Here is a 66928-nt window from a genome sequence, read left to right as displayed (position 1 = left end):
TGAGAGACGGAATCTAAAACAAAAAATCCAGAAATCACATTGTATGATTTTTAAGTAATTAATTTGCATTTTATTGCATGACATAAGTATTTGATCACCTACCAACCAGTAAGAATTCCGGCTCTCACAGACCTGTTAGTTTTTCTTTAAGAAGCCCTCCTGTTCTCCACTCATTACCTGTATTAACTGCACCTGTTTGAACTCGTTACCTGTATAAAAGACACCTGTCACACACATCAATCAAACAGACTCCAACCTCTCCACAATGGCCAAGACCAGAGAGCTGTGTAAGGACATCAGGGCTAAAATTGTAGACCTGCACGAGGCTGGGATGGGCTACAGGAAATAGGCAAGCAGCTTGGTGAGAAGGCAACAACTGTTGGCGCCAATTATTAGAAAATGGAAGAAGTTCAAGATGACGGTCAATCACCCTCGTCTGGGGCTCCATGCAAGATCTACCTCGTGGGGCATCAATGATCATGAGGAAGGTGAGGGATCAGCCCAGAACTACACGGCAGGACCTGGTCAATGACCTGAAGAGAGCTGAGACCAACAGTCTCAAAGAAAACTATTAATAACACACTACGCCATCATGGATTAAAATCCTGCAGCGCACGCAAGGTCCCCTGCTCAAGCCAGCGCATGTCCAGGCCCGTCTGAAGTTTGCCAATGACCATCTGGATAATCCAGAGGAGGAATGGGAGAAGGTCATGTGGTCTGATGAGACAAAAATAGAGCTTTTTGGTCTAAACTCCACTTGCCGTGTTTGGAGGAAGAAGAAGGATGAGTACAACCCAAGAGACACCATCCCAACCGTGAAGCATGGAGGTGGAAACATCATTCTTTGGGGATGCTTTTCTGCAAAGGGGACAGGACAGACTGCACACGTATTGAGGGGAGATGGATGGGGCCATGTATCGCGAGATCTTGGCAAACAACCTCCTTCCCTCAGTAAGAGCATTGAAGATGGGTCGTGGCTGGGTTCTTCCAGCATGACAACGACCCGAAACACACAGCCAGGGCAACTGAGTGGCTCCGTAAGAAGCATCTCAAGGTCCTGGAGTGGCCTAGCCATCTCTCCAGACCTGAACCCAATAGAAAATCTTTGGAGGGAGCTGAAGGTCTGTATTGCCCAACGACAGCCCCGAAACCTGAAGGATCTGGAGAAGGTCTGTATGGAGGAGTGGGCGCCAAAATCCCTGCTGCAGTGTGTGCAAACCTGGTCAAGAACTACAGGAAACGTATGATCTCTGTAATTGCAAACAAAGGTTTCTGTACAAATATTAAGTTCTGCTTTTCTGATGTATCAAATACTTATGTCATGCAATAAAATGCAAATTAATTACTTAAAATCATACAATGTGATTTTTCTGGATTTTTGTTTTAGATTCCGTCTCTCAAGTTGAAGTGTACCTATGATAAAAAATTACAGACTCTACATGCTTTGTAAGTAGGAAAACCTGCAAAATCGGACGTGTATCAAATACTTGTTCTCCCACTGTATGCACGCACCACTTTTCCGCTTAAAAAAATAATAATTTTGTAACAAGTTATTTTTTTTCACTTCACCAATTTGACTATTTTGTGTATGTCCATTACATGAAATCCAAATAAAAATATATTTAAATTACAGGTTGTAATGCAACGAAAAGGACAAATGCCAAGGGAGTGAATACTTTTGTAAGGCACGATAAGTATTCGACCTTTTGCTATGAGACTCAAAATTGAGCTCCGGTGCATCCTGTGTCCATTGACCATCCTTGAGATGTTTCTACAACTTGATTGGGAGTTCACCTGTGGTAAATTTCAATTGATTGCATGATTTGGAAAGGCACAAACCTGTCTATATAAAGGTACACAGTTGACCGTGCATGAGAGAGCAAAAAAACAAGTCATGAGTCGAAGGAATTGGTGTTAGAGCTCTGAGACAGGATTGTGTCGAGGCACAGATCTGGGAAGGGTACACAAACTTTCTGCAACATTGAACGTCCCAATAACACAGTGGCCTCCATCTTTCTTAAATGGAAGAAATTTGGAAACCACAGAACTCAAACTGAGCAATTGGGAGAAGGGTCTTGGTCAGGGAGGTGACCAAGAACCTGATGGTCACTCTGACAGAGCACTAGAGCTCCTCTGTGGAGATAGGGGAACTTCCAGAAGGCACCCCATCTCTGCAGCACTCCCACCAATCAGGCCTTTATGGTAGTGTGGCCAGACGGAAGCCACTCTTCAAACTCACAGCCCGCTTGCAGTTTTGCCCGAAAGGCACCTAAGAAACAAGATTCTCTGTTCAGATGAAACCAAGATTGAACTCTTTGGCCTGAATGCCAAGCATCAATGTCTGAGGGAAACCTGGCACCATCCCTATGGTGAAGCATGGTGGTGGCAGCATCAAATGCTGTGGGGATGTTTTTTCAGTGGGCAGGGAACTGGGAGACTAGTTAGGATCGAGGCAAAGATGAACGGAGCAGCGGGATCCTTGATGAAAATCTGCTCCAGAGCGCTCAGGACCTCAGACTGGGGCGGCGGTTCACCTTCCAACAGGACAGTGACCCTAAAGCACACAGCCAAGACAACGCAGGTGTGGGCTTTGGGACAAGTCTCTGAATGTCTTTGAGTGGCTCAGTCAGAGCCCATACTTGAACCCGATCGAACATCTCTGGAAAGACCTGAAAATAGCTGTGCAGCAACGCTCCCCATCCAACCTGGCAGAGCTTGAGAGGATCTGCAGAGAAACTCCCAAATAGTTGTGCAAGCTTGTAGCGTCATACCAAGAAGACTTGAGGCTGTAATCACTGCCAAACGTGCTTCACAAAGTACGGAGTAAAAGGTCTGAATACTTATGTAAATGTGATATTTCAAAAATAGAAAATTCATAAATTAGCAAAAATTTTGTTAAAACTATTTTTGCTTTGTCGTTGTGGATTATTGTGTGTAGATTGATTAAATAATTTTTTCCCCCTCGTCAATTTTGATTAAGACTGTAACCTAAGCCAGATGATAACAAGTTCTCATTTACAACTGCGACCTGGCTAAGATAAAGCAAAGAAGTGCGACAAAAACAAACAGAGTTACACAAACAAACATACAGTCAATAAACACAATAGACACAATCTATGTTCAGTGTGGTGTGCAAAATGTAGAAAATTAGGGAGGTCAAGCAATAAATAGGCCATTGAGGTGAAATAATTACAATTTAGCATTAACACTGGAGTATAGATGTGCAGATGATGATGTGCAAGTAGAGATACTGGGGTGCAAGAGGGTAAATAATAATATGGGATGAGGTAGTTGATGTGCTATTACAGATTGGCTGTGTAAGGTACAGTATTCGGTAAGCTGCTCTGACAGCTGATGGCTTAAAGTATGAGAGGGAGATATAAGACTCCAACTTGCAGAGATTTTTGCAATTCGTTCCAGTCATTGGCAGCAAAGAACTGGACGGAAGGCGGCCAAAGGAAGTGTGGCTTTGGGGTGACCAGTGCAATATACAGTTGAAGTCGGAAGTTTACATACACTTAGGTTGGAGTCATTAAAACTTGTTTTTTCAACCACTCCACACATTTCTTGTTAACAAACTACAGTTTTGGCAAGTCGGTTAGGAAATCTACTTGTGTGCATGACACAAGTAATTTTTTTAACAATTGTTTACAGACAGATTATTTCACTTATCATTCACTGTATCACAATTCCAGTGGGTCTGAAGTGTACATACACTAAGTTGACTGTGCCTTTAAAACAGCTTTGAAAATTCCAGAAAACTATGTCATGGCTTAGAAGCTTCTGATAAGATAATTGACATAATTTGAGTCATTGACATCATTGGAGGTTTACCTGTGGATGTATTTCAAGGCTACCTTCAAACTCAGTGCCTCTTTGCTTGACATCATGGGAAAATTAAAAGAAAATCAGCCAAGACCTCACAAAAAATGTTGTAGACCTCCACAAGTCTGGTTCATCCTTGGGACAATTTCCAAATGCCTGAAGGTACCACATTCATCTGTACAAACAATAGTAGCAAGTATAAACACCATGGGACCACGCAGCTGTCATACCGCTCAGAGAAGGAGACAGTTGAAGTGTACCTATGATAAAAATTACAGACCTCTACATGCTTTGTAAGTAGGAAAACCTGCAAAATCAGCAGTGTATCAAATACTTGTTCTCCCCACTGTATGTATTCACCCCCTTTGCTATGAAGCCCCTAAATAAGATCTGGTGCAACCACTTACCTTCAGAAGTCACATAATTAGTTAAATAAAGTCCACCTGTGTGCAATCTAAGTGTCACATGATCTCAGTATATATACACACCTGTTCTGAAAGGCCCCTGAGTCTGCAACACCACTGAGCAAGGGGCACCACCAAGCAGCACCATGAAGACCAAGAAGCTCTCCAAACAGGTCAGGGACAAAGTTGTCCCATTACATTATTAAAAAATTGAAAGAATATGGCAACACAACAAACCTTCCAAGAGAGGGCCGTCCACCAAAACTCACAGACCAGGCAAAGAAGGCATTAATCAGAGGCAACAAAGAGACCAAAGATAACAATGAAGGAGCTGCAAAGCTCCACAGCGGAGATTGGAGTATCTGTCCATAGGACCACTTTAAGCAGTACACTCCACAGAGCTTTACGGAAGAGTGGCCAGAAAAAAGCCATTGCTTAAGAAAAAAATAAGCAAACACGTTTGTGTTCGCCAAAAGGCATGTGGGAGATTCCCTAAACATATGGAAGAAGATACTCTGGTTAGATAAGACTAAAATGTAGCTTTTTGGCCATCAAGGAATATGCTATGTCTGGCGCAAACCCAACACCTCTCATCGCCCCAAGAACACCATCCTCACAGTGAAGCATGCTGTGGGTATGTTTTTCATCGGCAGGGACTAGGAAACTGGTCAGAATTGAAGGAATGATAGATGCCGCTAAATACAGGGAAATTCTTGAGGGAAACTTGTTTCAATCTTAAAGAGATTTGAGACCGGGACAGAGGTTCACCTTCCAGCAGGACAATGACCCTAAGCATACTGCTAAAGCAACACTTGAGTGGTTTAAGAGGACACATTTAAATGTCTTGGAATGGCCTAGTCAAAGCCCAGACCTCAATCCAATTGAGACTCTGTGGTATGACTTAAAGATTGCTGTACACCAGTGGAACCCATCCAATTTGAAGGAGTTGGAGCAGTTTTGCCTTGAAGAATGGGAAAATTCCCAGTGGCAAGATGTGCCAAGCTTGTCGAGACTTACCCCAAGAGACTTGCAGCTGGAATTGCTGCAAAAGGTGGCTCTACAAAGTATTTACTTTGGGGGGGTGAAAAGCTATGCACACTCAAGTTATTTTTTGTGTGTCTTATTTCTTGTTTGTTTCACAATAAAAAATATTTTGCATCTTCAAAGTGGTAGGCAGGTTGTGTAAATCAAATGATTGGCATTTTTCCTAAGGGGGGTGAATACTTTCGGAAGCCACTGTATGTAAATAAGGTATCTATTTTGTATGTGTGTAGATTGCTAAGGATTTTAAAATATATATATATTTTAGAATAAGGCTGTAATGTAACAAAATGTGGAAAAGTCAAGGGGTCTGAATACTTTCTGAAGGCACTGTACAAACATGTTAACATACAAGCATGACTGGGCTAAATAACTGAAATGCATCTCACATGCTGGACTGACAGGAAATTGCCAGTCATTTGGATGCAGCAAACTAACTTTAAAATCAACTAAAAAGGATCTTAAAACTAACATTTATACACAATGGAAAGTACTCACAATAATGGAAGTCAGTCACACACAACATGGAAAGGATAACATAAATTGGCCGCCCCATGCATTCACCAACAGGAATAAGCAAGACTGGAGGGAGAAACTGCTGCTTAAATATTCAAGGGTGCGAGTGAGCAGAGTTGAGAAACTTGATGTGAGTGGCAAGGGAGGGCCGTGGCCAGAGGTTATGGGTGAGGACATGAGCCTTAACACTTAACAATTTAAATCTTGAATCCTTAGTTGCTACATCCATTTCGGGACTTATAAATTAATGATATATAGCCATTGATTCTTGAATAATATAACTTATAAATTACGCATGAGTTTAGGTCAACTGTCGTACCCTATCAGAACCCATAATATTAGCTTGTTTTACTCCAATGTTTGAAAACAATGTACATGTAAACAAACATGTATAGCCTCAAAACATGGTTCGGACTATACTTTTGATATCATGGATGGTCAGTCCTTGCATCCATACCTCGGTCTATGAATTTGAGAGTTGTTACATTTCGCCAGGCCCATCCTTCAGCGCTGTTACCAAAACAGGAGCAGAGACGGCTTGTTGTTTCAATTAAGGATTCTAGGTTTAACAATGGTGGAAACACCCTCCAGCCAATGCTTAAACCAATCAAATGCTTTTGAATGCATGCTGGTACGGGTAGGCAACAACACATCTGCCACGCTGATCCTCAACACGGGGGCCCCTCAGGGGTGTGTGCTTAGTCCCCTCCTGTACTCCGTATTCACCCACTACTGCGTTGACACGCACGACTCCAACATCATCATTAAGTTTGATGGACGACACAACGGTGGTATGCCTGATCACCAATGATGAGACAGCCTACAGGGAGGAGGTCAGAGACCTGGCAGTCTGGTGCTAGGACAACCTCTTCCTCACCGTGAGCAAGACAAAAGAGCTGATCGTGGACCACAGGAAAATGGGCGCCGAGAACGCCCCCATTCACATCAACGGGGTTGTAATGGAGCGGGTTGCGAGCTTCAAGTTCCTTGGCGTCCACATCACTAAGAAACTATCATGGTCCAAACACACCAAGACAGTCGTGAAGAGGGCACGACAATGTCTATTCCCCCTCAGGAGACTGAAAAGATTTGGCATGGGTCCTCAGATCCTCAAAAGGTTCTACAGCTGCACCATCGAGAACATCCTGACCGGTTGCATCACCACTTGGTATGGCAACTGCTCGGCGTCCGACCATAAGGTGCTACAGAGTGTATTGCGTATGGCCCAGTACATCACTGGGGCCAAGCTTCCTGCCATCCAGGACCTCTATACCAGGCGGTGTCAGAGGAAGGCCCTAAAAATTGTCAGACTCCAGCCACCCTAGTCATAGACTGTTCTCTCTGCTACCTACGGCAAGCAGTACAGGAGCACCAAGTCGCAGTCCATAAGGCTCCTTAACAGCTTCTAACCCCAAGCCATTAGACTGCTAAACAGTCCATCAAATGGCTAACCGGACTATTTGCATTGACCCCCTTTTTTATGCTGCTGCTACTCACTGTTTATTATCTATGCATAGTCACTTTACCCCTACCTACATGTACATTTTACCTCGACTAACCTGTACCCCCGCACATCCACTCGGTACCCCCTGTATATAGCCTCTTTATTGTTGTTGTGTTACTTTATTTTGTTTAAATATTTTCTTACTTAAAAAGATAAATCAGCATTGTTGGTTAAGGGCTTGATAGTAAGCATTTCACAGTAAGGTCTATCAATACCTGTTGTATTCGGCGCATGTGACAAATAAACTTTGATTTGAAAGATCGTGTTTAAGTGCACATTTCTGTAAGGGCGGAGAATCAGGATGCAGCTAATGGTTTGTAGTAAAGGGGGTAAGGGTGTACCATAGACAGGCAGTCCCATAAGTTAAAAGTATAAACATTGGGTTAGCCCACTATTTTTAGGACAGCCCCCAACAATCGCTGTGTAATGTGAGCTCAGACTGATATGTGTAAGAAATAGACAAGCAACTTCATCAGAGGGCTAAACTGAGACAAAAAACAGGTTGTACATTGATTGGGATAGGAGTTTTTACTGGTCAGTCAGGAAAAAGTCCTGGCCCTAACCACTCGTATCTGCAAGGGGAATCAACAAGGACTAACAGTCCGAGTACTGACAAAGAGGATAGAGATGGAGTTGGAATTGATCAATTGTAACCACTTGGTAATCATCTGCTTATTGACAGTTACATTCAACTTGTTATACACCATCTAAAATCAAAGTAAAAATACATTTTTGAAGCCTTCAAGGAGAGTGCAAATAAAAATCTTTGGATTATCACTTTTATCCTTTAAAAAAGAAAGTCTACTGTACAACAGCTAAATAGATTTTTATATCATATATATATAAAAAACCTAAAAAGGGACTCTTCAAATCTACATATTAAGCACCAGGAGCTTCTGCAAACTCAACTACATCATTTCCAAAACTACCATGAGTGCATTGTTTAGTTCAGCAACTTCTGATATGGATGAGATTTAAAGAAGCAGTACAGAAAATTCATAGTCGGTCTGTCCAAGGGATAAAATATCGGGGTGGCTGTGCCATTCATATTCATCATCAGCTTTCTTGAAGACTCCACAGAGTACAGACATTTGTTCATTTCCTCTACTGTTGTTGATGCTTTGTTGCTGCCCACAGACATCCTTAGACACATCCGCAGTTTGTAGACCCTTTCATGAAAAAACAATTAGGGAATCTAAAACGTATGCCTAAGAGTCCATGACTGATAGTATTAAAAAAGATGCTCAAATGTCTATGTAAAAAAATGTCAATCAGCCAAGTAGTTATTGGAAAGGTACAGGCAGTCAGTCCTTTCTCAGGGTTAGGTTAGTTTTAAATGATCTAGAATACATCCTCACTCTTTTCTTCCTCCCATGAACTAATCACTGATCTGTAAATTAATGGATAAGTGAAAGGAAAGTTACCACCTGACCATCCTTAATAGATCAGTGACTACCTAAAGAAGAAAAGATGCACTTTTTACTTGAACAGGGCCTCAATCACTACCCACACTACTATACCCCTGGGCGAGGTCTGTTGGGTGTGTGTGGAGGGAGGCGAGGCGTTTCCAGGCGGTGGTTGCCTGGCGTGTCCTGCTTGTGTAAGGCAACTGGAGCTGAGGCCAGGGAGCCTGCTGCAGGATGGGAGGAGTTAGTGGCTGAAGTGTTGGCGACCAGCTCCATCTTCCCCTCCAGCTTGACCAGGCGCGTCAGGATGTCGTCCAGCAACACTGCTATGGTCCTCTTCAGATCAGCTGTGTGTGTGTGTGAGAGAGAGAGCGAGAAAAAATAAAACAATCAATTTTTGTTCAAGTAGTAAATTAGCGGTTCCTTTCATTTCCAGAGCCATAACCAGAGAAAAGTGTAGCTTCAGGGTTTCTCTAAAACAGCCCTTACCATAACCGGCCATGGAGGGGCCCTGCGGTCCTCCCAGTGTGTTCTGGTTCTCCTCGTTGAGCACCTTGACATATCGCCGGCTCAGCTCCAGGATCTGTTGGCGTAACTCGCCACTGCTCTTGTGGCGCGGCTGCTGCACGGTGTAGCGCAGCAACATGAGCCCCCACGCCAGCCCCAAGATTATCAGCAGCCCACTCAGCTTCTGGGACATGTTTCTCCCCAGCATGGTACGGAGGCTGGACGTGGTCTGGAGATAGATGGTGGTGGGCCAGGAGAGAGGGGTAGGGGATAGAGAGTTGGGCTGGCGGATAGAGTGTGGGGCTGGGGGAACAGGGTTGGGAGTGGGGCTGGTGCTAGGTCTGGAAGTGGGTGATTTGAATGGGGAGGGGGCTGGTGTGAGGAAAGGAAGGAGAAGGATCTAGGGGCAAAGGGGCATGGGTTTGGAGCTGGGGCTAGGACTTAGACACGGGCTAGTTCAAGCAAAATACTCTGACACAGGGTGAAGCGGGCTGGGGTTAGGACTGGGGGATATGGGGCTGGGGGATATGGGGCTGGGGTTGGCTATGGAGGAGTACGGGGAATAAAAACACTACACACACCTGGCAGTCAACCATGGGGCCCAAACATATACATAGCTGCGTCACTCAGAGAAGGAGGATCTGAAGGAGAGAGACAGACACAGAGAAGCGAGTCATCCATGTCATATTTCACTCTGTGGGGAATCCATGACACAGACACAATTAATCAGGAACTTGGGCTGGGGTCAGACAGGCACAACAATGTTGTAGAACATACTTCTGTCTTCAGATAGAAAAGCATTGTGTAGAACTGACATTTCTCTCAAATGTAAAAATCATGAGTGAAGATGAATCATGTCAGCTCTATTCATGGCATTTCTATCTACAATGTGCAGTATTGCATCATTCAGAAGGCTGTTTAGAAAGAAAAGCATGGAGTAGAACTGAAATTATGCTCTGCTGTGCAGATTAGGAATTCATGAAAGCGGCTATATACATTATATTTAGCAAATATCCTATGTTTCTCTGCATTGCATAAATCCCTGGCATGGATTTGGCCTATGGATTATAAACAGGGCCAAATTGCCTATCCCAGTAGTAGGCCTATTTTCTATTTATAAAATAATATATTAAAAAAACATTTAATTTAACCTTTATTTAACTAGGCAAGTCAGTTAAGAATTTGTTCTTATTTACAATGACAGCCTACCCCAGCCAAACCCGGACGACACTGGGCCAATTGTGCGCTGGATGTGATCCAGCCTGGATTTGAACCAGGGACTGTAGTGACGGCTCTTGCTCTGAGATGCAGTGCCTTAGACCTCTGCGCCACTCAGGAGTAGTCAGTGCTATCCAGGATCCTTAGGACATCCCTACCCTAAACCATCATTTCAACTTCAATGGGGAAGTAGGGACGTCCCAAGGATTTCACAGACCATGTTCTAATACAGACAACAATATATAGGCTACCTTCATTTTTTAATCAAGACTGTAATACAAGCAGGTAAAAAAACAGAAATCAAATGACCATATTTCGTTTTTCACAGCAGCTCTGTCAATGCTTTAATTCTTTCTCTGAGATCTCATGAGTGTGGGAGTGGCATACCCTATTGAGAGCAGATATGCATTGGAATAGCCATGTCATAGGCCTAGAAGCACAGAATGCTTGGAGACTAACTAGCATTTTGTGAATCTATGACATGGCTATTCGAATGCATGGCCATTCTTGACGACATTAGATAAGAGTGCAAAGGCTCTCATCTATCTCTTACTGCTTTCGTGGGAGGATGTAGTTTGCTGCATAAAAGCAGAAACTTGGTGTTTGACATCTAGGCCTAATTGTGTCATCATGAAAAGGTCTACTGAAGAAGTGAATGCAGAAACAAACACCTAGGCTATCCTACTTGCACAGGGCTGAGATGACAATGGAAAGGACCACTGTCCACCGGACTTTTGTGCTTATTCAGTGTATCATTGTTCTTTACAAAAGTACACTATCAACTTCGGACAATGACTTCCTGTTCTACGTATGTTAGTGTTCAAACAAAAAGGGCGTGTGCCGGGAATGATGTGATAAGATATGCTGTCCACTTCACCCAATCATCTGTCAAGCATTGTTATACACAGCACAAGTTGGGGCAACAAATCCATCAGTTAAACATTGACCTACACAGCTGCCATCTGGGGGTTTAGGTTTAAATGTATTTGCAAAAAAGAAAATAAGTGATAAACAACAATACAGATCAAACAAATACATACAATGGTGTGCAGGTATGGTTGGAAGCCCGAGGGTTAGTATAAAAAAAAGCACCACAAGAAAACAATATAGAATACATAAGTACAAAAATAAAAAAGGGTAGTGTCATCACCTCAATCAACAACTAGGCAACGCAGCAAGGTTTGGCTCAGGTTTGTGGAAGGAAAAGTTAGCTAGCTAGTGCATGACAGAACAGTTAGTGGAAAAAACGAAGTAAGCTAGCCAAGAAGACATAACTAGCTTAGTTAGCAAATAAGTAATACTTTAATAGTTTCTTAAACACACATTTAAGCTTGATGGTAGCAGAGACATGTTGCGAAACTGTTAGGTAGATTTCTAGAAAACTGGCTGACTATAGGCTCTTGCAGTGCTGAGTTTGCTAGCTAACTGCTAGCCTAGCTTGTTGATAGCGTGCATGATGTAGAAATGCTAGCTAGTCTTTATAGCTTATTGAACATGATAACTTGGCCAGTCAGACATCCACAAAGTTGTCTCACACCTCGAACAGTACTTCATTGACTTTTATCAAACCCTTCTAAAAGTAAACTAACGTTATATTACCTGGATTTGTTCGTTTGAATCACTAAGCTGTTCGGAACATCAGTCTGCGATCCCATTCCAAGACGGAGAACACAGCACAAGGCAGAGACATAAATGTCACTGTCAGAAGATGCTTGATAGCTAGCTAGCTCACTGCTAACACGGAATCTAATAACTAAATAATATTAAGCATTACAACTGAAATAAATGGCCTGTTCTTAAATTAAGTAGCAATGCATAATTGTTCGCATGCCTAGGCGAAAGATTTGTTCATAATGCAATCGGTCTCGAGCACAGTCCGTTTCCTGAGCGACGAATAGCGGTCTTGTGTGTACTGCGTCACCGCTTTTTTTATGTATGGTTTGAAGAGAAATTTATTGCGCATAAACACAGAATATCAGAGAGTAAAAGGAAGAGAGAGGACCAACTCGGCAGAAAATCTGTATCCCTCCAGTAGGTGGCGGGTTTTCGTTGTTTTGCACATGAAGCAAGGAGTTAGGGGATAAACAGAGGACAAACGGGTGGACAATCTCGAAGAAGAAATTCGTTTTTGTATGGAGGTCAGTGAGTGTCGAATTTGGTCAACGAAAAAAACATTTGCTACGTGAGATTTATATGATCGAATAGAAGTTTCACAAGGCTTAAGTTGTTACGAGTTACTGATATATGAAGGACACGTGACATCCCGGGCAACTTTTAGGGGAAAAAAACACTTTATTTTGGAGTTAGTCTTGAGTTGGCTATGCATATTCATGTCATGAGGCCAGCATCTCTCTCCAATGATTACAGGCGGTTAACGTCAACAACCCTCATCGAATATTTACAATACAGAAGTTACCACCAATCCAAAGAAAGGATAGGCGGGTGCTAGACAGGCCGCCGTGCCGCTTTGTGAACAACGACTCCCTTGGGCGGAGAGACAGTTTATAATCTTTGATGAAATTGACCAGATACTATAGCGGCCGCTCTAACAATGAACATAATGTAAGACAGTTGGGAGGAGGCAAGATCAGGTGGGACCATTCTAGCCAATGAGAGGGCAGATACGCAGGACCACGACGGTTCCCACTAGTTACCACAGCCACAAAGTAGAAAAATGACTCGTTAAATTTCACGAAAACAAAAATGAGTTTTGTGGTCTTATAAGGTTAGGGTCATGCATAACGTTAGCATTGTGTTTGAGGTTAGGTTTAAGATCACATTTTAAGAAAATAAATTGTAACAATAGGTGGGGATTATGATTTGTGTTTGTGGAAACTAGTGACGACCAGGCACAACTGCTTATATAGTGTTTTTTTCTCAGTTACCGGGATGTCGAGGTATGCTACCTATATCAGTACACTCGTAACAACCTAATCATCACGAAACTTATATTCGATCAACTACGCCACACGTATTAAATAAGCCATTACATGTTTTGTTAACCAAATTCGACAATCTCATTGACAAATTGATCTCCATGCAAACTGGACCTCCATGCAGTTATCGCTCACGTTTCGCCTCTTCCTATCTGGCATAAATAAACATGTGAGCGTGGAGGTCCAGTTTGCGAATTCATCCTCGTGGCAATATTGAAAAAAAAACAATAACTTACAAACATAATTTTTCTTTGCTGATTGTAATAATTTTGGAAAGGAATGGATGGATGGCATATGACCCACTGAAAGAATAAACCAAGGACATGGTTCCCGCCCACCAGCCTAAAGCAAGGGAGAGAGAAAGGAAAGGGGGAGAATGGTGCAGATCGCTTAGCAACGTGGACGCTTGGTGCTCAACCGGATACGAGCACAGGACTTCAGTCGAAGAGCTGAAGGATTTTACAACATCATCTAGCTAAAACAGTATCTCAAAACTTGAGCGATGGAGAGAATATGTCTTGACAAGACTGCATCTAAGGCAGTGGACGACTTTCTGGAGTACAGGAGGTTTGTCTTGCTTGCCAATGAAAATGTATTCTAGGATTATATTCAGTCTGGAGCACTGCTGAAATTTTCCTCTGTCACCTGACTGACTTTATAGGCCTATTTGCTTTGTTATGTTTGCCTTCAGACAATTTAGAAAGTGCACACATCCCTTGTATGTAGAATGTCGCCAATGGCATTTTTTTGGAGTCAGTTTATTTTACACTAGCCTTCCTTTCCTTTCTCAGCAGATCAATCTAATGGGACTACATAGGTGGAACTGTAATGAAGTTGAAAGTATAAGCTTTGGAGCGTGAATGTCTAGTTCACCATACTACTTGTGTATCAGTGTTATATTTGAGGAGGAAATGGGAAATTAATAATTTGCAGAATCAGGCTACTCTATGATCAGAACTACTAATCATGAACACCGTTAACTTGGAAAAGATTTGTTGTAACTGTCACTGTTGCTCTATTCTTGTCCCATGTCTTGCTTAAGCAATACTTAATTTCATATGTCTGGCAGCTGTGTTTTTGTGTTGTTATTTTTTTTGTGTGTTCTTGTTTTGTACTAAATTGCAAAAGAAAATCTATAAAAAAATATATACTTCTGATCATACCCCTGTGCTGTTGTTGTGTGTCAGGATCGTGGGTGAAGACGATGGCGGCAGACTATTCTCCCCAGAGGAATATGAAGAGTACAAGAGAACAGTGTTTCCCCAGAGACTACACAACAGGCTGTATGTGAGCTTTGGAGTGCCAGGGGGAATAGACTGTAAACTCATCGGCCCAGAGACACCTTGCTTCTGCACACACAGGTACGCTTTAGCAACACCCTCCATCGCTAATACAACACTGTGATTAGTTCATTAATTGTGTGCCCCCAAAATGGAAGTGCACTATGACCTCTGCAAAGTGGTCTGAACCTTTATGGCTGAGGAGGAAGCATGGTTTCCCAGGAACTGCATGGTCACTGATTCAAGCATCACTCCAGCTATCCTTCTTAATCTCTACACTTGTCTTGGGTTGAATCCCTCCAGGTACAAACAGCATCAGACAGACTTTGAGGAGGTTCCTTCGGAGCGCCCGATAGCACTACCATGCCGGGTTCAAGGGTGTCGGTGTTTGGCCTTTCAGTACGTGCACCTGAATGGGTCGCAGCCTGTACGCTGCAGGTGCAAACACTCTGCCTACGACCACAGTGAGACCTCAGAACACCTCTGTGGGAAATGTGAGTCTCAGTTGTCCCCTCGCTGAAGCACTGAGGCATTGTTATAATACTCCTTCTATACTCCCTGACTTCCAATTTGTTGTGTTGAAAGTAGTGTCAGTGTTGTATAGGGTGTGGTTGAGGCCACATTGACCTACCTCTCCTCTTCTCTCTCTGTCCTCAGGCTCATCCTGCTCTGGGTTCCGGAGCCCCTACAGCTGTGGGTGTGGCCAGCCTAGCTCCGCCCACCAGACGCGGGTGGAGACGAAGGCAGAACGGGAGGCCCGCGGTCGTCCGGTGGGCAGAGACGTTCCATACGCAGCCATGGGGGGTCTGACAGGGTTCAGCTCCCTGGCTGACGGGTACCTGAGACTGGACGATAGCGGGGCAGGTGAGACCTCCAGGCTGCATCACAGACTCATCACAGACTCACTGACAAGAGACAGCCACAAGATGAATTACAGCAAAGGCATCCCAGTCATTCTAATGAGTCTAATTTCAGCCTTAGATATGAGATATCTAATTGTTACCCGTGACCTTGTGCATGCGTGTGCCTGCGTAGGTGCCCCTCACCTGTCTGTTCTGTCGTCTCAACAACCAAGAGCTTTCCAGGAGCATGTGTTTGAGAAAGCCTCAGGACCAGCAGCAGCCTCAGGACCAGCAGCAGCCTCAGGACCTACAGGTCAGAACCCAACCAAGCTATAGGAGGCTTTGGGGGACATAATTATGACTGTGCTTTGAAATGTCTAGCCTGGGAAGCACATGCTTGTCACATACAATCTTTGGAAGGGTGGCCAGAAGAGACTATGAAATGCCTAATCTGAGTGTAACTGAGGATGCAATTTATCCTGTAGGTCAGCATTTCCCAAACTCGGTCCTGCCCCCCCCCCCCCAGGTTTTTGCCCTAGTACTACACAGCTGATTCAAATAATCTAAGCTTGATTATGAGTTGGCTATTTTAATCAGCTGTGTAGTGCTAGGGAAAAAACCTGGGGGAGGGGGGCAGGACCGAGTTAGGGAAACCCTGCTATGGCTCATATAGAAATCCTAAACAGAGATGATATTTGTCTCATAATAGATGTATTGCGTTAATTTAATAGTTTCCCTCTGAAATGTAGAGGAGAGTTCAGTGACGTCCGTGACCAGGGCTCTGTCTGACATCAGCACCAGAGAGGAAGAAGACATGGCGTACTTGGAGAGACGCTACCAGGAGAGGGTGAGGAGGACAGTTCTCTAATGAAACACTGGAGGCCAGCAAAGAGCGGTAGAAACAGAATTGTACAGATGAAAAACAAGTGAGATCAAGGAAGCAGATCGACACATACTGTGCCTTCAGAAAGTATTCATACATCTTGACTTATTCCACATTTCGTTGTGTTACAGCTTGAATTCAAAATGGATTAAATAAAATAAAAAATTCTGACCCATCTACAAACAATAGCCACGTAATGACAAAGTGAAAACATGTTTTTAGAAACTGTTGCAAATTTATTGAAAATGAAATACAGAAATACAGAAGTATTTTGTATTTATTAGAGATCCCCATTTAGTTGCTGCCAAGGCAGCAGCTACTCTTCATGGGGTCCAGCAACATTAAGACAGTTATATCCAATTAAAAATATTACATGACATTACATTTCATAACACTTTTCACAACACATTAAGTATGTTCCCTCAGGCCACTACTCTACTACCACATATCTACAATACAAAATCCATGTGTACGTGCAGGGGCGGACTGAAACAATAATTCAGGCTGGGAATTTGACTCCATCCCAGGCCACCCTGTTCACGCAAACCACCAGACCGCTAATTTTGTAGGCTAACCCTATTTGTTGATGTAACGGGTACCAAACGAGTTATACATTTGGCCACTACGTTCATCTGGGAAGAAAGTTATCCACATTACAAAATACAAACATTTGGGTCTGACCAACAAGTAGCCTATCTGAACACAGAGTTTTCAAGGTATGCTATGGCTATGGGTGCACCCTCAAAAACTCACTAGAAATACACCAATCATAGCACATACAAATGTACAAGGCTAGACACACAAAACAATTAGCCTACACTTTTTAAAAAGAGAATGAGATATACAGTTAGCTCAAATGTTCAAATTATTATCTTTATATTCAAGCATCAAGCATATCAAACGTATCAAAAAACTTCACACATCCACTGAACTTGAACATAAGCTACAACAATGTAAGTAAGTATAATACAAAAGTCTAAAAAGCACTCCTAAAAAGCACTCAATTAATTTTGAGATTAATGTTCCCTCACTGGTGTCCATAAAGCAAACAGCACAAAAATAAAACACATCTATACACTGAGTCAATGAAAATGAAAATTGGCTACATAACTGTAAGTATAATACAAAAGTCCCAAAAATCTGCCTCTGTACAACAGCTTTAATTCACAGCACATTTTCTTTCACCCTTGTCAGCCTGTTAAGGAAGAGTCATAGCATAGTTACTTCAGAGTAACCTGTAAGTAATTACCACTAGTAAACCAGTAGGTGGCGAAATAACTCACTGCTCTCTGCCATCTTGTCAATGATGTAATCTTTGTCAAGTCCCATAAGAATCTCCTTCTCTGTTGCATTCAAAAGGAACGCTTCAAGGTTCTCTTGAGTGAGGGAGGTTCTTAGGCAGTTCTTCACCAATTTCAGGGTGGAGAAGGTCCTCTCACAAGCCACTTGAGTGATGGATAGGGTGAGGAGGGACTTGTAGCCCAAACCAATGATGTGATACGCATCCGTGAGCAGATTGTACTGAGACAGGAGAAGATAGCAGCATATCGGGCAGTTTTTACATGTGGAACAACTTCTGATCACCAACACCCACACTTTCATCAGGATCCTCAAAAGCTTCCCCTGATTCATCACTGGCGGCGTTGGCCGTTGTGTTGTACTCCTCCAATGCTGACTGTTTCAGTCTTTCCCACTGTTGTGCAAGGCTGGTCAGTTCAGCCTGCAATGCCTCAACAGTGACTCAATCAAATTCCAGTAAGCATTTGCTGAGCTCCTTCATAGCTGTCTTTGGAAGGCCCTTTTCTCTGATCTCAGGGAAATGCTTTGGTTTCATGTAGGAGACATCTGCACACAGCATTGCATTTGCGGCATAACGGCAGTGAATACTTTCAACAACAGTGTCCAGTACCACATTGTGGATCTTGATTTTGTAATCCATGTCTGCATTAGCAATGGGCTCATCTTCTGCCAACGCACCTGATTTTCTCTTCTTTTTTTGTTGTTGTCTTCTCTGGGAGAGCAGTCTGAGCTTCGTTATCACAGTCCTGCTGCTCCTCCAGAATGCCATTGGCCCACTCAACAAAGTTGTCTGCTGCCCTCTTCACACCCTCAAAGTCTCGGGCACACTTTCTCAGGTTATCCTCCATTCCCGTCACCAAGTGCTGTGCTGTTACGATATCCATGCCACTTGTTTGCAAGTATTTAGAGCGAGGGGACGTCTTCTCAAAAATCCTGAGAAAAACCTCAGCTGTAAGTATGGTTTCATACTTTAGGAGAGCATCCTTGTACCCTTGGGCCTTACTTCGGATGGTAGATTTTATGGTCACATCCTTTTCAATTCTTTCCATAGTGATGATGATGTAAAGTGCACGGTCAGGCTTTGCAAAGCTTCCAAATACTTTCCTCAAGGCCTCGTCTTTGGCCCGCCAGCGTGTTTCACCAATTACATCAAGCCGTCTGTGTTTCCTGTCCTCACTGGTTTCCTCCCATAGCTTCATGCACTTGCATCTCGAACGAACACTGCAATGTCATTCAGTAGTGAGAAAAGGGATTCACTTGCCACAACAATCCCAGTGGTGTCAGTTAGCACAAGGTTGAGGACATGTGAGTAACACCATATGTGTACTTGGTTAGGAGACTCTCTTGTGAGATATGCAGAGAAGCCCCTGTATTGTCCCTGCATATTAGCTGCTCCGTCTTTTGCATTACCAACAAACACACTGTTTGATATCTATGTCCATCTTCTCAAGAGTCTGTTTCACAAGGTCCACAAAGTACTATCTAGTCGATGACTCACAGTCAATGACCTCAATGAGTCTCTGGTGGACAACATCAGTGACATATCGCAGAACTACTGCACACTGGTCTTTGATGTTAAATCCTGTGTTGTGTCCATTTGTATTGAGAACATCCCTACCTTTTTCACTTCAACAGCAATTGTCTGCTGAATCAACATTCTGATGACTTCAATTACTTTATTTGCTGTTGTTTTGGACGTCATAGTTACCAAGGACCCTCTTCCTTTACTTCCCATCTGCTTCTTGCTCTTCTCAATGCTCCACTAACATGCTCTTGTAGGCAGACATCATATTTGATTAGCAACAATATAAGCTCAAGAAACTTGCCATGATTGACAGCCATGTTTTCCAAGTTATATGCAGCTTCGTGTCTGTGTTCTCTGTAGCTAAGCCCACATTTACCAATAACTTTAACTACATCAATCACACGTTCCATGACCTGCCCCCTCTTTCTGACCTGGTCTAGTTGAACTGACATTTGCTTATCACTCAGAAGGGTACAGATGTCTGTACTGAGCTTTGCTTGCTCTGAGGAAAAAGGCTTCTGCACTTTCTCTATTGGTCTTACTTCTCTCATCTTCCTGTACTCTCTGATGGGCATGTTTCCAGGCCTGCATGCCTCCTTTGACAAATGCACTATCACTGGCTGAAGGTTTTGCGAATGCAAGACATACTGAGCAGAACAAGGAGTGAGTTACTTCATTGTATATCAGTCCATTTTCTGTTTGTGCCATCTTTGGAGTGGAATACATTGGGAATGACTCTTTGAGGGGTTTGTTTTGGGTGGTACTGAAAAAATAAGTCAATCCTTGGACTGAGGACGGGCAAAATAATCAAATGGATTTTCAGTGCTTTCGCTGTCCCTTTCTATTTTCCCTGTACTGGGCTCTAAACCTTTCTCTCTCCACACATCTGGTTGCTCTGCAGAATGAGTTTAACTTTGTAAATAACCTAAACTTAAATTTGTATTACTTGTGCAGTCATTGATTGTATGCCCCCGATTACAGTTCTACTAATAATCTCATAAATAAAGCACATATTAATCTAAAATCATAGCCTACATGTACGTTTAGGTTTGTGCTCTTAAGTTGTTCCTGCTCTGAGTCTGACTCTGAACTGACCACCATCTTCAGTTCTGAATGAGCACCAGAAGCTCTAGTGCTGCTGCTGCTTCCTTCTCCACCTTTACAAAGAAAATACTCTATTATCATACTCACTATCATTAGTGTATCAGTAGGCTACATTAATACAGCTCTGGGAAAAATTAAGAGTGGTCTCTTAATTTGGAGTGGCCTCTTAATTTTTCTCAGAGCTGTATATTATTGTAGTAACTTGTAATGTTGGTACTAAGGGCGCTAATGAACTTTGCCATTTCCTGTGCTGTGTCACACAGGCTACTTACTGTGTTACGTCCATGGATGTATTATGGTTACGTTACTGTAGCCTGTTTCACTGTACAGTGTATGTGCACTTTCCCTAGTTTGTGGCATGAGTCATGACAGAATGCTGGCAAGTCCATAGTCTAGGTTTACAGTATTTACTAGTTGAAACATATTGCCTTCAATGTCATATTATGATCGCTATGCTGCAGTCATTACTATGATATTGTAATGAAACAGGCAGGGAGCAGGTCTCGAACCCTTGACCTTCTAGCCCGAAGTCCAGTGCGTTATCGACTGTGCCGCATGCTCGTGCGGCAGAGTCGATTTCCGCGCTTATAAACCCAGGGTTGTTACACTACTCCCTCCTTTCAAAGAGCGCGTCCTCGCGCTAGCTTGCGACTCTACGTCTTACAGGAACGCGCTCACCGGCCAAGCACACGCAATGTCGTGGATGCAAGGTCCTATCCCACGTTTGACACCAGTGTAATGAAACAGGCAGGGAGCAGGTCTCGAACCCTTGACCTTCTAGCCCGAAGTCCAGCTCGTTATCGACTGTGCCGCAAAAGCATGCTCGTGCGGCAGAGTCGATTTCCGCGCTTATAAACCTATGGTCGTTACAATATAATTCCTCCACGAAGATGTAAAACGTGCAAACTGTTTAGCCTGCCGGCCGTTGTGTCACTATTATTAGCTAGGCTACTTAGCTAGCCATGCTGGGTGTCGTGTGTGTGTTTTAGCTAGTGTCGCTTATTTTGCAGCATTTAGCTGCGTCTGTGGCAAGGGCCTTTCTCTTTTTTATTCTCTCCCTCTCTCCACCTTTCCTTTTCTGACTGTCCATTTCGCCGTGCGACTTGCCTAAAATGTTTTCGGTAGAGAAGCAGGTAGACAGTTGCTATGTGCGTCGCGGAGAGACCTGGTGTCATTTTTGGTGCGAGAGGGGACACTGCAGCAAGAGACTGAGGGTCTGAGATTCTCAGTCAACTCATTCCTGCTTGCTATATTATCGCTGGTCAAGTTGACTATTCACGGCAGGAGTGAGTTACCTCAGGCCACCGGAAATGTCCCGGTACTCCCGACGGTCAGTCCGCCAATGTGTACGTGTATGTAGTGCTCGTGTCTTATCATGTGTATGTATAAGCGTGTCTGTACCTGTGTGTGTGTGTGTGTGTCTCTTCACAGTCCCCACTGTAACATAAGGTGTATTTGTATCAGTTTTTTAAAATCTGATGCTGCTGCTTGCATCAGTTACCTGATGTGGAATATAATTCCATGTAGTCATGACTCTATGTAGTACTGTGTGCCTCCCATAGTCTGTTCTTGACTTGGGGATTGTGAAGAGACCTCTGGTGGCATGTGTTGTGGTGTATATATGGGTGTCCGAGCTGTGTGCTAGTAGTTTAAACAGACACCTCCGTGCATTTAGCATGTCAATGTAACCAATGTGAAATGGCTAGCTAGTTAGCGGGGTCTGCACTAACAGCGTTTCAATTGGTGACGTCACTCGCTCTGAGACCTTGAAGTAGTTGTTCCCCTTGGATTTTGTGGAGCGATGGGTAACGATGCTTCGTGGGAGGCAGTTGTTGATGTGTGCCGAGGGTCCCTGGTTCGAGCCCAGGTAGGGGCGAGTAGAGGGACGGAAGCAAAACTGTTACATCAACACATCTTACAAAAACAAGTAGTGATGAATTCAATCTCTCCTCTACTTTGAGCAATGGGAGATTTACATGCATATTATTAATGTTAGAGCTCCATGTACATATAAGGGCCTGCCGTGCTGCACTGTTCTGAGCCAATTGTCATTTTCAGAGGTCCCTTTTCATGGCACCTGATCACACGACTGAACAGTAGTCCAGGTGCAACAAACCTAGGGCCTGTAGAACCTGCTTTGTTGATAGTGTTGTTAAGAAGGCAGAGCAGTGCTTTATTATGGGCAGACTTCTACCCATCTTAGCTACTATTGTATCAACATGTTTTGACCATGACAGTTTACAATCCAGGGTTACTCCAAGCAGTTTAGTCACCTCAACATTCTCAATTTCATGCTAAATTGTTTTAATGCTTAACATGCTCAACATGCTCAATTTACTTAAAGCCAGTGGCATGTCATTAGTAAATATTTTTTTCAAGTAAGGGGCCTAGACAGCTGCCTTAAGGAATTCCTGATTCTACCTGGATTATGTTGGAGAGGCTTACATTAAAGAACACCCTTTGTGTTCTGTTAGACAGGTAACTCTTTATCCACAATATAGTTTTATCCACAATATCCAGCAGCAGACTGATCGATAATGTCAAAAGCCTCACTGAAGTCTAACAAAACAGCTCCCACTGTAACGGGCTTCCTCCTTCTCCTCATCCGAAGAGGAGTAGCAGGGATTTGACCAAAATGCAGCGGGTTGTGAATACATATTGATTTAATAGACAAAACGGAAAAACACGACAAACACTTGAATAATTACAAAACAAATAAACGAATGTAGACAGACCTGGACACGAACTTACATACAACGTGAAGAACGCATGTACCAGGAAAACAGACTACATAAAACTAACGAACTAACAAAAAAACGGAACAGTCCCGTGTGGCGTAACATACAGACACTGACACAGGAGACAATCACCCACAAACAAACAGTGAGAACAACCTACCTTAATATGACTCTCAATTAGAGGAAAACGCAAAACACCTGCCTCTAATTAAGAGCCATACCAGGCAACCCAAAACCAACATAGAAACAGCAAACATAGACTGCCCACCCAAAACTCACGCCCTGACCATCACACACATACAAAACAACAGAAAACAGGTCAGGAACGTGACACCCACAATCTTTCTATCATCAATTTCTCTCAGCCAATCATCAGTCATTTGTGTAAGTGCCGTGCTTTTTGAACGTCCTTCCCTATAAGTGTCCTGAAAGTCTGTTGTCAATTTGTTTACAGTAAAATAGCAATATAACATTTTTTCTGAAAGTTTACTAAGGGCAGGTAACAGGTTGATTGATTGGTCTGCTATTTGAGCCAGTAAAGGAGGCTTTACTATTCTTGGATGTGTAGTGTCAGCGTTTTGTTGCTGGCATGTCATGCTTAAATTTGCTAATCTTGTCAATGAAAAAACATTAAAGTAATTGGCAATATCAGTGGGTTTTGTGATGAATGAGCCATCTGATTCAATGAATGATGAGGCTGAGTTTGTCTTTTTCCCTAAAATGTCATTTAAAGTGCCCCAAAGCTTTTTACTATATTATTATTATTATTATTTATATAATTTATCTTTGTTTCATAGTATAGTTTGTACTACTTTTTACTCAGTCACCTGATTTCTCAATTTGCAGTACATTTTCAAAAATTGTGCAGCCAGACTTATTTGCAATTCTTTTTGCCTCATCCCTCTCAACCATACCATTTTTCAATTCCTCATCATCCATGAGGATTTAAGTTTTTACAGTAATTTTTTTAATGGGTGCATGCTTATTAGTAACTGGAATAAGCACTTTCATAAATGTGTCACGTGCAGTGTCTGGTTGCTTTACATCAACAACATAGGAATCACTACAAAACATATTGTATGACCTCTTATACACTATATAGGCCCAGCCTTTGGAACTGTGGTTTTCATATATATGGCTACTATATTGTGATCACTACATCCGATGGATTTGGATACTGCTTTAAAGGTAATTTCTGCTGCATTAGTAAAGATGTGATTAATACATGTTGATAATTTCATTCCTGTGCTGTTTGTAACTACCCTGGTAGGTTGACTGATAACCTGAACCAGGTTGCAGCCACTGGTTACAGTTTGAAGCTTTTTCTTGAGTGGGCAGCTTGATGAAAGCAGGTCAATATTTAAATCACCCAGAAAATATAGCTCTCTGTTGATATCACATACATTATCAAGGATTTCACACGTTATCCAGATAGTGACTGTTAGCACTTGGTGGTCTATAGCAGTTTCCCACAAAAATGGGCTTTAGGTGAGGCAGATAAAGCTGTAGCCACATTACTTCAACAGTATTCAACTCTCTAAGCTTTACAGGAATGTGGTTCTAAATATAAACAGCAACACCTCCAACATTGGCATTTCTGTATTTTCTGTAGATGTTATAACCATGTATTGTTATCACTGTATCATAAAAAGTATTATCTAAGTGAGTTTGAGAGATTAGTCAGAATATGATTGTCATCTGTTACTAGCAAATTATTGATTTCATGAAACGTATTTATTAAGCTACATATGTTAATGTGGGCAATTTTTTTCTCGGATACTTGATTGTTTTCATTGCTTTACTGGGAAGCTTAGCAGAAGATTAGATTATGATGCTGCCACCCCCGTGCTTCATGGTTGAGATGGTGTTCTTCAGCTTGCAAGCGTCCCCCTTTTCCCTCAAAACATAACTATGGTCATTATGGCCAAACAGTTCTATTTTTGTTTCATCAGACCAGAGGACTTTTCTCCAAAAAGTACGATCTTTGTCTCCATGTGCAGTTGCAAACCGTAGTCTGGCTTTTTTATGGCGGTTTTGGAGCAGTGGCTTCTTCCTTGCTGAGGGGCCTTTCAGGTTATGTCGATATAGAACTTGTTTTACTGTGGATAGATACTTTTGTACCTGTTTCCTCCAGCATCTTCACAACATTTACATTTACATTTAAGTCATTTAGCAGACGCTCTTATCCAGAGCGACTTACAAATTGGTGCATTCACCTTATGACATCCAGTGGAACAGCCACTTTACAATAGTGCATCTATTGGGCTGGTGGATATGGCTTGTGCCGTGTCACAGAGTTCAGCAGGGTTATAGTAGCTGGAAAGAAACTGTTCTTGAGCCTGCTAGTGCGGGAACGTAGATACCTGTACCGCCTGCCTGATGGTAGGAGGTAAAACATTTTGTAGCATGGATGTCAAGGTCCTTTGCTGTTATCTGGGATTGATTTGCTCTTCTCGCACCAAAGTACGCTCATCTTTAAGAGACAGAACGCGTCTCATTCCTGAGCCGTATGATGGCTGCGTGGTCCCATGGTGTTTATACTTGCGTACTGTTGTTTGTACAGATGAACGTGGTACCTTCAGGCGTTTGGAAATTGCTCCCAAGGATGAACCAGACTTGTGGAGTTCTAAATTTTTTTTTTCCCATGATGTCAAGCAAAGAGGCACTGAGTTTGAAGGTAGGCCTTGAAATACATCCACAGGTACACTTCCAATTGACTCAAATTATGTCAATTAGCCTATCAGAAGCTTCTAAAGCCATGACATCATTTTCTGGAATTTTCCAAGCTGTTTAAAGGCACAGTCAACTTAGTGTATGTAAACTTCTGACCCACTGGAATTGTGATACAGTGAATTATAAGTGAAATAATCTGTCTGTAAAGAATTGTTGGAACAATGAGTAGAAGTAGATGTCCTAACCGACTTGCCAAAACTATAGTTTGTTAACAAGAAATGTGTGGAGTGGTTGAAAAACTAGTTTTAATGACTCCAACCTAAGTGTATGTAAACTTCCGAGTTCAACTGTACATGTACAATTGAATGTCCTTAATCAGACTTTGCAAAGCAATGTCAGAGTTCAGTAGTACTGTGAAGAGTGCAAAGAGTAGTGAAACAAGGTCCCTGAGAGGCAGTACTAAGCGATGGGCTGGTGGATATGGCTTGTGCCGTGTCACAGAGTTCAGCAGGGTTATAGTAGCTGGAAAGAAACTGTTCTTGAGCCTGCTAGTGCGGGAACGTAGATACCTGTACCGCCTGCCTGATGGTAGGAGGTAAAACATTTTGTAGCATGGATGTGAAGGGTCCCTGGTGATGCCGCTCTCCCTACACAGACACAGCATGCGCTGGAGGTCTACGATGGCAGGGAGCTGGGCACCAGTGATGTACTAGGCTGTTTTCACCACCCGTTGCAGGGCATTCCGGTCGGCCACGGAGTATCCACCAAACCACACTGTGGAGCAGTTATTCAGATAGCTCTCGACCGTACAGCGGTAAAAGTTCACCAGGATCTTGGGAGACAGGCGGGCCTTCTTCAGTCTCCTCAAAAAGTACAGGCGCTGCTGGGTTGAGGGTTGAGGTGTTGAGGGTTCAGGAGAGGTCCTCGGTCATGTAGACACCCAGGAATTTGAAGCTGGACACACGCTCCACCTCAGTGCTATCAATGAGAACTGGGGCGTGGCTGCAGCTTTTAGCTTCCTATAATCCACAATGAGCTCCTTGGTTTTCTTTGCATTGAGGGCCAGGTTGTTGTCAGTGCACCATGCAGCCAGGTGCTTGACCTCCTCCCTCTAGGCTGACTCCCTCTAGGAAGTCCAAAGTCCAGTTACAGAGAGAGGGGCTGATCCCTAGATAATGGAGTTTGGTGACCAGCCTAGAGGGAATGACTGTATTGAATGCTGAGCTAAAGTCTATGAACAGCATTCTCACATAGGTGTTGGTTTTGTACAGGTGGGTCAGGACAGTGTAAAGCTGTGGAGATGGCATCCTCTGTAGACATGTTCGGTCGGTAGTCAAACTGGTGGGGATACAGTGTTGGAGGGAGGCAGGACTCAAGGCCAAAACCATACTTTCAAAGCACTTCATGATCGTGGGGGTGAGTGCAACAGGTCGGAAGTCATTCAGGCTTGATGTGGTCGACTGCTTCGGCACTGGCACAATGGTTGTGGTCTTAAAGCACGTGGGGATAACCGCCTGGGCCAGTGACAGGTTGAAAATGTCATTGAAGACCTCGGCCAGCTGCCCAGCACATGCTCTGAGCACACGACCGGGGATGCCATCAGGACCAGCAGCCTTGCATGCATTCACCCTGCTCAGTGCAGACAACACATCTGCGATGGATAGTCTGAGGGGGAGGTCGTCTGGGGGGAGCTCAGCTTTGATGGCTGGATCTTTGTTGTCCCTTTTGACGCGAGCATAGAACCTGTTTAACTCGTTGGCGATGGAGAGTAGGGTGTGGGGGTAGGGTTTTTTGACCGGTAGTCTGTGATGGCTTGGATGCCCTGCCACATGTGTCGAGGGTTGGAGTTGTTGTTCAAGTGCTCCTCAATCCACAGTTTGTGGTCATGTTTAACCATCTTAATGCCCTTTTTCAGGTGGCTCTGGATGAGCTGTAGGCTTCCGCATCGCAGTGCTTTTAGCAGTAGTCGGACTTCTCTGTTCATCCAAGGCTTCTGGTTGGGGAAGGTCTTTATTAGTTTATGGGTGGTGACATTGTTGATGCAGATGTTGATGTAATCCAGAACGGAAGAAGCATATGTTTCAATGTCCGTATGGAAGTCAAGGGCGGCAATCTGTGTGTTGAAACTGGTGCTGTAGTAATGAGTCTGACCCCCCTGGCCACACTTACACTGTCCTCACTGATGGTTTCATGCGTTTAATGAGGGGTAAGTACTTGGGGAGTAAGAACAGTGAAAGGTGAGCAGACTGTCCCACGTGGGGGAGGGGAATGGCTTTGTAAGCCACCGAAATGTTTGTATACACGTGGTCTAGTGTATTGTGTCCTCTAGTGGGGCAGGAAACATTTTGGTGGAATTTGGTAAAAACAGTTTTCAGATTTGAGTGGTTAAAATCCCCTGCAACAATAAAAGCACCATCAGGATGTGCAGTTTGCTAATAGCAACCTGCAGTTCCTTCATTGCTAGTTTAGCATTAGCATCCGGAGGTATATAGGCTGCAGTAACAACAATGGATGTAAGCTCCCGAGGCAAGTAGAAAGGCCTGCACCTAATCATCAGGTACTCCAGATTGGTTGAGCAGTGACTCCCGGTTATGTTACTGTCTGTACACCATGCTTTGTTTCCATAAATGCACAGACCACCTCCTCTGGTCTTACCAGAGTCCTCTGCCGTACGATCAGCCCTGAAGACCCCGCGCCCCTCTAGCCCCATAGCGTTATCAGATATGCTGTTGTTTAGCCACATTTCTGTGAAAATCATGACGCTGCAATCCATAATCCCGTTTTGTGAGATGATTCTTAGTCGTATTTCGTCCATTTTGTTCGCCAATGACCGGATGTTAGCGAGGAAAAGACTAGGGAGTGAAAGCCGATATGGGGTTAGCTTTTTCCTAGCCCAGAGGCCACCCCGCTTCCCTCGCCTTTGTTTACGATCTCGACGCCGCCTCCGGGCACTTCTTCTCGCCGATGTTTCAGTCTCCCGGGGCATCTTCGCGATCTCCAGTGGAAGTTGTAAATTGTCAAAGACTCTCTTTGTGCATTGTGTTCCAATATCCAGGAGTTCTTGTCAGCTATATAGAGTGTACGTCATGCTGTATTGAGTGAATAAACTAAGAACTATTAAGTAGATTACTGCTAATTCGCAAAATCTGGAAAGACACAGATCCTCGCGTTGTACACTCGCCGCCATTAGACATGCTCATGTTATTTGTGTTAGTGCAGGGTAAGCTGCACACAGTGGACTTCCTACTAGGGAACACCGCCTCAGTGCTAACAGTATGGAAAGGGGGATACCTAGTCAGTTGTACAACTGAATGCCTTCAACTGAAATGTGTCTTCCGCATTTAACCCAACCCCTCTGAGTCAGAGAGGTGCCGGGGGCTGCCTTAATCGACATCCACATCTTCGGCGCCCGGGGAACAGTGGGTTAACTGCCTTGCTCAGGGGCAGAACGACATATTTTTACCTTGTCAGCTTGGGGATTTGATCCAGCAACCTTTCGGTTACTGGCCCAACGCTCTAATAACTCTGGTTCATAGGCACATGATTACTGCAAACAATAGCTGTAGAATCAGCAGAGGTATTCAGGGCAGTTAGAGGGACATCAATTAGGTTACTTACATTGTGTCTACCAACGCCCCTGGTAATGTATATTTGCTGAAGCATTATTACAACTCCGCAACATAATGGTAGGGATTAATTGAGCTGGGCTTGGGTCATTGATAAGTCATTGTCTCAAAGCAGCCATATAGTGCTGTGAAAGGATCCGGGAAGCCCAATTATTCAGGTAGATCCCATCCTCCTTATAAAATGTGTTTTGTTCCCAAAAGGTATTCGAAATTATCAACAAAAGTTACACCCTGCAATTATCATGTAGCCAGTTGTGAAGAGAAAGCATCCTGCTAAAGTGTTCAATGCCCTGATTCAGAGAGGGCACATGGCCAGATATGATGGGTATTTTATTAGTGTCCATCAGAGAATCAATCAGCCCCTTTGCTGTCATACACCCCTTTGCTATGAGACTCCAAATTGAGCTCAGGTGCATCCAATTTCCTTTGATCATCGTTGAGATGTCATTCCAACTTGTAGGCCACAGGAGTCCACCTGTGGCCAATTCAATTGTTTGGACATGATTTAGAAAGATACACACCTGTCTATATAAGGTCCCACAGTTGGCAGTGCATGTGAAGGAGGAGCTACGGAATGACCTTGGGAAAGGAAGATGGCGGAAGTGGTTGATGAGTTCGAATTAAGCAGCGTGTCGAGTAAATGTGGTGAAGACGAATATTCTGAATGGACAACAGTAATATTGAAAACTGGAACAAAAAAGGAAATTGTCTACAATTGGCGTGGAGGATACGTGTGTAAATGGTAATGAATCGCTTCTTTTTGGGATGCGGTTGTTGAGTAAGGATGGAGGTGTTGAAAATGGTAAAGTATGTGCTTGGAAAAGTGGAGTCTGTCAGAGTGACCAGAAGTGATCTTATTTTGATTCATTGTATTTCTGACGAGCTGACTGAAGATTGGAGTGAGCCTCAATAGAATCCGGACAACAGAAGTTTTGTGTTTCGAACTTCGGAGAAGAGCACCCGTCAAAGGTGTCATCTCATGGTGACGACGGATGTTCAGGTTGAATACCTGAAGAGAATTCCTGGTGTGGTTGGTGCCCGGCGTCTGACCCGCTGGGTGAATTTTTTTGATAAAGAGCAATTACTTACACATGTGAAGCTTGGTTATGTAAGATACGTGGTAAGAGCTTTCATCCCCAAACCACTGCAGTGTAAGAACTGTAAAGGATTTGGCCATGTTTCAAGTGTGTACAGACAGACAGAGTATACTGAAGAACAGTGTGCAGAAGGACGACGGTGTTGCAATTGTGGTGGGGATCATGATCCTGAGTTCCTGGAGTGGCCAGTAAAGGTGAAGGAAATTGAGCTGGCAAAAGTAAGAGCGGTCAATTGAATCTCCTATGGGGAGGCGATCAAAAGAATTGAGGAAACAAGTGATGCCAATGAAGAGATGGTAGTGGATACACCACAGACCGTAGTAAATGTTTGCTGCCAGACAAAAGATACCCTGTGTGTTAAAAAGGTGGATTTTGTTGTGTTCATTGCCACAGTTATAAACTGTACAGCACAAGTCTCAAAGAAACTAGACTATATTGTGGCTGCAGCAGAAATGGTTTTTGGACTCAGAAGCCTTGCAGGTTCCCCTTGAGCCTGTGTAGGGATCAGATCTGTTTTATTTATTTTTAACAGAAATTGTTTGATATATATAAACACAGTTGAAGTCGAAAGTTTACATCCACTTAGGTTGGAGTCATTAAAACTAGTTTTTAACCACTCCACAAATTTCTTGTTAACAAACTATAGTTTGGCAAGTTGCTTAGGACTTTGTGTCATGCACAATCTACTTTGTGCATGACACAAGACATTTTTCCAACAATTGTTTACAGACCAGATTATTTCACTTATAATTAACTGCATCACAATTCCAGTGGGTCAGAAGTTTACCTACACTAAGTTGACTGTGCCTTTTAATTTTCAGGAATTTTCCAAGCTGTTTATGTCATGGCTTTAGAGTCAATTGGAGGTGTACCTGTGGATGTATTTCACAGCCTACCTTCAAACTCAGTGCCTCTTTGCTTGACATCATGGGAAAATCAAAAGAAATCAGCCAAGACCTCAGAAAAAATAAATAAAATTGTAGACCTCAACAAGTCTGATTCATCCTTGGGAGAAATTTCCAAACGCCTGAAGTTACCACATTCATCTGTACAAACAATAGTACGCAAGTATAAACACCATGGGACCACGCAGCTGTCATACCACTCAGGAGGAGATGCATTCCATCTCCTAGAGATGAACGTACTTTGGTGCGAAAAGTGCAAATCAATCCCAGAACAACAGCAAAGGACCTTGTGAAGATGCTGAAGGATACCGGTACAAAAGTATCTACAAGCTTGTGGAAGGCTATCCGAAACATTTGACCGAAGTTAAACAATTTAAAGGAGATGCTACCAAATACTAATTGAGCGTATGTAAACTTCTGACCCACTGGGAATGTGATGAAAGAAATAAAAGCTGAAATAAATAATTCTCTCTATTATTCTGACATTTCACATTCTTAAAATAAAGAGGTGATCCTAACTGACCTAAAACAGGGTATTTCTACTCAGATTAAATGTCAGGAATTGTGAAAAACTGAATTTAAATGTATTTGGCTAAGGTGTATGTAAACGTCCGACTTCAACTGTACATGTCTATCTCGGTAACCTCATTGCTGCTATTCCTGCATTTCAGTTGCATGCCTCCTTGCACTTTCAATTTGCCTTCACTGCACATTTACACTTGCCATTTGTACTTGTCATTTGCCTTCATTGCACATTTATACATCCCACTTAATAACATACATTGTATTTAATTGTTTCACTTGTAAAAAAATGTTTTAACCTTCCGACTTCAACTGTATATATACTATAAATATTGTGGCAGACCAGGGGGTTTGGTCAAAACGTTTACACAGATCAGACACGGACAGAGTAGGATTAGCTCAGTTTCAAAGGTGTTTATTAAAATAATAGTCTAAAAGAAAATAATAGGTCTCCCCCATGAGACCCTCTCCAGGATCCCGTCTTCTGGGCTCCGGGTCTTGCTGTATCCCGTGGGGGATCAAAACTGAACACCCTCGTGTTACCTCTGGTACCGTCCCCAACTATATGGGAGTCCTTTCCTCCCCCAGTCTCTCCCCTGTGTGCTGCCCTTCTGGCAGCTTTATGGGACTTGTACAGCTGGTGAGCAATCAGCCATTGATTACTCACCAATCCCCAATCAGCCCCAATTATTCCTGTCCGGAGATCCCGTCGAGACCTGGCACATCCAGCAGATGGAGCCATCGCCTCGTGATGTATACTCCGTCTGTCACCAGGCCTCGATGAGTCTCCCCCGGTGGCTGACCTGCTGTATGCCACAATATATCTATTTATTTTTTGATATTTCATTTTTTGGGTGGGAATCCTGTTTCCATCCTGCATAGTAGGTGGTGGGATGCACATTAAATTGTGTAAATGCCAATAAACTATAGAAGAAGTGCATGTTAGAGCAGAAACTATACCATGAAGTCCATGGAACTGTCTGAAAATCGCCAAGATAGAATTGTTATGAGGCATATATCTGGGGAAGTGTATAAAACAATTTCTAGAGTGTTGAAAGTTTCCAAGAGCACAGTAGTCTCCATCAATAGGAAATTGAAAAAAATATGGAACTACCCAGACTCTGCCTAGCTCTGTCCGTCAGAGTTCCTACAGAGTTCCTTAGCTGAGATGGAAGAACCTGCCAGAAGGACAACGGTCTCTACAGCACTTCACCAATCTGGGCTTTATGGGAGAGTGGCCAGATGGAAGCCACTCCTAAGTAAAGAGGCACATGACCGCACGACAGGAGTTTGTAAAAAGGCACGTGAAAGACAGAGCACAAGGAAAATATTATGTAGTCTGATAAGACAAAAATGTAACTATTTGGCCTGAATGCAAAGTGCTATGTCTGGAGAGAACCAGGCACAGCTCATCACCCGTCTAACACCATCCCAACCGTGAAGCATGTTGGTGGCAGCATCATGCTATGGGGATGCTTTTCAGCGGCAGGGACTGGGAGACTGGTAAGGATAGAGGGAACAATGAATGGTGCCAAATACAAGCAAATCCTTAATGAGAACCTGCTTCAGAGTGCAAACAACCTTAGACTGGTGCAAAGATATATGTTCCAACAGGACAATGACCCCAAGCATACAGCCAAAGCAACACGAATGGCTTCAGAACAAGAATGTGAAAATCACTGAGTGGCCCAGCCAAAGCCCAGACATGAATACCATTGAAAAACTTGAAGATTGCTGTTCACCACCGCTCCCCATCTAACTTAAAAGAGCTTGACATAATCTGCATGGAAGAATGAGAGAAAATTCCCAAATCCAGATGTGCAATGCTGATACATACCCAAGACAACTCATAGCTGTAATCGCCACCAAAGGTGCTTCTACAAAGTATTGACTCAGGGGTGTGAATAATTATGTAAATGAGATATTTCTGTATTTCATTTTCATTTTCAATACATTTGCTAAAATGTATAAACATGTTTTCACTTTGTGATTATGCGGTGTTGTGTGTAGATGGGTGAGAATATATATATTTTTTCTTCTTCTATACATTCAGGCTGTAACACAATGTGGAATAAGTCAAGGGGTATGAATACTTTCTGAAGGCACTGTATGTAGTTTAATGTAGAGCAACCAGTGCAGCAAATAAGATAACAATTCATTGACAATATATTTACTGCAGACACCCCTTTTTTGTGCAATGGATATCTTATGATGTTGAATTAATCAAGGTCTTATAATAAAATACACTAGACAGTATATACAAAAGTATGTGGACACCCCTTCAAATTAGTGGATTCGGCTATTTCAGCCACACCCGTTGCTGACAGGTGTATAAAATCGAGCACATAGCCATGCAATCTCCGTAGACAAACATTGGCAGTAGAATGGCGTTACTGAAAAGTTCAGTGACTTTCAACGTGGCACTGTCACAGGTCGGTAGGTCAAATGTCTGCCCTGATAGAGCTGCCCCGGGCAACTATAGGCACTGTTATTGTGAAGTGGAAACGTCTAGGAGCACCAACGACTCAGCCACAAAGTGGTAGGCCACACAAGCTCATGGAACAGGGCCGCCAAGTGCTGAAGCGCGTAGCGCTAAAAATCTTCTGTCCCCGGTTACAGCACTCACTACAGAGTTTCAAACTTCTTCTGGAAGCAAAGTCAGCACAAGAACTGTTCGTCGGGAGATTCATGAAATGGGTTTCCATGGCCGAGCAGCAGCACACAAGCCTAAGATCACCATGTGCAATGCAAAGCTTCGTCTGGAGTAGTGTAAAGCTTGCAACCTTTGGACTTTGGAGAAGTGGAAACGCCTTCTCCGGAGTGATGAATCAAGCTTCACCGTCTGGCAGTCTGACGGACGAATCTGGATTTGGCAGATGCCAGGAGAACACTACCTTTCCAATGCATAGTGCCAAATGTTTGGTGGAGGAGGAATAATGGTCAGGGGCTGTTATTCAGTTTGGGCTAGGCCCCTTAGTTCCAGTAAAGGGAAATCTTAATGCTACAGCATACAATGGCATTCTAGACGATTCTGTGCTTCCAACTTTGTGGCAACAGTTTGGGGAAGGCCCTTTCCTGTTTCAGCTTGACAATGCCCCTGTGCACAAAGCGAGGTCCATACAGAATGGTTTGTTGAGATCGTTGTGGAAGAACTTGACTGGCCTGCACAGAGCCCTGACCTCAACCCCATCGAACACCTTTGGGATGAATTGGAACGGTGACTGCGAGCCAGGCCTAATCGCCCAACATCAGTCCCCGACCACACTAATGCTTTAGTGGCTGAATGGACGCAAGTCTCCGCAGCAATGTTCCAACATCTAGTGGAAAGTCTTCCCAGAAGAGTGGAGGCTGTTATAGCAGCAAAGGGGGGACCAACTCCATATTAATGCCCATGATTTTGGAATCAATGTTCGATGAGCAGGTGTCCACATACTTTGTAGTGTATATTTATGTGTGAATGTGGTACTCAAATGAGCACGTGACATGACATGTAAATGAATGACTGGAAACCTGAATACCAAAATCATAGTTTCTGTTTCAGATGAAGGCTGAGAAAATGGCAGTCAAACAGAAGGCATCATCATCAAGAGGAAGACCATCCACCAAACCAGCCAGCCTACCATCCACCAAACCAACCACCTCCCTATGCAGTAAGCAACCTACCAAACAGCCTACCAAATAATTTACCAAACTGGAGAAGATGACGAACAGTTAACTAACACACTTAGTTTAATGCGGTATTCCATTCCACACAGATAATGATATAATTGCACTATGGATAATAGATAATCAAACAGTCTCACCTGGGAAAATGATCATTAGATCATAAACACCAAGGCTTTTGTGATGTTTCCAAGATCAATTGACAATAAATGTTCAAATCCATGTTGATTCTTTAACTTACCATCTTCCACTCGGACCTCATTCTCAGGGTTTCTATTGTTTTAATTTGTTGATAGTTTCACCTTACTAAATAACACTGGTTCTACCTGGACTGTACCATTCAAAAACAGGATATAGAAAATGCATTCATTTTATTGATCAGGATGCCCTTACTGTAATCAACTACAGATAAAGACATGGAAAGCCAAGTGGCCAATCAGTGTCATGCTAGAATTAATAACAAAAAGCCAAGGATGAACACACACACACACACACACACACACACACACACACACACACACACACACACACACACACACACTGGCAGGACTGAGGATGTGTCTATATAACAGTGCATCCTAGTACTCACTAAAAATCGACTAATGTGGTCAAGAAATCAACTAATTTCCTCATCAATTAACTGATCTATCCAATCAGTGCACTAGTTTGAGTGTGAACGTTTAGCACAGGGTCGGTCACAGTTATTAACAGTTTTGTTACAACCCAAATGGCACCCTATTCCCTATATAGTGCACTACTTTTGACCAGGGCCTATGGGATCCATAGGGGCCTATGGGCTCTGGTCAAAAGTAGTGCACTATATAGGGAATAGAGTGCCATTTGGGACGTAGGCCTTGGGATATTGATTTGCTCAGTCCTTTGGACTCTATTTAGAAACGTTTCTAAACTCAGCAAAAAAAGAAACGTCCTCTCACTGTCAACTGCGTTTATTTTCAGTAAACTTAACATGTGTAAATATTTGTATGAACATAAGAAGATTCAACAACTGAGACATAAACTGAACAAGTTCCACAGACATGTGACTAACAGAAATGTAATAATGTGTCCCTGAACAAAGGGGGGGTCAAAATCAAAAGTAACAGTCAGTATCTGGTGTGGCCACCAGCTGCATTAAGTACTGCAGTGCATCTCCTCCTCAAGAAAGAGTACCACATGAGGGAGGAGGATGTCTTCCCTGTAACGCACAGCGTTGCGATTGTCTGCAGTGACAACAAGCTCAATCTGATGATGCTGTGACACACCGCCCCAGACCATGACGGACCCTCCACCTCCAAATCGATCTCACTCCAGAGTACAGGCCTCGGTGTAACYSTCATTCCTTCYACGATAAACGCGAATCCGACCATCAKCCSTGGTGAGACAAAACCGCGACTCGTCAGTGAAGATCACTTTTTGGCAGTCCTGTCTGGTCCAGAGACGACGAGTTTGTGCCCATAGGCGACGTTGTTGCCGGTGATGTCTGGTGAGGACCTGCCTTACAACAGGCCTACAAGCCCTCAGTCCAGCCTCTCTCAGCCTATAGCGGACAGTCTGAGCACTGATGGAGGGGTTGTGCGTTCCTGATGTAACCCGGGCAGTTGTTGTCGCCATCCTGTACCTGTCCCGCAGGTGTGATGTTCGGATGTACCGATCCTGTGCAAGTGTTGTTACACGTGGTCTGCCACTGCGAGGACGATCAGCTATCCGTCCTGTCCCCCTGTAGCGCTGTCTTAGGCCTCTCACAGTACCGACTGCAATTTATTTCCCTGGCCACATCTGCAGTCCTCATGTCTCCTTGCAGCATGCCTAAGGCATGTTCGCGCAGATGAGCAGGGACCCTGGGCATCTTTCTTTTGGTGTTTTTCAGAGTCGGTAGAAAGGCCAGTTTAGTGTCCTAAGTTTTCATAACTGTGACCTTAACTGCCTACCGTCTGTTAGCTGTTAGTGTCTTAACGACCGTTCCACAGGTGCATGTTCATTAATTGTTGATGGTTCATTGAAAAATCATGGGAAACAGTGTTTGAACCCTTTACAATGAAGATCTGTGAAGTTATCTAGATTTTTACGAATTCTCTTTGAAAGACAGGGTCCTGAAAAAGGGCTGTTTCTTTTTTTGCTGAGTTTATGTAAATAGGACTGTTTCTTTTTTTGCTGAGTTTATGTAGTTTGGAACTGTATGTAGATAAAGGATATGCATTCACATACTACATCTCATGCTGTTTCACTAAACTGAGATCACACAGCACATGTAAGGGGATGATGCATACAGAGCTATGGAAATATTTCAATGATTAAATGACACCCAAATGTGATACACAGAATAAAATTGAAAATGTATTTCAGAGGAGCTACCGTGCATATCAATATGCAGATAGATGTAAGGATTAATTAATCAAATTCTTCATGGCAGATCAGTGTTAATGAAAATGGGTTTAATCCAGAGTTTAAATGGAAAAATAAGCAATGCTCTTTCACAGGCAACCTTTAATGTTTTAGTAAAGATTCAGAACATACACGCCCACTCACATGTTCTCTACATGTCGGGCCTGGGTCCAAGTCACACTGGATCACTCTCTGATTGGTGTGGCTGCATCACTGAACATGGTCACATCACATGTGTCGTCATCCTGATAGTCACCTGTTGAGTTGTGCCTCGTGTGTGTGTGTGTGTGTTGAACAGGTGTTAGTGGAGGGTTGCTGGATGTTGGTGGGTTGAGGTGCGGTGTGGTGGGAGGATGGCACGGTTGCACCTGTGTCCTCCTGGTGTGGGACCGAAGAGGAAGCCAGTGGAAGAGATCCTGTCTGAAAGCTGACACTTTGATTTCATTTGTGTGATGTCAGGAATATCAGGCCACACACACACAGACACACAGACAGACAGACAGACAGAGTTGGTCGCAAAGTAGAAATACAAGGAAATCACCAGGTAATTGTATGTGTAGCAGATGGGGATGTGTGAAACTTGCTCCTCAGCCTGAAGTGTCCCTACTTGTGCCAGTGAATAGCTAGCTTTTCGTGTGCCGCCGACTGTTAGGACGCTTCAGGAGAGCGGTCACTTGGCAGAGGTCCCGAGTTTGCTCCAGGTATGGGCCGAATCGGGAGGAAGTGGTACTCGCAAAGCAAGCAGTAATGACGTCCTTTACATATGCTTTTTTCTACATGTCAGCATTTCAAATAAAAGACAGAAGATCTGGGCCCGGTTTCCAAAATGCATCTTATGGTAGACTAACCTGTTTAGCATAATTGCCTCACCATAGCTACCCTGTTCATGGCTGAAAGTTAATTGGTTGGGATTGACTTTGGTCGTCAACTGAAGAGGAGCATGACTACTCTACTCCTCTATTGCCATGGGAACCACTCCTATCTTCACTGACTGGGCCCTTCACCTGGAATCAGACAGCAACAACAAGAGATTAAGAGGTCAATTACTTTGTTGGTTGTCACGTTCGTCGTAATGTGGAAGAGAGGAGGACCAAGGCGCAGCGTGATTTGAATACATTCTTCTATATTTAATGAAACGAAGAATACTTGACAATCTAAACAAAAACAACAAAATGAACGTGACGCTATATAAAAACAGTGCAGACACAAGCAACTAACACAGACAATAACCCACAATACAAAACAGGCTACCTAAATATGGTTCCCAATCAGAGACAACGCGAAACACCTGTCTCTGATTGAGAACCATATCAGGCCAAACACATAGAAATAGACAAACCAGACATACAACATAGAATGCCCACTCAGATCACACCCTGACCAAACAAAACATAAAACATACAAAGCAAACTATGGTCAGGGCGTGACATTGGTAAACTCTCTATACAACAACATGACAGGTCGTAACTGACAGGTTTAATTCGAGCCGTTAAAAAAAAAAATATCATTTTAATATTTTTATTTATTCCTTTTTTTCATAAGTATGTTTTTTTTTTTTTATTATTTAAAAAAATAAATAATAATAATATATATTTTTTAATTATTAATTATTATTATTATTTTATTTTTTGACATCTGAATTTCCATTTTATTCGACAGACAACCTAACATCATACTTCAAGATCTGTCGAATATACATTGTTGGCTTTGCTTGTCCAGGGGAAGTATAAAGGTGAATGTCCATTAACTTTACTGTCCATTCTACTCTTTCCCATGCCTCATGATATTGGGAAAAGCCAGGTGGGCAATGGCAATAGCAGATTCAAAGTTACCCCACGTAATGTTTGTCATTGCTGAGCCTATCTTTAACCAAGGAATTTCTGCTAGCTAACTATTAGCTGYATGAATGCAAAAACAATGCAGTGATAGAACAAGAAATCCTATTGTATATTAATTCCTGATTCTATCGATAGAACTAACGTTAGCTAACTAAATGTTTATTTTTATTTTTATAATATGTTTATTATTTTCCAATAAAAATAAAGTAAAAAAGACCGCAATACAAACAATGACATTCATTGTACTGTTGAATGGGATGGCCAATTTAGAGGACAAAACAAAGGTTAACTCACACATACACAAAATAAAACAAAATCCTATTAGGTGGTACATGTATAAGAAGACAGCATATAGTCATTACAAGCAGTGTAGTTAAGCCAAAAATAAATATTGAGTGGAGTACAGCACAGAGTAGCAGCAGATCGTCAGCCCAGTTGTGAAGCGGGACTAGACCATTTATCCAGTATCGGCTGCCATATTTTGTAAAACACTGGACTTCTATTGGAGGTGTTGTATCGAATCTTTTCCATATGTATTACATTCCCTAAATCCCGTAACCACATTTCAAAGGTAGGTACAGTCTCCAATTTCCAAAATTGCAATATGAGCCTTTTGGCTAATAGAGTACAAAGAGAGACAGCTTTCCCTTCCTGGTTATTCCCATCAACTGTACCAAACAGAGCGATCAATGGGTCTGGGGCTAGAACTCTATCAAAGGCCTTAGATAAGTAATCAAAAAATGAGAGCCCAGTAGCATGTAATTTAGGGCATGTCCAGATAAGTGGGTCAACGTCCCCTCCTCCTGCTTGCACCTCTCACACATGGTGAGGTGTCCGGGAATATTTTATGCAGTTTTACTTTGAGTAGTGTAACCTGTGTATCACCTTAACTGTAACAGGTTGTGTCTGGCATTCACTGAACTGTGGTTTATATTCCTGAAGAGCTTCTATCCAATCCTCATTTGAGATTTCTGAACCAAGTTCTTGTTCCAAGCCCTTTTAATGGTGTCTGTGGATACCTCTGTGGGCCTGTAGCACATCATACAGTCTAGAGACCGACCCTTTTGAATGGGGTTTGACAAGGATCAAGCTATTAATGTAGGACTATTTGGCTTCATGCCATACTGTGGGGATATGTGTCCTTAAGAAATTCCTGATTTGGAGGTATCTGAAAAAATGTGTTGTGGTTGGCATGTTGAACTTTGCCTGTAATTGTTGAAATGAAGCTAACTGACCATCTATGTATAGATTACAATTGTTGTGAGCCCTTTCCCTCACTGTGAAAACACCACATCATCCAATGCAGGGTGGAAAGCATGATTCAGGCTAATCGGGCTGTCTATGTAAACAGTGGGTATGTTAAGAAAATCCCTAATCTGTTTCCAGATCCTAAGCGTATGACAAATGACTGGATTGGAGTCATAGTGGATTTTCTCACATATGATGGGCTATTAACAAGTGCAGGTAGTGAGGAACGTTGACAGGAGGCCTGCTCGATCAAAGCCATGAAGGCATATCCTTCTGTTCATCGCAGGTAAACTTTCCTCCAGAAAGACACAATGTTCAGATTAGCAGCCCAATAATACAGTTTGAAGTGAGGAAGGCCAAAGCCCCCTCTATCTTGTACTTGCATAAATGCTTCTTTGCAATTCTGGCTGCCTTGTTATCCCATAAAAATGGAGTTACTATTGAATCCAGTTTCTTAAAATAGCTTTGTGGTATGAAATTGGGTAGACATTGGAAGAGGTAAAGAAACCTGGGTAGGAAAACCATTTTAATAGCGTTTATACGACAACCAAGGAAATAGGCAGAGTTTTCCAAAAATCTATATTTTGTTTAAGCTGATATATTTCTCATGTCCAATTCGCTTTCAATAGCTGATCAAGGTCTCTTGTCCTACAATGCAAGGCTTGTGAACTTGTCCCTCACTGTTCTAAACGGGGTAGATTGCAGAAATTGCATATCACAAGGCCGTGATATTGGCATCAACTCACTTTTTTGCCAGTTTATCTTGTAGCCAGAGAAGGAGCCGAATGTGTTTATCAAGTTAAGTAAGGGTGGAATAGAAGTTTTAGGCTTGGACAAAAACAAAGAACATCGTCTGCATAAAGGGAAATTTTGTGCTGTGTGTCTTTATTTTAACAGAGGCTATATCGGCACATGCCCGAATGCGAGTAGCAAGGGGTTCCATGGCTATAGCGAAGGAGCAGCGAAATAGGGCACCCTGTCGGCACCCTTGAACAGGCGGAATGACTGCGACATTTCCTGATTGGTCACACGGAGGCCATTGGGTGTGCATAAATAATTCTTATCCAATTAATAAATTCCTTTCCAAACCCGAAATGCTCCAGAACCGACATCATATACTTCCACTCAATCTGATCAAACGCCTTCTCTGCATCAAGCGCAATTACCACTGCCTCAACTTTATGATCATGATACATTACGTTGAAAAGGCGTCTCAAATTGTAGTATATATGTCGGCCCGGGATAAAACCTGTCTGGTCAGGGTGTATGATGTCGGAAATATATTTTTTCAATCGGTTTGCCAATATCTTTGTCAACACCTTGTTTTCTATGGGGAGTAACGACACGGGGCGATACGACGACATCTCCACGGAATCTCTATCTTTTTTCAAGATCAGGGCTATTGTAGCCTCATACAGTGTTTGCGGGAGTTTGGCATTTTCTTTMGATTGTTGAAACATTCGCAACATAAGTGGAGATAGACTAGCGCAGTACTTCTTATAGAATTCTATTACATATCCATCGGGCCCKGGGGCCTTGCTGTTTGGAAATTGTGCTATCGCTGTGTTAATTTCCTCTAAGGTTATCCCTGCATCGAGTGCAGCAGCTGCCCCCCTGTCTAGTTTAGGAAGTTCACATTCAGCGAGAAAGCGTTCCATAGTTTGTGGATCAGTAGCATCGCATTTTGATTGGTATAGCTCTGAGTAAAACTGCGCAAAGCATTTATTAATGTCCTGCGGATCTGTTACTATTTTACCCTTATTGTCTTTTATTTTGTGAATAGCTCTAGATGCCTGTACATACCTTAGCTGTCTTGCTAATAATTTATGTGGTTTGTCCCCCAGTTCAAAATAACTTTGCTGCGTTCTAGCAAGTAAAGAGCCCACCCGTTTCGAAAGGATGGTATTGTATTCATATTTTAACTTTGTGATCTTCTCAAGGACTGTATATGAGGAATTTGTCCTAAAAACGTTCTCCTGTTCCCCTAACTCTCTTTCAATTTCTCTCAGCCTAGTATTGGCACGTTTCTTCCTCTCTGATGTATAAGAAATAATGTAACCTCTAATCACAGCCTTTAGAGATTCCCAAAGGGTGGAGTCGTCAACATCCCCCGTGTCGTTAGTTCTGAGGAAAAATGCAATCTGCTCCTTCAAATACTGACAAAAAGCCTCATCTTTCAACAGGTATGCGTCTAAGCGCCACGGTCGCCGACCTATCGACATATTGTCGAGTTTCAGCACCATGGACAGAGGAGAGTGGTCCGTAATTAGAATGGGGTGATAGGTAACCGACTCAGCTGCTGAAATTAGTTTGGAGTCCAACAAAAAATAGTCAATTCTGGAATATGATTTATGAACTGATGAAAAGAAAGAATAATCCCTGTCTGTTGGGTGCGTCAGTCTCCAAATATCGACAATGTTAAGGTTTGTCATCAATGTATTTAGACAGACACTGGCATTTGATTGTTGAAGTGACCTTGATAGCTGTTTATCTAAAAGAGGATCTAACGTACAGTTAAAGTCACCTCCAACAATAACACTTGTATCCGAGATATTTGGTATGGCCTTAAATACCCTTTGAAAAAATTATGGATCATCGAAATTGGGTCCATATAAATTGACCAAGGTTATTGGTTTTGAATTCAGTGTACCAGCCACAATAATATACCGACCATTAGGATCTGAAATCGAGGTTGAGTAAACAAAAGGAATGTTTTTCCTTATCAGGATTGCTACRCCTCTCGCTTTTGCATCAAAGTTAGACTGGTATATCTGACCGATCCAGCCGACTCGTAGCTTGGCCTGCGCGGAGCGTTTAATATGAGTTTCTTGAAGAAGCACTATGTCAGCACCCAGTGATTTAAGATGAGAAAAAACCTTAGCTCGTTTCACGACATGCCCTAATCCATTACAGTTCCAGCTGACTYTCTTTATTCCACCTGGTCTACTCTGTGCTCGGTCACTATGTGGCATTTCTTATTTTAAAGCAAATTGCTGCTGTCATACAAAACCCAGAAGAAAAACGTCCCGCCGTACGGGAGCTTGTCATGCCACCTGTATTAATAAACGTGAACATAAAACACAGACCCCATCCCCCCTCCCGTCCCTCCTCCCGTCCCTTTACTGAGTGACTTCCCCAAACGAAGCACTCCTTGGCTAACACACAAACCTTAGGGTGTCTAGACATACAGCTTGAACTAACTCGTCGTCTATAGATGCTCCGCATATAAACTAATATTAAATAACACTTAACTTAACTCTCACGTTAGGGGGTGAGTGGCGCRAAAACATGACATGCCAAACAATGCTATATTAGCCACAACATCTCACCTATCCTATAAGTCCCAATTTCTGATCTTCTGATCGAAAAGACATAGGCCGGAAATTSAATTCAAACACATTCCTGGCCTGTATTTGGCCATTTAGCCGGCTGYCACAGCCGTTCTGTATCCTCAGCCGGGGAGCTTGCTTGTCAAGAACAGATCGGCCTCTTTTGCGTTGTCAAACGTACGTGTTGATCCCTCGACTGTCACCTTAAACCGGGCTGGGAAGAGGAATCCATATCGGATGTTGGCCGCCCTGCATTTGTTGCGTACCTCATCATACTCTTTCCGTTGGTTCCTCACCTCCAAGGTAAGATCTGGGTAGAAAGACACCCTGGCTCCGTTGTAGTTAAGGGGGAACTTTTGACTAGCCAGCTTGAGGATGAGATCCCTGGTGTGGGGATAGTGCAGCCTTACAATGAATGGCCTTGGTGGCCCGCCCTTGGCCGGCTTCGTTGCCTGTGATCTGTGTGCGCGGTCGATCAGGGTGGCCGTTTTGAAGTGTTCACTCCCCAGCAATGCCGGTATCAGCTCCGAGACAAATTCAGTGGGTTTCCCTTTCTCAGTGTCCTCCTGGATCCCACATATTCGGATGTTCTGGCGTCTTGAATGCGACTCGAGCATTTCCAGTCGGGCCTTCAGGGTTTTGTTGTCATTTTTGAACGTTGCGCACTGTTTCTCTATGTCCTGTAGTCTGGCCTCGTGATCGACTGTCGTCTGCTCAACCTCATGCACCCTTCCCTTAGTTGCCTTCACAGTTTCGGCCAAAGTCCCAATACTCTTTGAGATATCAGCCAGCCTTGTGTCCACCTTCTTGCTTAGTGCGTTTATGGCAGCCAGTATGTCACTTTGAGTAGGATCTGTGGGGAACTCTTGGAAGCTAGRCTCTTCAGCTAGCTCCTCGTGGGTCGGCGACGTTGAAATTGGTTCGTTGTCTATCTCATTCCAATTATCTTGTTTAGCGCCCCCTTTTTTGGTGCCTTTCCCCTTTGTCATATTTGTTTGAAGTTATAGGTTGTGAGAGGTTAAGATAAATACTAATTTGTTTCAAAATTGAGCGGAGCTCTAGCAAAGCACGTCTACTCCATAGCACGCTCTCTAGCGCCCCAATTGGAGCCGTTTTTATATGCCCACAGGAGGAGAGGAAGGAGAGGGAAAGAATTGTAACGTGCAGTTTGGATGGTTTGGAGAGTGTAACAGCGACTATAAGGACAATTAAGAATAGTTTGGCAGCATGAAGGAAAGCTTATCATACATGAAGCGTCCATCATCTCACGAATCAATGATCATCAACTCCAATGTTCCACTCTTACAGAATTAAAGAACCTCAATGAGGTGAGGTGACACAAATAATTAGGGAATATCTTCAACAATTCAGCCCATATCTCACATTTTAGTTAGGACCTGGTCCATTTTCTGGCTTCCTAACCTCTCTACTCTACTGAGGCAACAGACCAACATGTTCTATGGCTCTCCCTAAATTGTTGTGAAGACAGGATGATTTTACATTTTGCAATGCTTTCTCTTTCTAAGCAACATTGGTTTGTTTTTTTCTCTCCAAGATCTTTGTCAAACAAATGGAACGATTTGTCCTACCCCGTCATACAACAAAGGACCAGAATCCAATAACTTCAAAGCTTTGATTTTCTAATGGAGAAACTTGGAAATCGAAAATGCTGTGATTTCATGGGGGCTGTTTGTCTTTAGTGTTTCTATCACCGCCTCCGTTTTCAGGATCTTTGAAGGATATGAGGATGTATGATGGAAGGATGGAGGGACGGAGGAAAAGAGTGAAGGAATGAGGACTAAAATAATGTTTTTGTTTATTCACAAAGCGTTCTGGAGTCAAAGAGAATGCGACGTCGTGAAGCTGTGTAAAATCAATATCAATTCCTGACTAAAATGTGACTTCTATATCAAACCACACACACACACATAGTCCCCCCAACACCCCCACCCACCCACACTCCTAATCTGTATGTAGAAGCTATACCCAAAGTCTGAGTAAGACTGAAAGCAATTTCACACCCTTCAGTCCTACTCAGACAATTAAGGTAGCGTCTCAACCGGTGGAGAACAAGGACTAGGTAGAAACATTAAAGTAGCTGGAAGGAAGTCTCTGATTATGCATCAAATGGGAAGTATTTTACACACCTCTGATTGGAGGTGATACTCAAATGTGTAGGCACAAAATCAAGGGATGGGATGCTCTCTGACTTGAGTGAGAGGGCAAGAAAGACAGTAGAGGGAGAGGGCGGTAGGGAGAGATAAAAAGAAGTAAAATGAAAAACAAAGAAGTGGGGGAAGAAATATAAATAAAAAGAGAGAGGGATGAGAGGACCTGTGGTGTTTCTTTAGATTAGAAACTAGTTGATCCACTGCTATCTCTCCATTCTCTACCTCATCATCACATGGCACCCTGTTCCCTGTATGGTGCACTACTTTTGACCAGGGTCCCTAGGGGTTTGGTCAAGAGTAGTGCACTACATAGAGAATAGGGTGCCATTTCAGATGTATCCTAAGCCATTTCACTATTTAAAACCCTCTCAAAACCCTCTCACTCACCCAGAATACACAGAATAAAGACGAAAGAAGAGTAACAAGAACAGGAAGAGATTTTGACAGGAAGAATTGAAAAGACAGACAGACAAAGGAATAGAGGACGAGAATGAGTACAGGAAAATGTGAAAGAGAAAGTGATAAAGGTGTGAGTGGCTGTCTGTCTCTGTCTGCCTGTCTGTCACAAGCCTTCCGTTCTCACACAAGGAAGAGTTGGGCACCCACTGGAACTTCCATGTAGTAGTTAAACCTCATCTAACACCAGCCAAACACAATCACTTTCTTCCTTCCTCATGAAAGCATCACACCCTTGAGACTGACGATAACAAAGTGCTTTTTAATGCATTTGATGGACACTTAATTAGTCTGTAAAACCTTAAAATAAATGATATTCAGGTGTAATGTGACTGTCTGTGTTAATCAAGTGGTTGGCATGTACTTTACTGTCAAGACCAATAGTTAGTGTGATGAAATTCATCTACATCTATTCGACAGAGACATATACAGTTTCTTCAGAAAGTATTCACACCCCTTGACTTTTTCCACATTTTGTTGTGTTGCAAAGTGGGATTAAAATGGATTTAATTGTAATTGTTTGTTAACGATCTAAACAAAATACCATGTAATATCAAAGTGGAAGAAAAATTCTAACATTTTATTTAAAAAATGTAAATATCTTGATTAGATAAATATTCAACCCCCTAAGTCAATACATGTTAGAATCACTTTTGGCAGTGTTTACAACTGTGAGTCTTTCTGGGTAAGTCTCCTAGAGCTTTGCACACCTGGATGGTACAACATTTGCCTATTATTCTTTAAAGAATTCTTCAAACTCTGTAAAGTTGGTTGTTGATCATTGCTAAACAGACATTTTCAAGTCTTGCCATAGATTTTCAAGACAGTTTATGTCAAAACTGTAATTAGGCCACTCAGGAGCATTCAATGTCGTCTTGATAAGCAACTCCAGTGTACACTGAACAAAAATATAAATGTAACATGCAACAATATAATTCTTTTTTTACAATTCATATAAGGAAATCAGTCGATTGAAATAAATTCATTAGGCCCTAATTTATGGACTTTACATGACTGGGAATACAGATATGCATCTGTTGGTCATAGATACCTTTGAAAAAAAGTAGGCGCGTGGATCAGAAAACCAGTCAGTATCTGGTGTGACTACCATTTGCCTCAAGCAGGGCGACACATCTCCTTCGCATAGAGTTCATCAGGCTGTTGATAGTGGCCTGTGGAATGTTGTCCCACTCCTCTTCAATGGCTGTGCGAAAGTTGCTGGATATTGGTGGGAACTGGAACATGCTGTCGTACACGTCGATCCAGAGCATTCCACACATACTCAATGTCTGGTGAGTATGCAGGCCATGGAAGAGCTGGGATGTTTTCAGCTTCCAGGAATTGTGTACAGATCCTTGCACATTGGGCCATGCATTACCATGCTGAAACATGAAGTGATGGCGGCGGATAAATGGCACAACAATGGATCTCATCACATTATCTCCAGTGCATTCAAATTTCCATAGATAAAGTGCAATTGAGTTCGTTGTCTGTAGCGTATGCCTGCCCATACCTACCATAACCCCACCGCCACTATGGGGTACTCCTGTTCAAAACATTCACATCAACAAACCGCTCGCCCACACGATGCCATACGTACTGTGTGCAATCTGCCCAGTACAGTTGACACCGAGATTCATCCGCGAAAAGCACACTTTTTGTTCAGTATATATTTGCTGAAATGCGATTTTTTTTCCCTCTAGGATTTTGCCTGTGCTTAGCTTTATTACGTTTTTTTCATTATAAAAAACTCCCAAGTCACTGGCGATGACAAGCATACCCATAACATGATGCAGTAACCACCATGATCGAAAATATGAAGAGTGGTACTTAGTGATGTGATGTGTTGGATTTTCTCCCAAACATAACGGTTCGTAAACAGGACAAATAGTTAATTTCTTTGCCACATTCTTTGCAGTATTACTTTAGTGCCTTATTGCAAACAGGATGCATGTTTTGGAATATTTTTTATTCTGTACAGGCTTTTTTCTTTTCACTCTTTCATTTAGGTTAGTGTTGTGGAGTAAATAGAAAGTTGTTTCCTTCCCTGAGTGGTTTCCTTCCTCTCCGGCAACTAAGTTAGGAAGAGCGCCTTAGTCTTTGTAGTTACTTGGTGTATTGATACATCATCCAAACGCGATGTTCAACGGGATATTCAGTGTCTCCTTTTTTGTTTTTACCCAACTGCCAATAGGTGCCCTTTGCAAACCATTGGAAAACCTCACTGGTCTTTGTGGTTGAATCTGTGCTTGAAATTCAATGCTCGACTGAGGGACATTATGGATAACTGTATGTGTGGTGTGCAGAGATGGGGTAGTCATTTAAAAATCATGTTAACACTATTATTGCACACAGAGTGAGTCCATGAAACGTTGTATGTGACTTGTTAAGCACATTTTTACTCCTGAACTTATTTAGGCTTGACATAACAAAAGGCTTGAATAGTTATTGACGTTTCAGCTTTTCATTTTTTATTAATTTGTAAACATTTCTAAAAACATAATTCCATTTTGACATTATGGGGTATTGTGTGTAGATCAGTGACACAACATCTCAATTTAATACATTTTAAGGTCAGGCTGTAACACAACAAAATGTGGAAAAGGTCCAGGGTTGTGAATACTTTCTGAAGGCACTATAGGTGGGAATATTCATACACACACAATCCCCGCATACATCAACTTCCAAACCCCTCTTGACATTGTTTGTCTCGCTGGCAAGTATAGGTGTCAGATGCATGTCAACATTTTATTAGTCCTCTATGGTTGAATGATGTTCAATGGTTCAAGTGACTTTCATTAGATCGCTCGGTATCAGTGCTTCTGACAGCTATGACCCATGAGGTCACAGCTGTGCTGGTCACAGGTGTCGCATCATCGTCAGCATCCTCCATATTTGTCCTGATCTGTCAGTCAAAATGTTCTGTTTTGCAGGTTGTCATGATGGTACCTATTATTTGTAAGGTCCTCTTCCTGATATTATGAAAATGAACTGCTCTCAAAAACATTAGCAGAAGACTTGCTAAGGTCAGATATACACTGCTCAAAAAAATAAAGGGAACACTTAAACAACACAATGTAACTCCAAGTCAATCACACTTCTGTGAAATCAAACTGTCCACTTAGGAAGCAACACTGATTGACAATAAATTTCACATGCTGTTGTGCAAATGGAATAGACAAAAGGTGGAAATTATAGGCAATTAGCAAGACACCCCCAATAAAGGAGTGGTTCTGCAGGAGCCGTGGGTTGCGTGATCTATCAGGCAAACCGTGCCCCATCGCTCGATACACTTGTGTGTCAGTCTTACAGTCTCCTATTTGCTCTACAACTGGCTACTGTTTGGTCACTATTTGAATGCTGCGGTGCTTCACTCTAAGACCGGGTGTAGCATTGAAGACGGAAGCGGTCCCTACAACCCCACAGTCAAGTGCGACTCAGACGTCTAGTGCACGGCTCACTCCCAGGGATCACCATCCAATGCGACTGAACATCAAGTGAGACTATCTGCGATGTCTGGCCGAAGCGCTAAGTGTCCACGAGCTATGGAAGGCCGCTACCAGGCATGAACAGGCCAGTACATTCAGGAGACGTGGATGGAGTCCTCGTAGATGAGGGCATTACGATCCCAGCAGCAGGCAGCCTCCCTGTTAACCTTCCGCACTTTTGTGGGCAAGGCCGGTAGGGAGCACTGGCCATGGCTAACGGCGGGCTCCTGTGGTCGTCCAATATGGTAACTGTGGACACTCCGTACGAATCTGGGCAGGCCAACATATTGAGATACTTATATACACGAGTGCACGTTAGCACATCTGCCAATTACAGTTTCCTGGTAGTGTTCATAGATGTATAGGGGCGGTTAAAGTAACAGCAGTAGCAGTAGTATTAGTATGTAAGAGATACTGGGTTTCTCTGTTCTCTCTCCCTAGCCACCACATGGATTACAAGCAGAAGTTGTACGCCTGCCACTGGCATTAGACACAAAGAGAGAAGAGATCTTTTCCGCTGGCCTAAGATTACTATTACCACTGAGGAAAATGCTGCCAATTCACAAAACAGGGCAAAGATATTTCAAGCCATTTCAGTTCAACAAAAAAACAGTTTTATCGTTAACAATTATCTAGTACACCTGATTAGCAATAAGATCTTGACAATCTATGACAGTGGTTGAAAATATTTTGGGGAAAGAAGGAGAAAAAAGCAAGTAAAGACATAACATGCTACAGAAGGCTAATGCGATTACAAACGTTTAAAGTTATCTCTCTCGCATTCGGTAAAAGACCACTCTTTGAAAAACATTTATTTTAAGCCATCCTTTTCCCCAAGGATACACCCTTTCTTTCGTTGCTGTTGTAGGTGTGGGATGATTGGGTCGGGGCTGATATGTGTTCTGTCGTCTCTCTCTGACCGCCGAGCGCCTAGTCGGCCCACCGGCCTCCTCTACTCCTCCCCTCCACCTTCTCATCTTTCAGCGTGTGTCTCTCGTTACTGTCTATTCAGCATTGAGTGTCTAGCAGGTTAGATGCTTAGTTAGGGCTTAATGCCCACTACCTGTTCTCATTAACCGTGGCAGGTGGCTCTTATCCGACGCCTTCCACTGCACTCTGTTGATCAGGTCACCATGCGCACACATCCACACACCACACACAGCACAAACGGCACGCAAGCGCACGCCACGCACCGACGCACGCACGCACGCACGCACGCACGCACGCACGCAGCAGGCAGGAAGGCAGGCAGGGCAGCAGGCAGGCAGGCACGCACCGCACGCACGCCACGCACGCACGCACGCACGCACGCGACCGAGCGCAGCACGACGCACGCACGCACGCACGCAGGCAGGCAGCACACGCACGCACGCACGCACGCACGCGACGCACGCACGCTAGTCGCACGCACGACGCACGCACGCAACGCACGCTGACGCAGGCAGGCAGGCAGCCACACACACACACACACACACACCACACACACACACACACCACAGCACACAACACACACACAACACACACCACACCACAACCGAGCACACACACACCACACCACTAGAGATTTCCTTGGAACATGTAGCTTTTACCAGCCTTCGGCAGCCCAGCAGAATACACATCTAAGCAAAAAAGCGGTTCCTAGACTCCACGCCTTCGAATCGTGTGATCTTCATCGGCTAGATCACCCCCCGCTCCTTTAACTGTCTCTCACCGCACATTAATTGCGACTCTGTGCTTACCCTAGTATCACACAGTGGGTGCCCGTCTCATCTCAATACACTGCGTTGACGTGTGTCGTTAATTCCAAAATCCCAGATCGTCAAACGCACGAGCGGCCCGTTACTAGGGCCTGTGCCCGTAAGTGTTGCGTGTACTATACACGGTACTTGCCAATTACTATACCAGAAAACAGCGATCACGCCAGTGTTAGTAAACTGGATCACGACGACTCCGTACGCCGTGCGGTGCGGTGGAGGTTGATCGCCTCTTTTGTCGTGCTGAATTCATGTATCCTGACTCTATAGCCACGCCGGTCACGAAACATACGGTCGCAGATGCGAGAAGTTATGTGCGGTGAATACTGCCTTTACTGATTGACACGTTGAGTCTATCAGGACCGACGATATGCCTAACGCATCTTTACATCACAATACACGGGGGCGCAGTGGATGATCGTCTCGAGTCGTGTCGACCTCAACCTATTGCAGTCTTACAATCAGGCCGCAATCGCACGGCGTCATAACGGTTCTCTCTCGCTCAGCACGGTCAACCATGGGACCGGATTGCAAGTACCCTGAGCCTCAGCCAAGGTCCGCGAAATCACCACACGGCTCCCGTTAACCCACGCAATAGCTTCTTCTGGTGCCACAGCTGGGCTACCGACTCTCGGGAGAGCGAGCATGCTGCTTAATCATTTGAACCCAGACAGTATGCTTATGCGCGCCGGTCATCTCGCTTCGAGGCAGTGCAGGCTAGCCGTATCACTCGGTACTTAGATTCTGACTCGACCAACGCCGGCCGCCTAGACCTCGCCGTGCACCGGATATTCCTAGTCCGCCTATGTCGTGTATCACCTGGTTCAGCCCCCGCGCCCGCACGACAGCCGGGTTCCAAGTCGTCACGACGGCCGGTCAAGGCACTATCGGCTCACTAGCGTCCCACCTCGCACCAGCCCCCTCATTTCCACCGCATGAGGCTCCAGGGCCGAGGCCGGTGTGTAAAGGCGCCAGACAACCCGATCGCCGCCTGAGCGGCCTGCTCCCCTCGATCATCAATTATCAATCCGCGCCTTGGCCTTCCGACGCAGACGCTGTCTGATGCATATTAATGAGTTGGAATAGTAGCGGAGCGGACCGACCGTCATCGCAAGAACACGTAGCCACTAAGAGAGAGAAGGGTAGGAAGCGGGAGAGTGGGAAATGATGGCTGCGGAGATGGTCTAGGAAGAGCGAGGAAAGTTCTAACGGTGAAAATAAAAGAAAAAAAAACAACTTCCAAGTGGTCACGCTAAGTCGGTCAAGGCTGAAAATATGGAAGGTACACCATGTCTCAAAGGCCTACACTAGATTAACCAAGCCAAAAAGAATTAAAACACATAAAACGGTGTAAAGAAAGGAAGAGAGGGTCTGAGACAGTTACAGGCTAGTTTATAGTGCGGACCTAAGGTTTGGGAGGGGGGCGGTCAATCCAAACACTGTCACGTTAAACGCAGTGGTTCTAAGATGTAATACATTATGCGTGTGAAGAATCATGTCATCTGTGTGATTACACTCCTTGGTAAGATGGATTTGTTTTTTCCAGCACCAAGGGGACCACAAGTCCTTTTCAACAGAAATATGTCGATGTGCCCTTGACAAGGCACTTAACCCTAATTTGCTCCAGGGGCACCTACTTACTATGGCTGACCCTGTAAAACAACACATTTCCCTGCACCTACCGTCGTATCTGTTATGTAAAAAATATATTCTTAAGAGAATTCCCCTCATCATTGTAGCGTAGACGATGACATCTGCTGTGTTCGAGATATAGGGTCTGCAATGCTGACATGATCCACATGTAATAATGTTGTAATATTATGTCCAACATGTAATATTATGTCCAACATGTTATAATGTTTGTAACATTATGTCCAACATGTAATAATGTTTAATTTATGTCCAACATGTAATATTATGTCCGACATGATCCACATGTAATAATGTTTGTAATATTATGTCCAACATGAATATTATGTTCCAACATGTAATAATGTTGTAACATTATGCCAACATGTTTAATAATGTTTAATATTATGGTCCAACACTTATGTACAATATTATGTCCAACATGTATAATGTTTGTAAAATTATGTCCAACTAGTAATAATGTTTTAAATTTATGTCCAACATTGTAATATTATGTCCAAACATTTGTAAATAATGTTGTAATATTATGTCCAACACATGTAATAATGTTTGTGAAATATTATGTCCAACATGTAATAATTTGTTTTGTACATATATGTTGTCAACATGTAATTAATGTTGTAATATTATTGTCCAACAGAATTATTATGTTCAACATGTAATAATGTGTAATAATATATGTCCCAACATGTAAGTAATGTTTGTAATATTATGTCCAACATGTAATAATGTTGTAATATTATGTCCAACATGAATATTATGTCCAACATGTAATCATGTTTGTATATTATGTCCAACATGTAATAATGTTTGTAATATTATGTCCAAACATGTTATGTTATATTTGTCCAAACATGTAAATTAATGTTATGTTAATATTATGTCCAACATGTAATAATGTTTGTAATATTATGTCCAACATGTAATAATGTTTGTAATATTATGTCCAACATGTAATAATGTGTCACTCTCCACCAACCCTGGACCAATAGATACAGATATGAGTTCAATATACAGGTCACAAACACACACGTACGCGCTCACACACACACACCGAACATGCACACACACAGACACACACCCATGAATGCTGTGATGTGAGTTTCATTGAACAGCAGCTTTTATAACCTTCACATTCCACCACATCAGACAGAGAGAAAAGAGAACAGCGTGACAACAAAATACCTTAACTCAAGTGTGATGTGATAGCTTGGCATGTCATCCACCCAGCTGACGCACTATCTACACAAATCTCTTACTGTAATAGCATTCAGGAGAAGTTCATCTACGATTTGAGAGCGTCATTCAATATCCACTCATAATTCCTTTAACTCCGTATCAGGCTCAATGGTATAGCTAGTCTATAGAATTATCTGGGATTCGGTGCTCGGAAGTGCTGCCCATCCTAAAGTTACAATCAGGAGGATGTGTTTTGTGCTGTCATGACGTGAGATATGTTGGAGGGCGTAGGATGGGGATGATGCTCAGGCTATGACCATATTCAGTTTTCACATCAGAATAATAATTATCTTCAGTTGAGGAGGCGATTAAGGATAGTGTTACAACACATTTCACTGAACCTATCCTGTGTATGTGACAATGAAATACAGTATATACTCAACAAAAATATAAACGCAACATGTTAAGTGTCGGTCCCATGTTTCATGAACTGCAATAAAAGATCCTATACATTTTCCTTATGCACAAAAAGCTTATTTCTCTCAAATTTTTTGCACAGATTAGTTTACATCCCTGTTGGTGAGCATTTCTCCTTTGCCAAGATAATCTATTCACCTGACAGGTATGGCATAACGAGAAGCTGATTAAACAGCAGGATCATAACACAGATGCACCTTGTGCTGGGGACAATAAAAGTACACTCTAAAATGTGCAGTTTTGTCACACAACACTGCAACAGATTTTTGAGGGAGTTTTGAGGGAGCGTGCAATTCGCATGCTAACTGCAGGAATGTTCAGCAGAGCTGTTGGCAGATAATTTGATGTTGATTTCTCTATCATAAGCCGCTTCCAACGTTGTTTTAGAGAATTTTGCAGTACGTCCAACCAACCTCACAACCTCAGACCACGTGTAGCCACGCCAGCTCAGGACCTCCAAATCCGTCTTCTTCACCTGCGGAATCGTCTGAGACCAGCCACCCAGACAGCTGATAAAGCTGTGGGTTTGCACAAACAAAGAATTCCTGCACAAACTGTCAGAAACCGTCTCCGGGAAGCTCATCTGCATGCTCGTCGTCCTCACCAGGGTCATGGCCTGACTGCAATTCGGCGTCGTAACTGACTTCAGTGGGCAAATGCTCACCTTCGATGGCCACTGGCACGCTGGTGAAGTGTGCTCTTCAAGGATGAATCCCCGTTTTAACTGTACCGGGCAGATGGCAGACAGAGTGTATGGCGTTTTGTGGGCGAGTGGTTTGCTGTTGTCAACGTTGTGAACAGAGTGCCCCAAGGTTGGCGGTGGGGTTATGGTATGGGCAGACATAAGCTATTCACAACAAACTCAATTGCATTTTATCGATGGCAATTTGAATGCACAGTAATACCGTGACGAGATCCTGAAGCCCATTGTCGTGCCATTCATCCGCCGCCCTCACCTCATGTTTCAGCATGATAATGCATGGCCCCATGTCGCAAGAATCTGCACACAATTCCTGGAAGCTGAAAATGTCCCAGCTCTTCCAAGGCCTGCATACCAGACATGTCACCCATTTAGTATGTTTGGGATGCTCTGGATCGACGTGTACGACAGTGGGTTCCAGTTCCCGACCAATATACAGCAACTTCACACAGCCATTGAAAAGGAATGGGACAACAATCCACAGACCACAGTCAACAGCCTGATCAACTCTATGCGAAGGAGATGTGTCGCGCTGCATGAGGCAAATGGTGGTCACACTAGATACTGACTGGTTTTCTGATCCACGCCCCTACTTTTTTTTTAAGGTATCAGTGACTAACAGATTCATATCTGTATCCCCAGCTATGTGAAATCCATAGATTAAGGGTAATTCATTTATTTGAATTGACTGATTTAGTTATGAACTGTAACTCAGTAAAATCTTTGAAATTGTTGCTTTTATATTTTTGTTCAGTATGTGTATATATACAGTGCCTTTGGAAAGTATTCAGACCCGTAGATTTTTTCCACATTTTGTTACGTTACAGCTTTATTCTAAAATGTATTAAATAAAAAAAATCTCTGCAATTTACACACAAAACCCCATCATGACAAAGCGAAAACGGGTTGTTGGAAATTTTTGCAAATGTTTTCAAAATTAAAAACTTTCTTTACGTAACTATTCAGACCCTTTGCTATGAGACTTGAAGTTTACCTCAGGTGCATCCTGTTTCCATTGATCAGCTTTGAGATGTTTCTACAACTTGATTGGAGTGCACCTGTGGTAAATTCAATTGATTGGACATGATTTGAAAAGGCACACACCTGTCTATATAAGGTCCCACTGTTGACAGTACACGTCAGAGCAAAGACCAAGCCATGAGGTCGAAGGAATTGTCCGTAGAGCTCCGAGACAGGATTGTGTCAAGGCTGGGGAAAGATCTGGGGAAAGGTACAAAAAAATGTCTGCAGCATTGAAGCTCCCCAAGAGCATAGTGGCCTCCATCATTCTTAAATGGAAGAAGTTTGGAACCACCAAGACTCTTCCTAGAGCTGGCTGCCCGGCCAAACTGAGCAATCGGGGAAGAAAGGCCTTGGTCAGGGAGGTGACCAAGAACCCGATGGTCACTGTGACAGAGCTCCAGAGTTCCTCTGTGGAGATGGGAGAACCTTCCAGAAAGACAACCATCTCTGCAGCACTCCACCAATCAGGCCTTTATGGTAGAGGGGCCAGACGGACGCCACTCTTCAGTAAAAGGCACGACAGCCCGCTCGGAGTTTGCCAAAAGTCACCTAAAGACTCTCAGACCATGAGAAACAGGATTCCAAGATTGAACTCTTTGGCCTGAATGCCAAGCATCACGTCTGGAGGAAACCTAGTACCATCCCTACGTTGAAGCACGGTGGTAGCAGCAACATACTGTTGGGATGTTTTTCAGCGGCAGGGACTGGGAAACTAGTCAGGATTGAGGGAAAGATGGAAGGAGCAAAGAAAAATCTAATCAAATTTTATTGTTCACATACACATGGTTAGCAGATGTTATTGCGAGTGTAGCGAAATGCTTGTACTTCTAGTTCCGACAGTGCTAAATTCTAAGTAATATCAAACAATTCCACAACAAATACCTAATACACACAAATCTAAGTAAAGGAATGGAATAAGAATAATAAATATATCGATGAGCAATGTCAGAGCGGCATAGGCTAAGATGCAATAGATAGTATAGAATACAGTATATACATATGAGATGAGWAATGCAAGATATTGTGGCAGACCAGGGGGTTTGGTCAAAACGTTTACACAGATCAGACACGGACAGAGTAGGATTAGCTCGGTTTCAAGGGTGTTTATTTGAATAACAAACCAAAAGAAAAGAATAGGTCTCCCGCATGAGACCCTCTCCGGGATACCGTCTTCTGGGCTCCGGGTCTTGCTGTATCCTGTGGGGAACAAAAACTAAACTGAGCTCCCTCCTTTTATCTCTGGAACCGTTCCCAACAGCTTTATGGGACTCGTCCAGCTGGTGAGCAATCAGCCCCTAATTACTCACCAACCACAATCAGCCCCAATTAATCCTGGCCGGAGAGCCCGTCGAGGTCTGCATGTCCAGCAGAGGGAGCCATCGCCTCGTGATGTAGACTCCGTCTGTCACCAGGCCTCGACGAGTCTCCCCCTTGGTGGCAGATCTGCTGTACGCCACCCCCCTCCCCCCCCTTAACTCTTTCGGGGAGGGGGCTGTCATCAGTGCGACGTATGTCTCCCTTCTCGATAGGGCATCCATGCTTCGCCCCTGACCTGTGCACAACAGAAAAAGAGAAGCGTTGAAGGGACAAGAACCACCTGGTGACCCGATCGTTTGTGTCCCTTCCCCTGGCCATCCAGACCAGGGGAGCATGGTCAGTGACCAGGGTGAAGTGGGTAACTAACAGGTAATACTTGAGAGTGTCTAGCGCCCACTTCACCGCTAGACACTCTTTCTCAACAATAGAGTGCTTTCGGCTTATGTACATGATGGGGTGCTCCTTCCCACCGTGTATCAGGGACAGAACGGCCCCTAGTCCCGTGTCACATGCATCCGTCTGGACCAACATTGGCACCTGGAAATCGGGCTTTACGAGAATCAGATGGGAGTACAGCGCTTCCTTCAGGCGCCTGAAAGCCGCTTCTGTCTTGCCCGTCCATTTCACTGTTTTCGGGAGGCGGGCCCTGGTTAGATTGGTGAGGGGGGAGGCTATAGCCGCAAAGTTGGGGATAAATTGGCTATAGTATCCTGCCAGTCCCAGGAAGGACTTGACCTGTCTTGGTGCGTGGAACGGGCCAGTCACGTATCACATGAACCTTCCTATCCTGGGGCTTGACGTTCCCCCATCCGATCAAATACCCCAGATACTCCACCTCCTCGAATCCTAGTTTGCATTTCTTAGGGTTCGCTGTCAACCCGGCTTGCCTGAGCGCGTTCAGCACCGCCTGGAGGCGCGTCAGGTGCTCTTCCCAACCTTGGCTGTGGATGATGATATCATCCAAATAGGCTGCTGCGTACTGCTGGTGGGGTCAAAGTACTTTGTCCATCAGGCGCTGGAATGTTGGCGGGGCTCTGTGGAGACTGAACGGGAGCACCCGGTACTGATATAATTCAAAAACGCCATCTTCTCCGGCTGCCAACGGTATCTGCCAATATCCTTTGGTCAGGTCAAGGGTGCTGATGTACCGGGCCTTTCCCAATCGGTCGATGAGCTCGTCCACCCTTGGCATGGGGTAGGCGTCGAAAAAGCTGATGTCATTCACACTCTGGAAATCATTACAGAAGGGCAGGCTACCGTTCGGTTTGAGCACCAACACGATGGGGCTGCACCATGCACTGTGGGACTCTTCAACYACCCCCATCCTCAGCATAGCCTCCACTTCCTGCTTCATGGCCTTCCTTCGGGCCTCCGGAATCCGATATGGCCTCTTTCGTACCGTTTCCCCGCCGTGTTCCCAATCGACGAGCTCCCTGAGCGCTTGCTTCTGGGCCGGGTCGAGGTCCTCATTGCTCGGGACCACCACTGGTAGCATTGGCGTCCTGACCATAACACGGCCAAGGCTGTCCTCTCGTGCCATTTCTTCAACAGGTTCACGTGGTAAATCTGTTGGGGTTTCCGTATTTCCGGCTGCCGTACGTGGTAATTTACGGGTCCCAGCTTCTCTATCACCTCATATGGCCCGTGCCATGTTGCCAGGAACTTACTTTCAGCCGTGGGGATTAAGACCAACACCATGTCTCCCACCTGGATTTCTCGGGGCTGGGTTCCCCGATTTGTAGACCTGGGCTTGGGCGCGTTGGGCCTTCTCCTTATGTTCCCTTACCACTGGCCATATGGCTGTCATCCGCTCCCTCATCGTCTCCACGTGCTCTACCACGCTGCGTAAGGGGGTCGTTGGGCTTCCCACACCTCCTTGGTGAAGTCCAGTAGGCCGCGTGGCCTCCTGCCGTAGAGGAGTTCGAAAGGGGAAAAACCAGTGGACTGAGGTACTTCTATGATTGAGAACATTAGGTGGGGTAGTAGCTGGTCCCAGTTCTTCCCCTCCTGCTCGATGACCTTCCGCAGCATTTGTTTGAGCATTTTATTGAACTGCTCGACGAGCCCATCCGTCTGCGAGTGAAAGACGGAGGTCCGGACCTGCTTGATCTGCAGGAGAGCACACAAATCTTTCATTAGGCGGGACATAAACTCAGTACCTTGGTCTGTCAGGATCTCGTTCGGGATGTGCCCCCGGCTAAAGAGGTGGAACAGCTCCCGGCGATTCCCTTGGATACCGCCACCCGTAGGGGAATGGCGTCGGGATACTGGGTGGCATAATCTACTATTACCAGGATGTACTGGTGTCCTCGTGCTGTTTTTACCAGGAGTCCCACTATGTCCATGGCGATGCGTTCAAAGGGCACCCCGATGATCGGTAGGGGGACCAATGGGTTTCGGAAGTGTGCTTTTGGGCAGTGATTTGACACTCCGGGCAGCTGCGACAATAGTCTTCCACGGCCCTCCTCATCCCGGGCTAGTGGAACCGGGCAGCGATCCATTCCCAGGTCTTCTCCATTCCCAGGTGCACCCCCAACAGGTGGGTTTGAGCCAGCTGAAGAACGGTTCCCACGTAGCGTCAGGGCAGAAACAATACCTCTCGAAGCTCCCCCTGTTTGCGCGACACCTGATGCAAAAGGTTATTCTTGATTTGGAAATGGGGGTATCGCCAGTCACTCACCCCCGGAAGTAGCTGTCCATTGACCGCTATCACTTGGGCTGCGGCGGCTTTCAAGTTCGCATCCTCCCACTGGGCAGTCCCGAATTGTCCCCTCAGTTGGCCCCCAGCGGGTGTCTCAACTGGCCCCTCGAAATCGAGGAGGGGGAGGCTGGGCTCCTCCTCCAGTGGTTCCCCAGGGGGTTCGGGTTCCGGCGCCCCCTCTGACTCAGACTCCGGACCCGTAGATACTGGTTGGTCAACCGTTTGCTTCCGGGCCGCACAGGCGATGGCCTTTTTCCTCAGCTCATGCCTCCACAGGGCCGCAAACAGCGGACAATCTCGTCCCACTAGGAGAGGTACCGGCAACTCTGGTACGGCACCCACCATCATCTGGCAGTTCCCTTGTGGCGTAACGATGTTGGCCCATACGGTTGGATACCGCTTTGTGTCACAGTGAACACAGGAAATAGACATCTCCCTACCACGTTCGGTCCCCTGGTTCAGCAGGCTCGTGGTTACGAGCGTAACCATACTTCCGGAGTCTAATAGAGCTTCCGTGTCGTGTCTTCAACCTTCACCGGGACCATGGGTGCAGTTGATTCGTGGTGCGCCCAACCGGAGGTGATGTAGTTCACTGCGTGACCCACCTCGCCTCCGGAGCTTGCTAATGGCATCGACTCCTCTCGAGGCTGGCAATTCCAGGCAATGTGTCCCCAGGCGCCACACTCAAAACACCTCCTTTGGTCTCCATCTACCTGGGATCGTCAGCGGTGGGTCGGCCCTACCCCAGCCGTCTCTCCACGGGTTTGCGGTCCTTTGGCCCTGCCGACTGTCGGTTCGGGGTACACAGCAGGGGGGCTGTCCTTCGGTCCCCTCGAACGGGTCCCCGACTCGGGCCGGCTCCCACTCAGCAGGGCTGATTCTGATGTGTCTCCACTGCTTCCAGGAGGCCCTACAAGGTCTGGGGCGAGCATAGACTTGCTGCCCTCTTCATGTCATGGGGTAGCGCCCGTAAGAAGCGATCCAGTACCACTTTGTCTAGGATGGAGAGGGTGGATACATCGGTTAGGAGCCATGCCCTGGTGACGCGCAGTGGGTCACTCATCTGGGCTCGGGGGGATGCGTCGGCTACGAACCTCCAGTTGTGGAACAGTTGAGCCCGATGGGCCAGGCTGTACCCGTAGCAGCTGAGTATCTCCCGTTTGAGTCCGTCGTAGTTAGCCGCCTGTTCGTCGTTCAGGTCCCAATACGCATTTTGGGCATTCCCAGAAAGGAACGGGGCCAGCAGACTTGCCCACTTCTGCATTGGCCATCCTTCCCGTAGTGCTGTCCATTCAAACGTACAGAGGTATGTTTCGATGTCATCGTCTTCCGTTAGCTTGATTAAAAACTGGTTTGGATGTGATTCAGTAGACGCTCCTCCTTGTAGCTTCCTGATTTCCTCAATGAAGCGGATGTTTTGTAGCCGCTGTTCCTCCAGTGTTCGTTCCTGAACCACCTGTTGTGCTTGTTGGGCCCGGACGAACTAAGCTATCAACTCGTCCATGCTGATGCTGCGTAAACGTCAACCCTGATCTGACCACGTTATCAGAATGCTCGCATTCTCCACCACTTGTTGCAGACCAGGGGGTTTGGTCAAAACGTTTACACAGATCAGACACGGACAGTGTAGTATTATCTCTGTTTCAAGGGTGTTTATTTGAATAACAAACCAAAAGAAAAGAATAGGTCTACCCCATGAGACCCTCTCCGGGATACCGTCTTCTGGGCTCCGGGTCTTGCTGTATCCTGTGGGGAACAAATACTGAGCTCCCTCCTTTTATCTCTGGAACCGTCCCCAACTATACGGGAGCAACCTTTCTTCCCCCAGTCCCTTCTCCCGATTGCTGCCCTTCTGGCAGCTTTAAGGGACTCGTCCAGCTGGTGAGCAATCAGCCCTTGATTACTCACCAACCACAATCAGCCCCAATTAGTCCTAGCTGGAGAACCCGTCGAGACCTGGCATGTCCAGCAGAGGGAGCCATCGCCTCGTGATGTAGACTGTGTCTGTCACCAGGCCTCGACGAGTCTCCCCTTGGTGGCTGACCTGCTGTACACCACACTATGTAAACATTATTAAAGTGCCATTATTAAAGTGACTAGAGTTCCATTTATTAACTTCATTAGGGTAGGGAGCAGCATTCGGAATTTTGGATGAAAAGCGTGCCCAAATTAAACTGCCTGCTACTAAGGCCCAGAAGATAGGATATACATATAATTAGTAGATCTGGATAGAAACCACTCTAAAGTTTCCAAAACTGTTAAAATAATGTCTGTGAGTATAACAGAACTGATATGGCAGGCAAAAACCCGAGGAAAATCCAACCAGGAAGTACTATTATTTTGAAAGGCTGTTTTTCCATTGTAAGCCTATCCACCATACAGAGACTTAGGACCCAGTTCACAAACTCCGTGTTTTCCTCTACAAGTGGCCAGTCTTTAGGCATTGTTTCAGGCTTTTACTCTGAAGAATTAGGGAGATACAGTACTGTCAATCAGTGGCCAGTGGAAATTTCCATTCATCAGCCATGCACCCTGATCGGGAACGCGCCTTTCTTGTTTCTCCTTTCCTATTGACAAAACTTTTGTCCGGTTGAAATATTATTGATTATTTATGACAAAAACAACCGGAGGATTGATTTTAAACATCGTTTGGCATGTTTCTACTAACTTTTATTGTACTTTTTAAAAACTTTTCGCCTGGTATTAGTGCACGCGCCTTTTATTACTGGATTACTGGACAAAACGCACGAACAAAAAGGAGGTATTTGGTCATAAAGAGGGACATTATCGAACAAAACATACATGTATTGTGTAACATGAAGTCCTATCAGTGCCATCTGATGAAGATCATCAAAGGTAAGTGATTCATTTTATCTCTGTTTCTGCTTTTTGTGACTACTATCTTTGGCTGGAAAAATGGCTGTATGGTTCTGTGACTAGGTGCTGACCTAACATAATCGCATGGTGTGCTTTCGCAGTAAAGCCTTTTTGAAATCGGACACTATGGTTGGATTTACAAGAAGTTTATCTTTAAAATGGTGGATAATACTTGTATGTTTGAGGAATTTTAATTATGGMATTTCTGTTGTTTTGAATTTGGCACCCTGCAATTTCACTGGCTGTTGTCGAGGTGGGACGCTACCGTCCCACTTGTACCAGAGAGGTTAAAGTGGCTAATGATTTCAAGTCTGTATGTAGGCAGCAGCCTCTTTGTGCTAGTGATGGCTATTTAACAGTCTGATGGCCTTGAGATAGAAGCTGTTTTTCAGTCTCTCTGTCCCAGCTTTGATGCATCTGTACTGACCTCGCCTTCTGGATGGTAGCGGGGTGAACAGGCAGTGACTCGAGTGGTTGTTGTCGTTGATGATATTTTTGGCCATCCTGTGACATTGGGTGCTATAGGTGTCCTGGAGGGCAGGTAGTTTGCCCCCGGTGATACGTTGTGCAGACCGCACCACCCTCTGGAGAGCCCTGTGGTTGTGGGTGGTGCAGTTGCAGTTGGTGATACAGCCCGACAGGATGCTCTCAATTGTGCATCTGTAAACGTGTGTGAGGATTTTAGGTGACAAGCCAAATTTCTTAGCTGGAAAGCCCGTCGAGCAAATTTCTTCAGCCTCCGGAGGTTGTAAAGAGAGTTCCTTGATGAAAACCTTCTCCAGAGTGCTCAGGACCTCAGACTGGGGCGAAGGTTCACCTTCCAACAGGACAATGACCCAAAGCACAAATCCAAGACTGTAGTGAGGTGCGTACTGGCGGCAGAGAAGTCAGGCGTAAGGAGAGCAAAAACTGATTTACAATGGTGTCGTTTAATATCCATAAACCACCGTTAACAGAACAATACAATAAATGGGTTAAACAAAACCCGGTAATACCAGCATACCGTGCACAAGCACTACAAGAAACAATTACGGACAAGGACATGGGGGGGAACAGAGGGTTAAATACACAACATGTAATTGATGGAATTGTAACCAGGTGTGCTGGAAGACAAGACAAAACCAATGGAAAATGAAAAGAGGCTCAGCGATGGCTAGAAGGTCGGTGACTTCGACCGCCGAACGCCGCCCGAACAAGGAGAGGGACCAACTTCGGCGGAAGTCGTGACAAAGACAATGCAAGAATGGCTTCGTGACAAGTCTCTGAATGTCCTTGAATGGCCCAGCCAGAGCCCGGACTTGAATCTGATCTAACATCTCTGGAGAGACGTGAAAATAGCTGTGCAGTGACGCTCCCCATCCAACCTGACCGAGCTTGAGAAAATCTGCAGAGAAGAATGGGAGAAACTCCCCAAATACAGGTGTGCCAAGCTTGTAGCGTCATACCCAAGAAGAATTGAGGCTGTAATCACTGCCAAAGGTGCATCAACAAAGAACTGAGTAAAGGGTCTGAATAATTCCAGTCAAAAGTTTGGACACACCTACTCATGGAAGGGTTTTCTTTATTTTTACTCTTTTCTACATTGTAGAATTATAGTGAAGACATCAAAACTATGAAATAACACATATAGAAGAATGTAGTAACCAAAATAGTGTTAAACAAATCAAAATATAGTTTATATTTGAGATTCTTCAAAGCAGCCACCCTTTGCCTTGATGACAGCTTTGCACACTCTTGGCATTCTCTCAACCAGCTTCATGCATTTCAATTAACAGGTGTGCCTTGTTAAAAGTTAATTTGTGCTTCACAGAGTTCAAGTAACAGACACATCTCAGCATCAACTGTTCAGAGGAATTACCGCAAAGAAACCACTACTAAAGGACACCAATAGGAAGAAAATAATTGCTTGGGCCAAGAACATGAGCAATGGACATTAGACTGATGGAAATCTGTCCTTTGGACTGAGTAACTGCCGTGTCTTTGTGAGACGCATAGTAGGTGAACGGATTATCTCTGCATGTGTGGTTACCACTGTGAAGCATGGAGGAGGAGGTGTGATGGTGTGGGGCTGCTTTGCTGGTGACACTGTCTGTGATTTATTTAGAATTCAAGCCACCCTTAACTTCTTAGCGCTAGAGGTCAGATTTTTTTATAAAAATAAATAATAATATGCCCAAAGTAAACGGACATTTTCTCTGGCCCAGATCGTAGAATATGCATATAATTTACAGATTAGGATAGAAAACACTCAAAAGTTTCCAAAACTGTCAAAATATTGTCTGTGAGAAAAAGAATACTTATTCTGCAAGCGAAAACCTGAGAAAAAGGAACCCGGAAGTGATTAAAAAAATAATAATCTGTGTTTCCTGGCCCGTCTAACCTCCATTTAAAGGGGTATCAACCAGATTCCTTTTCCAATGGCTTCCTCAGGCTGTGACCAGGCATTAGACCTAGTTTCAGGCTTTTATTTAGAAAAATGAACAAAAAAAGTGTCCTCGGAATATTTCCTGCGCGTGCGGGAGGAGCTCACCATTTTCCTTTTGTCTCTTTAAAGAATAGGTTATGCTCCGGTTGAAATATTATCGATTATGTTTGTTAAAGACAACCTGAGGATTGATTATAAAAAACATTTGAAATGTTTCTATGACCATTTCGGATACTTTTTGGGATTTGTCGAACGGAACACGGCTTTTGTTTTCTCAAAATAATGCGCAACCCAAATGGCGTTTGTTTGTGATAAAAGTAATATTTATTGAACAAAAAGAAGATTTGTTGTGTAACTGGGAGTCTCGTGAGTGGAAACACCCGAAGATTATCAAAGGTA

The 66928-nt window shown here is 44.0% G+C and overlaps 2 protein-coding genes across 2 annotated transcripts; one reads left to right on the top strand and one right to left on the bottom strand.

Annotated features, from left to right (window-relative positions):
- Positions 1 to 7799: 7799 nt before the first annotated feature.
- On the bottom strand, positions 7800 to 12420 carry LOC111955892 (coiled-coil domain-containing protein 126). Its single transcript, XM_023976252.2, has 4 exons — positions 12021 to 12420; positions 9785 to 9844; positions 9186 to 9432; positions 7800 to 9043 (listed from the first exon to the last, which is right to left on the bottom strand). Exons 2-4 carry the CDS (start codon positions 9797 to 9799, stop codon positions 8805 to 8807), a joined length of 501 nt encoding a protein of 166 aa, XP_023832020.1. The 5' UTR covers positions 9800 to 9844; positions 12021 to 12420; the 3' UTR covers positions 7800 to 8804.
- Positions 12421 to 12596: 176 nt separating this feature from the next.
- fam221a (family with sequence similarity 221 member A) lies at positions 12597 to 38667 on the top strand. Its single transcript, XM_023976251.2, has 8 exons — positions 12597 to 13924; positions 14545 to 14718; positions 14941 to 15131; positions 15295 to 15501; positions 15673 to 15792; positions 16229 to 16326; positions 35393 to 35501; positions 38195 to 38667. Exons 1-8 carry the CDS (start codon positions 13860 to 13862, stop codon positions 38347 to 38349), a joined length of 1119 nt encoding a protein of 372 aa, XP_023832019.1. The 5' UTR covers positions 12597 to 13859; the 3' UTR covers positions 38350 to 38667.
- Positions 38668 to 66928: the final 28261 nt, after the last annotated feature.

The sequence above is a fragment of the Salvelinus sp. IW2-2015 genome, linkage group LG31, assembly GCF_002910315.2.
Source record: "Salvelinus sp. IW2-2015 linkage group LG31, ASM291031v2, whole genome shotgun sequence".
NCBI classification, from domain to species: Eukaryota; Metazoa; Chordata; class Actinopteri; order Salmoniformes; family Salmonidae; genus Salvelinus; species Salvelinus sp. IW2-2015.
The sequence above is the reverse complement of the archived record's forward strand: the minus strand, read 5'-3'. Positions and strand labels throughout refer to the sequence as shown.

Coding starts and splice junctions, on each gene's coding strand:
- LOC111955892 (XM_023976252.2), bottom strand. Junction 9,044..9,185: donor CCCCTCCATGGCCGGTTATG/GTAAGGGCTGTT, acceptor ACACACACACAG/CTGATCTGAAGAGGACCATA.
- fam221a (XM_023976251.2), top strand. CDS start 13,860: ATGGAGAGAATATGTCTTGACAAGACTGCATCTAAGGCAGTGGACGAC. Junction 15,132..15,294: donor AGAACACCTCTGTGGGAAAT/GTGAGTCTCAGT, acceptor CTCTGTCCTCAG/GCTCATCCTGCTCTGGGTTC. Junction 35,502..38,194: donor ACCAACCACCTCCCTATGCA/GTAAGCAACCTA, acceptor TGTGTTGAACAG/GTGTTAGTGGAGGGTTGCTG.